General features: G+C 37.3%; 1 long non-coding RNA gene across 1 annotated transcript; it reads left to right on the forward strand.

Moving 5' to 3' along the window:
* The first annotated feature begins 5,309 nt into the window (after positions 1 to 5,309).
* On the forward strand, positions 5,310 to 48,534 carry LOC110741610. The gene is made up of 3 exons (XR_002518091.2): positions 5,310 to 5,340; positions 47,542 to 47,597; positions 48,198 to 48,534. It is a non-coding gene; the product is annotated as an uncharacterized LOC110741610 (long non-coding RNA).
* Positions 48,535 to 72,089: the final 23,555 nt, after the last annotated feature.

Below are 72,089 nucleotides of genomic sequence, written 5' to 3' on the forward strand. Positions count from 1 at the left end.
TTACTATAGAGTAGGGACTATTTTAGGAGACACAGCAGTGCAAGCAGTTTGCTAAAGCTCTGCTTTGCTTGAGCTTTGTAGTTATATAAGAGAGGAGACAGACAATACAAAACTTAGAATATGTGATGTATGACACATGATATTTAAAAGAAAAGGAAAACAGTTCTAGTATACGTGTGCTTGGGAGTGGAGGTGGGGAAATAGAGTGTGCCTTACTGAGACAGAGACAATATGAAATTAAATACCTGCAAATTTAAGAAAGATAATTCCAAGTAGAGAGAATAACAAACGCAAAGACCTGAAGGTGAAAGCATAGCTCGCTTGTTTGTGGAATCAAAAGGAATGTCAGAAAGCCCTCAAAGCTGGACCAGGGTGAGCAAGGAAGAGAAACATAAAAGATGATGAGTCAGAAGACATAAAGGAGAGCATAGTCAGAGGTTAACGTGTGTAACAACCATTTCCAACTCTGCAGGAAAATTATGCCATATAAAAACTATTTGAGTACCTATTTATTATTGATATATAATAGTTGTACATGTGATATTTTCATACATATACCCAATATGTAATGACCAAATCAAGGTAATTGGGAAAGCTAAAATATCATATATGTATTCATTCTTTGTGCAGGGAATATTCCAATTTTTCTCTTTTCTAGATATCTTGAAATATACCATACATTATCATTAATTATAGTCTCCCTACTGTACAATTGAATAATATAACTTATTCCTTCTGTTGAACTCTGTTTCGTACCCACTAATTAATTTTTCTTTATTCTTCCCACTTCCCAGTCTCTGGTAACCACCATTGGACTCTCTACCTCCATGAGATCAACGTTTTTAGCTCCCACATAGAAATGAGAACATATAAGCCAGGGATGAGAACATATAAGCACCTTTCTGTGCCTGACATATTTCGCTTAACATAATGCCCATCCATGTTGCAACAAATAATAGGATTTTCTTATTTTTTTATGGGGTTCACAGAGGGGTTCACAAAACTGAAGGAAGCATTCGCTTCCATTTGCTGGTTTACAATTGAGAATACAACTCAAGTATAGCCAGACGGAAGAGACCCGCAGGGCAAAGTATGGAGAAGGGACATGGGGCTTCTGTACCCTCTCTGGGCAAGCCACCCACCCAGCACCTTAATATGTTCAGCAACCTGGACATTCTCCAAATCCTTTGAGTTAAGGTTTGTCTGCAGGCTTTATTACGTAGGTATGCTGGATGAAATTATTGGCCACTAGTGATAGACTCAATCTCCAGTACTCTTTCCCCTCTCCCTGTAGTTTGGAGGGTGAGGCTGAAAGTTTCAATCCTCTAACCGCATGGTTGGTTTCCCTGGTAAGTAGCTCCCATCTTTAAGGGATTTCCAAAAGTCATCTCAGTCACATAAACTCATGTGTGTTTGAAAGGGGTTTGTTATGAACAACAGAAGATGCTCCTTTTACTTTTATCACTTAGGAAATTACAAGGGTTTTAGGAGCTCTGCCTGAGAACTGGCAACAAAGATCAAATATATATTTCTTACTACCTCACACTATCACATTTAAGGCAGTTTATAGTTGTTTTTCCTATTCAAGAAGTAACTTTGTTACAATTTTCATCCTTGAAGAGTCACAGTGCTACATGATATATTTGTGGCATAAAAATTAAGTGAGTTTGTTTTCTTCAATGTATTTACTCTAAAAGCAAAACAATCCAATAAGAAGCTGTAGTCACGCATCACTTAATGGCAGGCGTACGTCACAAGAAACACCTCCTTAGGCAATTTCATTGTTGTGTGAACATCAGAGTGTACTTACACAAACCTAGACAGTACGGCCTATTACACACTTAGACTAAACGATACAGGCTATTGCTCCTAGGCTCCGAAACTGTACAACATGTTACTATTCTGAATATTGTAGGTAATTGGAATGCAAAGGTAAGTATGCGTGTATCGAAACAAATCCAAGCATAGAAAAGGGACAGTAAAAGTATTGTATAAAAGATTAAAAAGTGGTACACCTGTAGAAGGCACTTACCATAAATGGAGCTGGCAGAAATGGAAGATGCTCTGAGGGAATCAGTGAGTGAGTGGTGAGTGAATGTGAAGGCCTAGAACATTATTGTACACTACTATAGAATTTATAAGCACAGTATACTTAGGCTACACTACATTTATAAAAACAATGTTTTCTTCAATAATAAATTAACCTTAGCTTATGATAACACTGTAACTTTTTACTTCATAAGCCTTTAAAAATGTTTTTGTTTCTTTTGTCATAACATTTAGCATAAAACACATTGTACAGCTGTACAAAAACATTTTCTTTCTTTGTATCTTTTAAATTCTATGGGCTTTTTTTCTACTTTAATTTTTTTTTTCTATTTAAATGTAAACAAACAAACAAACAAACAAAAACTAAGACACAAACACACACATTAGCCTAGGCCCGCACAGGGCCAGGATCATCACCATAACATCTACCTCCATGTCCTGTCCCTCTGGAAGGTCTTCAGGGGCAATAAGAGGTATAAATCTGTCGTCTGCTGTGACAACAATGCCTTCTCTTGAAGAAGCTGCCTGAGGCTGTTATATGGCCAACTTTATCTCTCTCTCACTGTCTGTATATACATACTGTATATATATATACACATGTATACGATATATATATACACATTCTATATATATGCACAGAGAGTGTGTGTATGTATATACTGTGTATATATGACAGATATATGCATTATATATATATATACACACACACACACACAGTGAGAGAGCAACAGAGAGAGTACATTTTAAAATAACAATAAGAAGTAAAGCATAGTAAATACTATGTAATATGAATTTTTTAGCTCCATTATAATCTTACAGGACCACCACTGTCTATGCGGTCTGTGGTTGACTGAAATGTCTTTATGGGGCACATGGCTGTAATTGATTTTGTCAAGTCATAAATTGCCATCAATTGCCTTCTTTGTTTTTCTGCTCTTCAGAGAGAAATTTTCTTTAAATGGATTTCAAATAGCATTTGTTGGGATTTTTTTCTCCATATTAAGTGCCTTCTGAATATTTCAGCAGTTATCACCTGCCAGGCCATAATAATTTGTCATCATAAAGAAGGAGGAAATTTTTTTGCGGGACATATATTTAAATGATTCTGCAGCATACAAAACCATCTGATACTGAGTGCTTGCCTGTTCTTGCTTGTGTGACTTTTGCCTGGCTTATGATAAGCAGCAGTAATATTCTATGAAATGCCTGTATATCCTTAAATTTTGGAATCAGTTTATTTCTCTAATGGTTACATTATCAAGTACACTTATTTTGTTCTTTTAAAAATATATTTTAGGCCGGGCGCGGTGGCTCAAGCCTGTAATCCCAGCACTTTGGGAGGCCGAGACGGGCGGATCACGAGGTCAGGAGATCGAGACCATCCTGGCTAACACGGTGAAACCCCATCTCTGTTAAGAAATACAAAAAAAAAAAAAAAAACTAGCCGGGCGAGGTGGCGGGCGCCTGTAGTCCCAGCTACTCGGGAGGCTGAGGCCGGAGAATGGTGTGAACCCGGGAGGCGGAGCTTGCAGTGAGCTGAGATCCGGCCACTGCACTCCAGCCTGGGCGACAGAGCAAGACTCCGTCTCAAAAAAATATATATATATATATATATATATATTTTATTGGAATATAATCTACTTAAAGAAAAGTGCACGCAAATTATGTGTATCATTGGGTGAATATTCATAAAGTAGCCAGCACTCAGATCGACTGTGTAGCCAGCACTCGGATCAAAAAACAGAACATTTATGAGCACCAGGACACCCACCTCGTGCTCCGTCCTAATTTTTACTTCCCCTTTCAAGTGTAATCACTATTTTGTATTCTGGTACTTCAGATTCATTTTTCCTATTTTTTAAATATGAAGTTTTCCCAAAGATATACTTTTTACTGGACATGATACAAATATACTCTTTTGTTTCAGCTTCTGCGTCTCAACCACAGGTTCATAAGACTCAAAATAAATACCGACAGTTATGTGCAGCCAGTATTTATTTATTTTTATTGCTATGGAATAGTCCATTGTATTAATAGACTGCCATGGGATTTTGAGTTATGGAATTGACACTAGACTGTGAATCTGAGCAGCACACTTGATGTCAATGAGTGGGACAGTTAACACCTGACTCTCCGTGGCAGTTTGGCTTTCCCAAGAAAGCTGCCTCTGAGATATTGATTAGTGCATGTAAGAACTTACTGGAATGTGTCCCCTCAAGCAACACCTGTGGGAGAGGGGAAGGAAGCAACACGAGGTGGAGGAAAAGTTGGGCTGTGATGAATGGATTTCACACATTCTCCACTACAGGATCATCGGAAAGTACAGAAAATCTGACCATTCTTAAGAAGAAGAGTTGGATTTACTCTCCTTAGGATTTAAGGCCAAGTTCAATAAATAGTGAGTCACTGTACCTGCTACATTATTTTATGTCCGAAAGCTAGAAATGACATAGCTTACTATATTCCTCCTACCCAGTGCTTCTCTAGCCTGTGCTAGACATATTCGGAGTTGGAAATCTACTACATTTTTGGGGAGTGCTCATGGTTAGGGAGTTCTACCTTATATTAAGCTGAAATCTGCTTTTAAGAAAGTGATTAGCCTACATGCTCCTAGCTCTGTCTTCTAGAAAAATTTGGAAGATACGAATCTGACTGAAAAAAATCCCGAGGATTTAGCTTCTGGATGCCCATAACATAACAACTCTTCTGTAAGGTTGAAGAGTTAAAAATTATAACATAGCCTCAAACACCTGTGTGATGTTAAATGGGGCTTTATGCTTTCATTTCCCTCAAAGGGGCAGGAACCTTTTCTCCCATATCAACCGTGCTGAGGTGGGTTGTGCTCTGGTCCAGAAGTCTTGACCTTGAAGCAGGTGTCTCACCAGCACAATAACTTCCACACTTCTTGGTAAATAAACATTCCTAATAGTAACAATCTAACAGGGTGCTCCCTGCCTTCTCCCAGGACCAGGGTGCTACCTAAAGGTCCCTGAGTGCTAATAGAGTATGCAGACATATATGCATTTAGTCAGGTTAGAGTCCTTGTGAGTTGAAAATGAAAACAAACAAACAAACAAACAAAGGAAACTCAAACTTTAAATTGAGGCTGTGGAGAGAGAAAGCTGTTGGAAAAGAATCACTTAAAATTAATTGTCATTTTGTATTGTGCCTCCTGTCTGTGTACTTCACAGTGTTACACTAGGTTTTATAATAGGAAAAAGAAGAAACTTCATCCAGAGTGTCCCACTTGATTGCTGAGCAGTGTCCATGTCCGCCTTTCATGGTGGCAAGGTAAGAACAAGAAAGGTAAGGGAAGAAAATGAGAAGCAATATTTTTTAACAAGCTATACTGATGCAAAGCACTCTCTACTACGCCATATTGTTTTCCATGTGTTTTGTGTCATTAAGTCCGTGCTGACTCTGAAGCATTAATCATTCTGTTCCCACTTAAAGAAAGAAGAAGGAAGAGGAAAGAAGCTGTGATTGGATCAACAGTTAATATGTGTTGAAAATAAAAAGTTAGACTTAAAGGTTCAAGCTTGTTCCAGTTCCACTTTTTCCTACCAACCACAGCCTGCACGTTATCTCTGTAGATGAGGGCGAAATGAGCATGAAAGCCACCCAGTGAGGGCAGCTGAGTGTTTTCCTTTGCTTGTGGGGTATAGGTTCAACTTAGCAGAGCAGTTCTTTATACCGTGTGTTTATTCACTGGTTCAGCATGGTGCATTTTAGGATAAAAGGAAACACGTGTTCATGCTCACTAGAAAGAAAGCCTCAAAGACAAGGGATGCGTTAACCGCTTGCATCACAGCACCTAAAACAGGGATAGAGGAATTTTTAAATAACGAACAGCGTTTGTGGTAAAAGACATATCAGTTCTTACGGCTCTTGCGGCCTTAAATATCAACTGATACACGATTAAGTCCAGTCGTTAGTGACCAGATGGGGAAATGAGTTTGTTTGTATAAACATAAGCAATAACTCAAGGGATTCTCTTAGTTTCAAAAACTATTGAAATTTAAAACGTAATCCAAAAGGACACTGCAACGGCTCCAGTTTGTCGTACAAGAGCCCTCACCAAAACAAAGGGTAACTTTGAGTCATTTTCCTTCTTTTCTCGCTTCTCAGTGCTTTCCCCTTTCTCTGTATAATACTTTTATTTTTTAAAATGTAGTTGAAAATAACTTATGAGAGAATAAACACCAAAAGAGTCAGACACAGAGGAATTTCTGCAAACTGAGGGGAAAGTGAGGGATTAGCTATGTGTATTTCAGAGAATTGGCAGTCAAGGAACTACAAATGTAAAGGTTGTTTGCCAGTTAAAAGTAAAGAAAGAGTGAACAGCGATGCCTTGTGATGATGTTGGCTGAATTTTTGTTTTAAGGAAATTAGGAACAAAATATTTTTACCTGTAAAAACCGGGAGAAAGAAAACTAGCTTGGAAAATATCTCTTTAATGACAGACGCAGGAGTTGGCTGTGTGAAATTGCATAGTACTTTTGCTGTTGTGCAATTCCTTTTTGCAGTAGATGAATGTTCCAATCCTCAAAGCTCCCAGTGGAATACTTTGGGGCATCTACATGGATCTCATAATGTCAGGAATTTGTTTAGCATAGTCATTACTACATGCTACCAAAAAGAAAGTAGTTTCACGTGACTATACCATAGGGATCATCGGAAAATTACAGAAAATCTGACCATTCCTAAGAAGAAGAGTTTGGTTACTCTCCTTACTTAAGTTTAAAGGCCAAGTTCAATAAATAGTGAGTGCTTGGCACTTGCCTTTGCATTATTTTGTATTGGCTGAAATGACATGGCTTGCATAGTTCTCCACCCAGTGTTTCTCCTAGCCTGTGCTAGACATATTCAGAATTGGAAATCTCACCACTACCTACATTTTTGGGGGTGCTCATGGTTAGGGAGTTTCTGCATATGTTAGCTTCGAGCTCTGCTCTTGAAAGTGATTAGCCTACTGTCTCTAGCTCTGTCTTCTAAAGAAAATTTTGGAAGATTAATCCTATTCCTGAAAAAAGTCGAGGTTAGCTTCTGGATGCCCCATAACAGCTCTTCTGTAAGTTGAAGAGTTAAATATACCTGTTGCTTTAACTATTCCAAGAATGATAGATGCATGAAAAGACATCTGTTACCATCATTTTTTAAATTGCAGATTTCAGATTAGTAGGGTTCTACAGGTTTAGCACAAACAGAAGTTGGCTACACACTTTTTTTTCCTTATATACATCATAAGATATTTTTAAAATAACTTCTGCTGGGCCCCTCAGCACATTTTTAAGTTATCATCTAATTTTATGTTTGAAAACTGTCTTGTTTAATTCCCAACCTCATGTTTATATTTGTTAAATACATTTTCCTCAAAGTTTTGAACAGTAGACTTTCCTCATTCAGTTTGTGGAAAATATTTACCATGTAGAAAATATTCACCACAGAAAAAAACAGAGGTTACTGGTCAACCCTTCAGCCAAATCAGTGCAATTTCCTCACTGACTATATCAGATATAGTCAAAGCAGATAAATTTGTTAATATGCAGCTCCTTGACAACCCCTCACTACGCAGTTCTAGGAGAAATAGGTTGATAAGACCTAGAGTGCTGCCATATGTTTATCAGCTGGCTGAAATACGGCACTACCCTCTGAGAATCTCTTACCTACCTGAGCTGTGTGTCATTGAATTCTCCCTTTGTTTGAAAGCTAGAGGTTTTATATTCTGGGATGGTGCCCCAGGTCAGTAAAATTTAGGATAGATGAGAAGAACAACTCTGTATCTCTCTCTGTCTCTCTCTGTCTCTGTCTCTCTCTCTCTCTCTCTTTGTGCACGTATGTGTGTGTGTGTCTGTGTGTGTGTTCAGTAACTAATGGGAACAGGGTACTCATTTAGCAGATTTCATGGCGGAAGGCAGTTTGCCATGCGCATTTTCACTGAACTAGATTTAAGGACAAATAAAGATGAAAGAAGGAAAGTGTTCTTATGTTCCTGCAACTTGTATGGTAGTGTCATGGGATCCTTAGGGTGTCGCTTCGCCAGCTGGAAACCTCTGTGGGCAGTGGCACCTTCTGCCTGAGTATTGCTCATGCCTGCTGGGCTTGTTATACTGACTTGGCCTGGCAGGCTGTGCTCAGCTCGTGTTACTGGCCTGGATGCCACGAGCCAGGTGGAGAGTAGCAAGGGGTGTGTGAGCAAGCGAGCATGGGGTCTGGACACTGAGCACAGCCAGGCACACTCTCTGCTGCAGCATGGCAAGTAGCTCCAGGCTCCAGCTTTGTGCAAGGCTGTGAATGGACCAGATGTACCGCAAGAAGCTTCTGCTGTGGGCACCAGCATCTGGATGAGGAAAAGACGGTGGCATCCAAAAACTCAGAGATGCGAGGAACCGCAGAGCCCCAAAGAGAGTGTTATATAACATGTCACATCCCTGGCTCAGGGAGCCCGGGGGTCTGGGCTCCCAGAAAGGCCACAGCTCTTCTCTCTTTCTTATTGCCCACAGCTTCATGAGTGAGGGGGTGAGTTTTTGGGGGATGGGTTTCAGCTTGTTTGTGTTACAGGTCTCTCAGTCCCACTGTCCCACTCTGGCCACGGATCTTGGCCTGACCCCTCTTGGACAGGAAGTACCACTGCTACTTCCTGTCCTGTGGGGCAACCACCAAGCACTGGTGGAGGAATATAGTGTTACAGCAGTTCTAGCTAGAGAAATTCTAAGGTCTGGGTCCCAGAAGGGTTGCCACTCTTCACTCCCACAGTCCAGGAGTGTGTCACCACCTGCAGCTTAGTGAGTCAGTCAGGAATGTGTTACAGTTCCTTTCATGCCCTGTATTTGTCAAGTCCCAAGTTCTTGTCCCGTGTCCAGGAAGAATGAAGTTATCTGGACAACTGGAGGGTGAGCAAGGAGGAGAGCTTTATTGAGTGACAGAATGGCTCTCAGGAGACCCGAAGGGGGTAGCTCCTTTCTGCAGGTTGGCTACCCTGACGAATGTCTGAGTCTGGCTGAATCTGGGATTTTTAAGGTGCTCAGAATGGAGGAAGTGCATGCTGACTTGTCCATAGGCAGACATAGGCAGACCTGGATAAAGCACCATCTGACTGGCTGAAAGACATCAGTGAAGTTCTCATTCCAGGTCATGAACCCCACCTGGAACTGGGAGCCCAGTCCCCAGGCTTCAAGCTGTCCCTGGCTTGAAGGTGGGATTTCACTGGGGACCTACCCCTTCCCTTCCCTCCTGAGAGTCTATGTGCCTCCCACCACCATCAACATGCCATCCACAGCATGCAGGCTGTTCCTGCTGAGGGGCACCCGCAGGCCCATCACAAGCTGCCCTCAGTACCTCAGCCTCCCTCCAACGCTTGTCAGTGCTCAAAGTCTGGAGGGGGCCAAGGGAACAGGGGGCTGCATATCAGTGCTGCCCCAAGTACATGTACACCCGGCCAGGTTGTGACAGCGCTCAGGCTTGGCCACAACTTTGCTCTGCACTGGAATAGACACTAGGAGCAGGAAGAGGTCTGTGAGTGGGAGCAGGCACTTCTGAGCCCGCTGGGGGAGAGGGTTTCCTGAGCTCCCAAGAGTGCAGGGATGCCTGGGTCTGGAGCTGCAGCTGGGCAGCTATATCTGCACCTGCGGGCAAGGACTCCCTCCCCGCCAACTCAGTAAGGTGTGGGGCTCCCACTGGAATCACCAGTTACCAGCCACCAGCCACCACTGAGCACACAGTCCTGGTCACACCTCCCGCACTGCAGCTGGAGTCCTCACAGGGGCCACCCCAGATGGACTCCCACCGCCATCATTAGGGAGCTATCGTATTGACTGTCTGTAGAGGAGACACCAAGTATTCTTTGCATGCTTCAAGCCTTCACATTGCAGATCATCAACATTAAAGTAACATGGATGTATATGCCTGGCTCTAAGTGGCCAAATGTGAATCTAATACACTCCTTCTAAAATAACTCAGAGCCTTGGGGGAATAAAGGGGTTCCCAAAAACAATTTGTTAGAGTTAGTTCTATGAAGAGTGTGGGAAGAACACAGAATTCAGAATAAGATGTTCCTAAGTTTCCCTGTTGTCTGTTTTTTGTTTGTTTTTTGACCAGCTATATGCCTTCAGCATGCTTATTTGCAATTACGGGCCTCCATAGGTTTTACTGTTTTTCGTTTTTTGTTGTTGTTGTTGTTTCTTCTTTTTTTCTTGAGACAGTCTCATTCTGTCACTCAGGCTGGAGTACAGTGGCAGAATCTCGGCTCACTGCAACATCCACCTCCCAGGTTCAAGTGATTCTCCTGCCTCGGCCTCTGGAGTAGTGGGATTACAAGTGTACACCACAATGCTTGGCTAATTTTTATATTTTTAGTAGAGATGGGATTTCACTATGTTGGCCAGGCTGGTCTCAAACTCCTGACCTCAGGTAATCTGCCTGCCTTGGCCTCCCTAAGTGCTTGGGTTAAAGGCCCGAGCCACCTGCACCTGGCCATTACTGTATTTCTTACTATGACTTCTCTTAGCTCCCTCAACCCATGCACATGCTTCTAATAGGTATTTCCCTAGGAGTCTCATCAGATTTAAACTTCTTTGATCATTTTTTCAGCCTCAACTAGCTATTTGCAAGCATATTTCTCCTAGTGACTGTTTAAAAATGTAATGTTCAGTAGAATACCAGATGATAAGAATGGATTAGCTGGTGGGGCAGGGAGCATTACAAATGTGTTTTGCTGAGGAGTGTTAAAAAAAAAAACTTCAGTTGAATTAAATTTAAAGGAGTTTAATTGAGCCATGAACAATACATTGATAGGGTAGCCTGCTGAGCCCAAATAGGCTCAAAGACTCCAGTGTGGCCACGTGGTGGAAGATTTATGGACAGGAAAAGGAAAGTGAGGTATAGAAAACAGAAGTGAGGTAGATAAATTGCTGGATTGGTTACAGCTCATTGTTTGCCATATTTGAACATGGTTGGAATAGTTGGCTATTTGGTCAAAACTCGGTGATTGGCACAAGTGTAGGCAACAGTCTGTTTATACCTCTGCTTGTTATAGTTCACAATGTACAGAAAAGCCCTTAGGTAAAACTTAAAATATGTAAGGATGCAGCTTTAGGCTAAACTTAATTTAAGAGGAGGAAGAAGGAGTCGGAGAAATGAGTTCCATTGATGCTGTTTATTTTAACAGTAAGGACAAAGAGTCTGAAAATTCCAAAAACACTATTCTTTTTAACACAGCAAGTTTCTCTCCCTTCTTTGTCTAACCCTCTAAAATCCAGAAATCCAAACTTTTCACACCCCTGGTGATTCGACTAGCTATGATTGACAAGCCAGCTTACATTTGCATTTGTACTTCAGTTTCATCTGCATTGGAAACATAGTTTGATTAAAGGCCGTATTTCCATGAATCTTTTTGTTTTCGTAAAAATTCAAATATGCACAGGTAACCAAATCTCTTTCTTTTTTTCTAGATCTGAACATTTAAGATCTAGAACTTTTTCATCTAAGAAGTATTTAAAATCAAACATGTTAACAAGTTTTAAAAACCTGTCTTGATTCTTAAGGAAATCAACAGTCTTAATAATCTCTCTAGAATTTAGATGTGCAAGTCCAACTCTGAGTTTTAACCAAGAATATTTTAAACTATAGCACCTTTGGCCTACACCATAATAAGGCAAAAGCAAGGTGCAAAGTCTCATTCCTTTCACAAACTGTATAACCTTTTAAATGTGCACTAGGATTCTTAATATTAAAATTATAGGAATTCAAATATTCAGCCTTTTCTAGTGAGGTGAGTGAGGGGAGAGTTCATTCAACAAAAGAAATTTATGGTAATTTATATACTCTTTGACTTTTGAAAAGGTAGCACTTTGAGCACTCTGCTAATGCAAAATTATGACATTTGCTTCAACTATGGAGTTTGCCTTTCTCTAGGTTTAGCTTTGATCTGAGTTGATATTAACTGAAAGTTCTTCCTATAAGAGATATATGCTCATCTGGGTGAGCACTCACAATGAATCATCCCAGACAAGCTTTTCATAGGTTGAGTGAAATCTGCTAACAATGGAATATCACAGGAATAAAAGGATGGGTTCTGGAATCAGAAGCAATAGATTTGAGTACAAGCCCTACCGTTTCTCTATTGGTAGTGAAGAGAAATCATAGTAGTCATAGTGAAGTACTAGATTTGATGAGAAGCCCTACTGGCATTGGGCAAGATAATTTCAATACAGCCAGTTTCTTCATCTTAAAGCAGTAAGCACTAAAATGTATACTGTATAGGGTAATTAAAAGTATTAAATATATGTCTGTCTTGTGGTAAACGTAGAAAATGTCATATATTTTTAACCTAGCATTTAAGAAAGTGCCTAATACATGAGATGCTCAACATATGCTGTAAAAATAAAATGATCTGACACTCATTGACAGCTTACTACAAGCCAGACAATTCTAAGCATTATATAATGGATAACATTTAATTAATTGAATGAACTAAAGTGTATTAATCTATATTAATAAGACATTCTTCATATAAGTGAATTAATTGTAACCTAAGATCTGCGAGATTTCAGGAATCTATGGATGGTTTCCAAGAGAATTATTAAAACCTTGATATTTCTGCAGTTTTCAGTTTAAATATATTTATATGCATTTATTAGAAAGAAAAGATGTAAAACAAAGAGATTCTCAAAGAAGTTCTGTAAACCTCAAAGTAGATAAGAGTCATTGATACAGATGATTACTTTGATAGCCTCTGCCAAGTGTGTGACACAAGTTGAGTGAAGTTCAGAAAGTGGTTAATTAACCCCTGAGCATTACTAGTATTGCAGTTTCTGTAATTAACACTATAAAACATTTTAACTTATCCCTGAAGATTTTTCTCTCATTTTAAATAGGTTATAGCCACCCAAGTGTGTATTTCCCACATCTACTACTAGTATCTGTGTAAATTGGGGGCTGTTGGGAAGAAAAGCGAAAGAAATATTGTATTTTCCTTACATTTACATTAAGAATGAAAAGTTGTGTGAAATACTATGGTAGGTCCATTTAATGGATTTTCCAGTCTAATTTTTCATCTATGACCCTTGTTCTAAGGAGCATTTGGGGGAAGAACTTAGTGTTTGCTCACACTGGATTTTGTAACTGACACAGTTCAAGTCATACAGTAACTCAAGTCATATATAGTAGCTGAAGAAATATTTATTGAAGAAATGGGCAACTTCATAAAGTCTGAAATTTTACTAATCCCAGGTAAATATCTATATCAACATATATAATTCCATTTCATATAAAGTGATAGACCAAAGATTTACACAACTCTGTACTTGGCATGCTGCTGATAATAACCAATGCCAGCTGAAGAGAATTAAAATGGAATTTTAAAGTTTTACTTTTCTATGTATGTATGATATGTATGATATTAAATGGATAGTTACAATTTTACTTTTCTACATATGCATGAATATAAATATATCAGATATTTATATTAAAATCTCTAAGTGGCTGATTCTCAGCTAGATCCCCCACACCCATGAAAGCTGTCTATTGTTCATTCCTGACTATGTTCATTTAAAAAATAAACAAATAATCTATACTAAAAGGTTTTTTAAAAGTAAAAATCATTTGAAATCCAACTACCCTCATATGGCCCCTATTAGCATTTTTAAAAATTGAGATATAATTCACATGCCAAAAACTTAACCCATTTAATGTATCTAATTCAGTGTTTTTTAGTGTACTTATAAAGATGTGTTACCATCATGATTATACAGTTCCAGAACATTCTCATCACTCCTCCCCAAAATCCATGTATCCATTAATTGTCACTCCCTCATCCCCCTTCCCCCAGACTCTAGCAAACATTAATCTCTCTTTATGGATTTGCTTATTTTGGACATTTCATATAATTGAAATTGTAAAATATATGGTCTTTTGTTTCTGGCTTTTTTCTCTTCGTATAATGTTTGAAGATTCATCCATGTTGAGGTATTCTATTAACATTTAAGTGACACATTTTGAAGGCATCTCTCTGAACTTAGCTATATCCCGTTTAAGAAATGCAGCTAGCAAGCAGAGTTGTGTTCAATTTTGCCCATGTGTTAGACAAGACAAAATAGGGTATTGTAAATGTGAATGAATAAAATAACATGTTTGCCCATTCTACCCTTACAATTTAAGAAAGTATTAAAGAAATATGGAAACTGTAAAACATATTGAGTGGTATATGTCATCTACTTAGCTATGGCCCAGAGAGCTTGGTGAGTTTACCAGGTCACTCTCTCAGGTTTTTCGTTTGTTCATTCGTTTGTTTGTTTGTTTGTTTTTGGCTCAGAAACCTAATTTAGTCTTCTCATGAAGAGTAGACTTGTTTCCTAATCAAAGTCTCATATTAAACTGAGCTCATAGGATTTATGTATTGAGACATAATGAAAACATATTGATTTATAATACAAAAAATTGTCCAAAAGTTCGTATGATTGACACATTTTCTCATCATAGACATATCTATGTGAAAATCCAAATTATGTTCAAAATATTGCTTAAAGACAGAATAGAAAAATTAAATAATTTGATTGTTTAAAAGCTTAATACACTCATCTCACTAAAAAGAATTTTAGGTCATAGTTATTTCTGACTGCTGCAACAAATAGCAATAAACCGGGTGGTTTAGAGAAGAAACATTTATTTCTCACAGTTCTGGGTGCTGTGCAGTCGAAGATCAAAGTGTCAGGTAGTCTGGTGTCTAGTGAGAGCACTCTTCCCAGTATGTAGATGAATGGCTCTCCTGTCATTGTATCCTGTCATGGGAATTAGCAGAGAGAGATCCCCTGTGTTCTCTTCTTTTTATAGGGCCATTAATTCTGTTTAAGAGAGTTCCAGCCACGTTGCCTAATTACCTCCCAAAGGCCTCACCTATGATGCCATCACATTGGGGATTAGGCTTCAGTGTATAAATTTTGGGAGGGGGACACAGACATTCAGTTTACAGCACCTTAATTGTAAAATTTGCTAACTAAAGTTTTATCTTCTCCTAGGTGGATTTGGGGTGGACAATGGCATATTTATTTCTATGTTGCTTCCTTTGAGGCAAGTTAGCCTTCTCTTCAGATTGAAAATTAAAAAAAATAGAATCCATCATCCATTTTTGGAAAGTCTCTGACCTGTGAGTCTCTTTGTCTCTTTAAATTATATTTTCATATCTTTACGTTTGCTAACTGCCTGTTGCATAACAGAGTACAATCTTAAGTTCTTAAGACGGCATCTTTCTACAACTTCCAAGTTCCATATCTACAACAGAAAACTGTCCCAAGGTGAAAAATTCAAAACAGTAATTGCAAAATATTGTTCTTCCAATTATAACATCTTTGAGGCTGCTGAAAGAAAAGGTACATGTTTGAGAAATAGTGTAAAAGATCTGAAATAAACATCTGTGTTGGTACTGGTGTCATTGCTGTATTTAGAGCTTATGACACATTTTTATTTTGACTGTAGAATGTGTTAAATGACACAAGTTGTCTCAGAAGTTGGTTGACTCAGAGTAGACACTTATAAGAATTTGTTGTTGTTCTTAGCGACAGGTGACATTTTTTGCTAGGGCCACCTTTAATCCCATTGACTTTTACCAATCCACTGATCTTGTTTGATTGGATCTGTCTGCTAGTGAGGACTAAGTTTCAATCAAATCTCTTCCTGTAGCACCAAGCCCAGGGAGATGATGAATAAATGAATCTGTAACCAAATCATTATACATGTGGGATGTCCACAAATAAATGAACCCCCTGCCTCTCCCTTCCCCTCTCTCTTCCTTTCCTTCACCTTCTTCTTCTCCTCATTTTCCTTTTCCTGTTCTGCTTCCACTTCTCAGTGAAGAAATCCTATTTATCTCTTGGCCAATAAGGTTTTTATGAAAGAACTCTGTTTTCCAGTCTGATCTGGGAAAGGTGAGTTTCCTAGGATTCAAGTAAAAAAGAAGTTAGTAGATATTGTATGCTAGGCTTCAACAAAATAATAAAATGATTAAATATAAAAATTACACAGAATAATCATCAGTCTCTAAGAATGCATGTTATGATTATTCGCACACTAATATCAGCACCTTTTTGATTATAGTATGGAAATCCTTATTCAAACTTACCTCTGACAAGTAGAATAGTGATCAACAGGACACTTAATTCCCAATTGTGGGCCAGGCACAGTGGCTCATGCCTGTAAACCCAGCACTTTGGGAGGCCAAGGTAGGCGGATCACGATGTCAGCAAATTGAGACTATGCTGACCAACGTGGTGAAACCCTGTATCTACTAAAACACAAAAAATTAGCCAGGTGTGGTGGCATATGCCTGTAGTCCCAGCTGCTCAGGAGGCTGAGCCAGGGGAATCGCTTAAACCTGGGAGGTGGAGGTTGCAGTGAGCTGAGATTGCACCACTGCACTCCAACCTGGCGACAGAGCAAGACTCCGTCTCAAAAAATATATATATATAAAATATAAAATATATAATATATAAGATCTTATATATTACACATGAATGTATATATTATATATGCGAATGTATATATTATAATGAATATATAAGATATTATATAGTATATATAAGTATATAAGATTAATACTATATATTATTTTATATATATATATCTGTTCAGTTCTTCTGAGATAAATTGTTCAGAATAAAGAGCATGTCTGTTTATTTTACTTTAAGTTAAATAAGAACTTTACTTAAGTTCTGTGATACATGTGGTTTGCTGCACCTATCAATCCATCATGCATTAGGTATTTGTCCTAATGCTCTCCTCCCCCTGCCTCCTACTCACCGACAGGCCCCTGTGTGTGATCTTCCCCTCCCTGTTTCCATGTGTTCTCATTGTTCAACTCCCACTTATGAGTGAGAACATGTGGTGTTTGGTTTTCTGTTCCTGTGTTAGTTTGCTGTGGATGACGGCTTCCAGCATCATCCATATGCCTGCAAACACATGAACTCATTTTTTTTATGCCTGAATAATATTCCATGGTGTATATGTGCCACATTCCAGTCTATCGTCAATAGATATTTGGGTTGGTTCCAAGTCTTTGCTATTATAAATAGTGCTGAAATAAACATATGTGTGCATGCGTCTTTATAGTAAAATGATTTATAATCCTTTGGGTATATATGCAGTAATGGGATTGCTGGGTGAAGTGGTATTTCTGGTTCCACATCCTTAAAGAATTGCCATACTATGTTACACAATGATTAAACTAATTTACACTCCCATCAACAATGTAAAGTGTTCCTATTTCTTCACAGCCTTGCCAGCATCTGTTATTTCATGATTTTTAAATAATCGCCATTCTAACTGGCATGAGATAGTATCTCATTGTGGTTTTGATTTGCATTTCTCTAATGACCAGCGATGATGAGCTTTTTTTCATATGTTTGTTGGCTGCATAAATGTCTTCTTTTGAGAAGTGTCTATTCATATCCTTTGCCCACTTTTTGATGGGGATTTTTGTTTTTTTCTTGTAAATTTGTTTAAGTTCCTTGTAGATTCTGGATATTAGACCTCTGTTAAATGAGCAGATTGTAAAATTTTTCTCCCATTCTTTAGGTTGCCTGTTCACTCTAATGATAGTTTCTTTGGCTGTGCAGGAGCTCTTTAGTTTAACAAAATCCCATTTCTCAATTTGGCTTTTGTTGCAATTGCTTTTGGTGTTTTAGTCACGAAGTTTTTGCCCATGCCTGTGTCCTGAATGGTATTGCCAAGGTTTTCTTCTAGGGTTTTTTATGGTTTTAGGTCTTACATTTAAATCTTTAATCCATCTTGAGTTAACGTTTTTATAAGGTGTAACGAAGGGGTCCGCTTTCTGTTTTCTGCTTATGGCTAGCCAGTTTTCCCGGCATCATTTATTAAATAGGGAATCCTTTCTCCATTTGTTGTTTTTACCAGGTGGGTTGAAGATCAGATGGTGGTAGATGTGTGTTGTTATTTCTGAGGTCTCTGGTCTGTTCTGTTTTGGTACCAGTACCAGGCTGTTTTGGTTACCGTAGCCTTGTAGTATACTTTGAAGTCAGATAGCATGATGCCTCCAGCTTTGTTCTTTTTGCTTAGGATTGTCTTGGCTATATGGGATCTTCTGTGATTCCATATAAAATGTAAAGTAGTTTTTCTAGTTCTGCAAAGAAAGTCAATGGTAACTTGATGGGAACAGCATTGAATCTATAAATTACTTTGGGCAGTATTGCCGTTTTCAAGATATTGATTCTTCCTATCCATAAGCATGGACATTTTTTTTCATTTGTTTGTGTCCTCTTTTATTTCCTTGAGCAGTGGTTTCTAGTTCTCCTTAAAGAGGTCCTTCATTTCTCTTGTAAGTTGTATTCATATGGATTTTATTCTCTTTGTAGCAGTTGTAAATGGGAGGAGTTCACTCATGATTTGGCTCTCTGCTTGTCTATTATTGGTGTATGGGAATACTTGTGATTTTTGCATATTGATTTTGTATCCTGAGATGTTTCTGAAGTTGCTTATCAGCTTAAGGATTTTTTGGGCTGAGACAATGGGGTTTTCTAAATATACAATTATGTCATCAGCAAACAGAGACAATTTGACTTCCTCTCTTCCTATTTGAACACCATTTATTTCTTTCTCTTGCCTGATTGCCCTGGCCAGAACTTCCAATACTACGTTGAATAGTAGTGGTGAGAGAGAGCATCCTCTCTGGAAAGCTTCCAGCTTTTGCCCATTCAGTATGATATTGGCTATGGGTTTGTCATAAATAGCTCTTATTATTTTGAGATATGTTTCATCAATACCTAGTTTATTAAGAGTTTTTAGAATGAAGCGGTGTTGAATTTTATCGAAGGCCTTTTCTGCATCTATGGAGATAATCATGTGGTTTTTGTCATTGGTTCTGCTTATGTAATGGATTACTTTTATTGATTTGCGTAGGTTGAACCAGCCTTGCATCCCAGCAGTGAAGCTCACTTATTGTGGTGGATAAGTTTTTTGATGTGCTGCTGGGTTCAGTTTTCCAGTATTTTATTGAGAAATTTCACATCCATTTTTATCAGGGATATTGGCCTGAAATTTTCTTTTTCTGTTGTGTCTCTGCCTGGTTTTGCTCTCAACATGATGCTGGCCTCATAAATCGTGTTAGGAAGGATTCTCTTTTTCTCTATTGTTTGGAATAATTTCAGAAGGAATGGTACCAGCTCCTCTCTGTACCCCTGGCCGAATTGGTGTGAATCTGTCTGGTCCTGGATTTTTTTTTTTTTTTTTTTTTGGTTGGTAGGCTATTAATTACTGCCTAAATTTCAGAACTTGTTATTGGTCTTTGGGGGGATCCAACTACTTCCTGGTTTAGTCTTGGGCGGGCATATATGTCCAGGAATTAATCATTTCTTCTAGATTTTCTAGTTCACTTGTTTGAGGTGTTTATAGTATTATCTGATGGTAGTTTGTATTTCTGTGAGATCAGTGGTGATATCCTCTTTATCATTTTCTATTGTGTCTACTTGATTCTTCTCTCTCTTCTTCTTTATTAGTCTAGCTAGTGGTGTATCTGTTTTGTCAATCTTTTCAAAAAATCAGTTCCTGGATTCATTGATTTTTTTAAGGGTTTTTCACGTCTCTATCTCCTTCAGTTCTGCTCTGATCTTAGTTATTTATTGTATTCTGTTAGCTTTTGAATTTGTTGACTCTTGTTTCTTTAGTTCTTTTAATTGTGGTGTCAGGGTGTTGATTTTAGATCTTTCCCACTTTCTCATGTGGGCATTTAGTGCTATAAATTTCTCTCTAAACAATGCTTTAGCTGTGTCTCAGAGAATCTGGTACACTGTCTTTGTTCTAATTGGTTTCAAAGAACTTCTTTATTTCTGCATTAATTTTGTTGTTTACTCAGTAGTCATTTGTGGCAGGTTGTTCAATTTCCATGTAATTTTGTGGTTTTGAGTAAGTTTCCCTAATCCTGAGTTCTAATTTTATTGCACAGTGGTCTGAGAGACTGTTTGTTATGATTTCTGTTCTTTTGCTGAGGAGTGGATTACTTCCAGTTATGTGGTCGCTTTTAGAATATTGCTATATGGCACTGAGAAGAATATATATTCTGTTGATTTAAGTTGGAGAGTTCTGTAGATGTCTATGAGGTCTGCTTGGTCCAGAGCTAAGTTCAAGTCCTGAGTATCCTTGTCAAATTTCTGTCTCGTTGATCTGTCTAATATTGACAGTTGGGTGTTCAAGTCTCCCAGTATTATTGTGTGGGAGTCTAAGTCTCTTTGTAGGTCTCGAAGAACTTGTTTTATAAATCTGGGTGCTTGTGTATTGGGTGCCTATATATTTAGGATAGTTAGTCTTCTTGTTGCATTGATCCCTTTACCATTATGTAATGCCCTTCTTTGTCTTTTTTGATCTATGTTGGTTTAAAGTCTGTTTTATCAGAGACTAGAATTGCAGGCCCTGCTTTTTTTTGCTTTCCATTTGCTTGGTAAATATTTCTCTACCCCTTTATTTTAAGCCTGTGTGTGTCTTTGCATATAAGATGGGGCTCCTGAATACAGCACACCAACGTATCTTGACTCTATATCCAGTATGCCAGCCTGTTTCTTTTAATTGGGGCATTTAGCCCATTCACATTTAAGGTTAATATTATTATATGTTAATTTGATCTCGTCATCATGATGCTAGCTGGTTATTTTGCACATTACTTGATGTAATTTTTCATAGTGTCATAGGTCTTTATATTTTGGTGTTTTTGCAGTGGCTGATACCAGTTTTTCCTTTCCATTCTTAGTGCTTACTTCAGGAGCTCCTGTAAGGCAGGCCTGGTGGTGACAAAATCTCACAGCATTTGCTTGTCTGTAAAGGTTTTTATTTCTCCTTCACTTATGAAGCTTAATTTGACTGGATATGAAATTCTGGGTTGAAAATTTTTTTATTTAAGAGTGTTGAATATTGGCTCCCGACTCTCTTCTGGTTTGTAGGGTTTCTGTGGAGAGATTTGCTGTTAGTCTGATGGGCTTCCCTTTGTAGGTAACCTGACCTTTCTCTTTTGCTGCCCTTAACATTTTTTCCTTCATTTCAACCTTGGAGAATCTGATAATTATGTGTCTTTGAGTTGCAAGTCTCAAGGAGTATCTTAGTGGTGTTCTCTGTATTTCCTGAATTTGAATGTTGGCCTGTCTTGCTAGGTTGGGGAAGTTCTCCTGGATAATATTCTGAAGAGCGTTTTTCCAACTTGGTTCCATTCTCCCCATCATTTCAGGTACACCAGTCAATCATAGGTTTGGTCTTTTCACATAGTCCTATATTTCTTGGAGGCTTTGTTCATTCTTTTTCATTCTTTTTTCTCTAATTTGTTTTCACACCTTATTTCACTAAGCTGATCTTCAATCTCTGATAACCTTTCTTCTGCTTGATCAATTGGGCTATTGATACTTGTGTATGCTTTACAAAGTTCTCGTGCTGTGTTTTTCAGCTCTGTCAGGTCATTTATATTCCTCTTTAAAGTGGTTGTTCTAGTTAGCATTTCCTATAACATTTTATCAAGGTTCTTAGCTTCCTTTCATTGGGTTAGAACATGCTCCTTTAGCTCAGAGGAGTTTGTTATTACCCACCTTCTGAATCTTACTTCTGTCAATTGGTCATTCTCATTCTCTATCCAGTTTTGTGTCCTTGTTAGAGAGGAGTTGCGATCATTTGGAGGAGAAGAAACATTCTGGGGTTTTTTGGAATTTTCAGCATTTTTGAGCTGTTTGTTTCTCATCTTCATGGATTTATCCGATACCAGTTTTTGATACCTTTGATCTGATACCTTTGATCTTTGGGACTGATGACTTTTGAATGGGGTTTTAGTGTGGGGGTTCTTGTTGATGTTGATGTTGTTGTTTTCTATTTATTTTTTTCTTCTATCAGACCCCTCTTCTGCAGGTCTGCTGCAATTTGCTGGAGGTCCACTCCAGACCCTCTTCACCCAGGTATCACCTGTGGAGGCTATAGAATAGCAAAGATTGCTGCCTGCTCCTTCCTCTGGAAGCTTCATCCCAGAGGGGCACCAGTCAGTTGCCAGCCAGAGCTCTCCTGTATGAGGTGTCTGTCAACCCCTGTTGAGTGGTCTCTCCCAGTCAGGAGGCACAGGGATCAGGGACCCACTTGAGGAGGCAGTCTGTTTATTAGCAGTGCTGGTGCTCAGGGCTGGGAGAATCTATCTTGACAGGATCAGCTGCTCTTTACAGAGCTGGCAGGCAGGAACGATTAAATTTGCTGAAGCTGTGTGAACAGCTGCCCCTTTCCCCAGGTGCCCTCTCTCGGGGAGATGGAAGTTTATCTGTAAACCTCTGACTGGGGCTGTTATCTTTCTTTAGAGATGCCCCGTCCAGTGAGGAGGAATCTAGAAAAGCAGTCTGACCACAGCTGCTTTGCTGTGCTGTGGTGAATTCTGCCCAGTCCAAACCTTCCATCCTCCTTAGCACTGTTAGGGGAAAACCACCTAATAAAGCCTCGTAATGGTGAATGTCCCTTCTCCCACCAAGCTTGGTCATCCCTGGTGGATTTCAGACTGCTGAGCTGTCTGCGAGAATTTCAAGTCAGTGGTTCCTAGCTTCCTGGGCTCTGTGGGAGTGGGACCTGCTGAGCAAGACCCCAACAGTGGCCCAGTTTTGTGCTTGAAACCCAGAACCCTAGTGGTGTAGGCCCACGAGAGAATCTCCTCATCTGCAGGTTGCAAAAACTGTGGAAAAAGCATAGTAACCCAACTGGGTACTTCACGGCTTCCCTTGCCTGGGGGAGGGAGGTCCCCTGGCTTCTTGCACTTCCCGGGTAAAGCCATGCCCCACCCTGCTTCTGCTCACCCTCTGTGGGTTGGACTCACTTCCTAACCAGTCCCAGTGAGATGAACTGGGTACCTCAGTTGGAAATGCAGAAATCATTCACCTTCTGCGATGGTCTCTCTGGGAACTGCAGACCTATTAGCTCCTGAATAGGAGCTGTTCCTATTCAGTGATCTTGGCTCCTCCCATCCGCATGTCTTTTTTTTTTTTTTTTTTTTTTTTTTTTTAATGTTGACCAAGTGATTCTATTTTGCACTTCTGAAGCAGATCAATTAACAAACATGATAAAAATTAGAACCAAATTATAGCATTCAGATCTCTCTTGTTCAATAGCAAAATGATGAGTCATCTGAGTTACAGAAGACCATGAAATAGGATGGTCAGTAATCCATACACGAAGTTTCAGTAACTGTAGGGAATGGAACAGAAGGATGTCCCTGTTGGAAGACAAAGTAGGCTGATATTTACATGAAACTATAAAAACCTTATACAACTAAGAATCTATAAAAATTGGCATAAAAGAACAACCAAAAATCAGATAATACTTTTCTCATCTGCCCTTGGACACCTGAAATATATTTTCTAGAGGAAATCCAGTTTTATTCCATAATTAGAAATAAGGCTTAAATTTCTCTTCCAGCTATTAAGGAGTAAGGAAATAAACTTACTCTTTCTGTTCTGCAATTAGAAAACTAGGCAAATATATGAAACAATTGTCTTCAGACATAGAACAACAGACATTTTAAGAGATAGGTCCCTGAAAGGGAGGACATAAGAAGGTGGGGTCTGTGATTGTCCTAACCTACTACCTGGAGTTTTCTGGGCACAGCACAGGGAGGGGGAAGACTTTATAGCTTGGTGGCCTTGCTGGACTAAGAAAACAAAATTTGGAGTTGGAGGAGGCCAAAGAAACAGAGTTTGTAGGTGAAATAACCAGATAAAAAGTGCTAGAGATGCCCAGAGGGAAAGACAGAGGGGAGACAGAGAGAGAGAGAGAGAATTGGAGATCCATGGAGGGTTCCCCTTGAGGCTTTGTCTGAATACCAATGTACACGTGTGAGTGGAACAGTCCCAGAGCTCACACAGAGAAGGGAATAGTTCCTATTCTCATCATCCAAAGTGGAAAGAGCTTCTAATCCTAATATATGGAATGTCAGACAGAGTTCTCATAAGGATATTGCTTAGTGATACGGTTAAATTAGCCACGGACTAAGAACTGCTCTGGAGCTGCTCTAACGGAGCTGAAAACAATCCTCCAAATGATCCAGCAGATTGGAAATAATTGCATTCCAGAAAGGAAAACGGCACGTGCACGCGCACACACACACATATATACACAAGCAAATATGTATATATTTATACATATACGCTATAACTATATATATTTTAAACTCAGCACCCAAAATGTAAAATTCACAATATATGCATTCAACCAAAAGTTACCAGCATTAAAAGAAGTAAAAAAGTATAATTCATAAACAAAAGAAAATTCCATCAATGGAAACAGATCCAGAAATGACAGTTAATAGAATTAGCAAGTAAAGCCATTAAAATAACTGCCAAATTAGTAATTCAATTCTAGTAGGCCTTAACACAGTCTAAAAATAAAGTTGTAGGTTACAACAACTGTAGACTTCATAAAGCTGCCAGCATCATCAGGGCAAGAAATATCAAGGTGGATAAGAGAAACTGACCCTAACCCAGAAAATACAGAGGATATCAGGCCTGAGTATGCTTACTCTTTCTAGTGCCATACAGTCAAAAAACCACATCCTTCTTCTTTCTTCATTGGAAGATGGGAATGGGGAGGCCACTGGAGAGATTTATATCTCAAAGACTGAATACTACCCAATAGGGACTATTACAGTTTTGGATCTGATGAAACATTAAATTCTATTAGATACTTACTACCTTCCTTAATCCAACTCAAGCTACTTAGTGCATGGGGGTTATAAGAATGACCAGCTTAGTTATAGACAATAAAGGAGCTGTATTTTCTGGGCACATTCTGGTTATTTTGTGACTCTGGCAGCAGAAGCCACTCTGTTTCTCTTTAATATTATCAACTTTGTTCAGATCATTTCTTTGCTTTGATGTTTTGTTACTGGAACCTCTTTGAAATTTTTTCCACTTTGTTTCAGATTAATTTATATTCCCCTCAGATGTACAGTTGTAAGATTGAGTATTGCTCTCTATTCACTTTCTTGTAACTTCAGTGTGTCACGGGAGGCCATGTTGTTAAGGGGAAGAAAGAACCAGAGGTGGACCCTGATATTTTGTGAAACATTCTATACCTCAGTTCAGTCTTTGTCACTCTGCAGTTGTGGGTTTACTTTACTTCAGGAGGCAGGAATAGTTGGGCTTCTGATAGCTTATCACTTCAAAATGGTTTCTAGAAAAATGGTGGGCATTTGTTTTTCCTATTTCTTGTATTCCTTTGAAATTGATGGCCAGTACTTTGTATTCTCATAGTTTTATTATTATTATTATTTGGACTGTGGGAAACTTGATTAGAATCTCCTGTTTCTTTCTTTGGTTATCACTTTCCTAAATTAATGGCATAAGGCTGAATTCCTTTTCTTGTTTCATGGCTACTAGTAAATAACTTTGCTGAATTTAACTATTTTTATTTATTTTTAAATATAATTATTAAGCTTTATCCTTATATCTTTACCTACAATCCATATTCTGCCATCTTTAATTAAATATAAGAAAACTAAGAGTTCTTCTAGTATATTTTTCACACAATCCAAATTTGTGTGTGTGATAGGTGTTCATGTGTATCCAACATCTGCTTTAACACATCACATGCCTATCTGCTCTTTGTTGGATAAAACAGAACATCAGAAATTTTTTTTTTCAAATATTGAGATTGATGTGTACCCCTCAAACCTTCCTACACTGTTGATCTGGCAGCGAGAATTTCAAGCCAGTGGTTATTAGCTTTTCTATACTAGTCTTATTTTTATACCTTGTGGTTACACAGTGAGTCGACTCCAATTTCCAAAAGATCTATTTTTCATTTATTTAAAAATTAGATAGGTATAGTTACTTTTAAAAATAAATATAAGAATACAACTATATGCTTTCCGCAGGAAACTTACTTTAGATTGAAGGACACGAACAGTTTGAAAGTGAAAAGATAGACGGGGTGAGCTGGGCATGGGGAGATGCTGGTCAAAGGGTACAAAACTGTAGTTATGTAGGATATATGATGAATAAGTCTCTAGAGATCCAATGTACAGCATGATGACTAGTTAATACTATTGCATTGCGTAATGGACATCTGCCAAGAGTAGATTTCAGGAGCTCTTATCACATACACGACTTAAAGAAAAAGAAAGATAACAATATGAGGGGATGGATATGTTAATTTGCTTGACCATAGTAATCATTTCACAATGCATATGTATATTAAAATATCATGCTGTACACCTTAAATATGTATGAAAAAATACTTAGAAATAAACTTAACTAAGAAGGCAAAAACCTTATACATCAAAACTGTAAAATATTACTGAAAAAAATGAAAGAAGACACAAATAAATGAAAACATAACCTATGTTCATAGTTTGGAAAACATAATACTGTTAAAACACCATTACTACCCAAGGTGATTTACAGATTCAATGCAATCCTTATCAAAATTCCAATGGCTTTTTTTTCAGGAAATGAAAAATCCATCCTAAAATTCATATGGAATCTCAAAGGACCCTGAATAGCCAAAACAGTCTTGAAAAAGAACAAACATATAGGTCTCACACATTCTAATTTCAAAGCTTACTACCAAGCTGTGATCATACAAATACTGTTTTACTGGCATTAAAAAGAGACATAAAGACCAATGGAACAGAATAATTAACCCAGAAATAAACCCTTGTGTATATGGCTAAATAATTTTTAACAGCAGTGCTAAGACCAGTCACTGAAGAATGGACAAAGACATATTGTTGGTGCAACTGCATATACACATGAAGAAAAAGGAAGAGAAAGAGAAGGGCAGAAGAAAGGTGAGGGAGGAGTAAGAGAAGAAAAAAGAGGAGGAAGAAGATGGTGGTGGCGGCTCTTACCTTATACCTTATTTTAAAAAATACTCAAAATTAATCAAAGACCTAAACTGAATAAAACAAGGGAAAACTTCATAACATTGAATTGGGCAACTAGTTTTTAAAATATGATACCAAAGGTACAGTTGACTAAAAACAAAATAGACAACTCGAACTTCCTCAAAATTAAAACCATTTGTGTATCAAAGGGCAGTGCCACTAGAGTGAAAAGTTAACCCCCGGAACTGTGGAAAATATTTGCAAATTGTACATCTGATAAGGAACTGATATTCAGAATATATAAAGAATTCCTATAATTCAACAACAAATAAACTAACAACCCAACTTAAAAATGGGCAAAGAACTTGAAAAGACATTTGTTTTAAAAAATATGCAAATGTCCAATAAGTACATGAAAAGATGCTTAACATTACTAATAATTAGGAACTCCAACTGAAGCACAATGACATAGGACTTCACACCCATTAGGATTACTATTATCAAAAAATTAAAATAACAGGCGCTTGTGTGGATGTGAAGAAACTGCAGTGCTTGTGTGTTGTTGGTGGGAATGGAAAATGTTATGGCACTTCATCAAAAAATTAGAGATAAAATTATCATATGATACAGTTCCACTTCTGAGTGCATACCCAAAATAACTGAAAGCAGAACTCAAACAGATATTTACACACCCATGTTTATGGAGCATTATTCACAATAGCCAAAAAGTGGGGGCACCCCACATGTCCATCAATGGATGAATGGATACATAAAATATGGTATGTACATAGAATGGAATATTATTCAGCCTTAAAAAGGCAGGAAATTGTTACATATGCTTCAACTGGGCTCAATATTGAAGATTTTATGCCAAGTGAAATAAATCAGTAACCAACAGAAAAATATTGTATGATTATACTTGTATTAGGTACCTAGAATAGTCAAATTCATAGAGACAAAAAGTAGAATGGTGACTTCCAGGATCCGGGGATACAAATGAATGGAGAGTTAGTGTTCAATGGGTACAGGATTTCAGTTGAAGAAGATAAAAGAGGTGTAGATATGAACGTTGATGATGGTTGCAAAACAATGTGAATTTATTTAATGCAATTGAACTGTACACTTAAAAATGGTAGAAATAGTAAATTTCATGTTTTGTATGCTTTACCACAATTTTTGTAAAACAGTGGTAAGAAAATCTATGTAACTGGGCATGTTTCCTTTTCTACCCCAGGTTTGACTTGAAATCTAGTTGGATTATTAAAAATAAAATTTATTTCAAGGATCTTGATGAGTTAACTTTTTAGCAACTTTTAAGATCCTTCTACTTTGGTTTGATTTCTAATTGTCACATTTTGTATAATCTTTTGTTAGATCCTCCCATGACCATTGTTATAAGTTACATTATAAATCCAAAATAAGCACAAAATATTGTTTACTTTTTTTTATTTCATAAGAATGTGCAGAGCAGTTCTTCAGTGCTAACTTCATTCATATTGTTAGTCATAGAAAATTTTTTGAGTCACAGTAAGTTGATTTAATTTTATATAAAGCTTCCCAAATTTCAAAAAATGAGAAAGGAAAAACATTCCCTCCTCTTTCAACTAATAAAACCACTGTATATATCTGTTCACACTTTCTTTTATCAATGCAATGTACATTGCCATAATCACACTTTTTAAAATAAATATCTTATTTTTTGTCATTTACCATTATTTCACAGATAGTTTTCTGTACTTTTATTAAGCTTTTTAGTTTACTATCATCTATAGTAAATCCGCATTTATTTCTGCCATGTAGAATTATTACAATTTTCCTAATTCTGCCCTTAATTTTAGACATGCTGTCTGTTAGACATAATGTTAAATATTTATGCCTTAGAGAAGGCTTTTTGTTTATACTGGATTGCCTTAAGATAGATTTTCCGAGTGAAAATATTTGGTTAACATGTGAAATGTTTACTGGCCTCTGATAGCTATCAAAGTGCCTTCTAAAACAGTTATGAAGTCAGACATTTTACCCACATGTTAAAGATGGGATGGAACAAGAATGGGCATACCAGCTCAAGATGCTGCAAAGTACTCTGAGTGGGATCTGATAATAGGAAATCCTCTACCATTGACATATTTGCAATATAAAATCATGTCAGAGCCAGGCAGAAGTCTATTCATTTAAACAACAACTGAAAGTCATTCTCTCATTACTTTTGTCATTTCTTTTTCTATCAACAAACATTAGCCGAAAAAGTACTGTGCTATGGGGCTATAGCAATAAACCAGACAGAACACTGTCTTAAAGGAATTTACATTATGCAAAAAAAAAAAAAAAATTCACAATTAACTATGTAGACAGTGTTCCTGGCTATAAGGAAAGTGTTGAAGTATTGGCATGGGATTTCTGAGACAAGAATGAATCCTGATAGCTGGCAGAAAATGGAAAAGTTGTCCTGAAACAATATTCTCAATGGGCCTTCAGAAGGGATAGGATTGGACATTGAGAAAAAGAGTGGACAAAGATTCTGGGCTGGCAAAACTGGAGAGCAAAATCAAACCAAGAAGGTAAGGAAATTCAAGGCATACATGAAGGATCGAGAGTAGACATTATGGGAGTTTTGTAAAGTGTGATTGAAAAAGTGGTTGGAACCTATTTCATTAAGTCTCTTAAGTGCTAAAGAGTTTACATTTTATGCAAGACACAATGCATGCCTGATACTCAGGATTGGGGAGAGAGACCTAATAAAGCCTATGATTCTGGAAGTCACTTAGTGACCTGTTGTGTATGCAGGTGTATGAAGTTAGAATAGTCCTGTAGGTATTTTCACCCTTAGGACAAGAGGGGTTCTTTTGCCAGGTCCCACAGTTTAGAAAGCCACCGCCTGTCTCCAAAAAATGTATTAAAGATCTGGACATCTTTATCACTTAAATGCAGAATCTACTGTTGACAGAAAGGGACCTGTAAATGTTACTGTTAGTTCTTTTTTTTTTTTTTGAGACGGAGTCTCGCTCTGTTGCCCAGGCTGGAGTGCAGTGGCCGGATCTCAGCTCACTGCAAGCTCCACCTCCCGGGTTTACGTCATTCTCCTGCCTCAGCCTCCCGAGTAGCCGGGACTGCAGGTGGCGGGCGCCTGTAGTCCCAGCTAGTTTTTTTGTATTTTTTTTTAGTAGAGACAGGGTTTCACCGTGTTAGCCAGGATGCTCTCGATCTCCTGACCTCGTGATCCACCCGTCTCGGCCTCCCAAAGTGCTGGGATTACAGGCTTGAGCCACCGCGCCCAGCCCGTTACTGTTAGTTCTTATGATAAATACCTTTCCAGACCTCAGGAAAACATGTATTTATCCCTTGCCTTGCGTCATCAAAACCAAAAGTGATTGGTTTGGAATACTGTAAAGATTTTTAATCCGGGCCACTACTATTACCAGAGATTGCATCACTTTTGAGTTTGAAAAGGATCTGAGCAGAAATGCTTATGTAAGAAAAAAGACAAGCAACTTGTCAAATTCGTCCTCTCACATTGCCTGTCTAGTTTTACACTTCTTTTCATGCTTTGATGCATGGCTCCAGAAATATATAAAACTAAATGTAGTATTAGCAACAGTTTTACATAGTGGCTGAGGCAGATTTTGCAGTATTACATATTTCAAATTACTTTTAAATTTGTATGTAGGCAGGTATAGACATAGTGTGTAACATGGGATACTGATTATATTTAATTATTGTTATCCACAGTATTTCTGTTCCATAAAGTAGCCTTCAGCACTGAACAAGCCAATGCTGAATAATGGGTCCTAGGCAAATCTCAGGTAAGGTCCTCAAGAGCCTCTGGTCACAGAATTTTCATCAACTAATCAATATATAGGCTTGTTTTATGTGCTTTTGTTTAAACACACCTTATTTAATGTATATTCTCGGTTCATTAACATTAAACTTATGGCTCAATGCACTGTAACTCATGCCTGAACAAAGCTAATCTGATACACGTATTTTCTCCTGATAGGAGCTAAGAAGGCCCATGTCGGCCTTCTTGTGTTTGGGCACTCTAGAGAGCACTCAACATTACATTTGGGGGTGGGCCATTTTAAATAGCAAAAAATCACCAACTAAAAGTACAAAATGCAAAAAATGTGGTACTACATAGATCTCCAAAAGGATTCTTATTTACATACGAGGGCTTTAACAAGAAGGCAGAGCTTTGCTTTTTTTGAGTTCAGTTGGAAACTTGCACCTTAGGAAGCTCGCTTTTTTGTATATAGACAAGTCTGGGAATGACCGCAAAAGCAGTGTTGATTTCAGGGCAACAGACAGATTTTAGCAAGTAGTAGAATTTGCAAACAAGGAATCTTCAAATAATGAGGATTGACTATATTTATATTCACAACTAGATGGAAATTGAGGGCTACGATTGTCAATGGTTCAGTCTAGAAAACTAAATTTTTAATTTTTTTAAGTAAATACAAATTTTAGCTTAATTAACATAATTTAAGACACTGGTATTTATTGGTGGTTTGTGTTATAATAGAATTAAGATATAAAATATGTATCTCATGTTATAATTTATATTTTGTCTTTTAATTTTAATACATTTGAATATTTAGATAAAATACTTTTTAGAAGGTGTATATGAAAAATTATGAAAATACCTTGTTTTTCTTCATTTATTTTAACTTATTTATTTATGTATTTATTTATTTGTAAAATCTCTATAACATAGTGGATACTCATTTCTCCATACTATTCCAATTTTAGGGCATTTTTGTGCCCCTTAAGTCATATTTTAATAAAATATATAATTAAATATGTACGCTTTGAATATAATTACATTTTTAAAAAAATTCTTATCTAACACTGAGAATGTGTTTAGTCTGAGATCAAGATTAAAATAAATGAAATCACTCAAACACACACAAAAGATGGGCCCAGAAAAAAGATTTAAAGAACTGAAGATAAATTCTTACTATTGTTAAGGTGGACATATGTAATATATTTCACTTAATAATTTGTTTGCACGATCTGTAACATTTGTTGGTGCAAAAGTAATCACAGTTTTTGCATTGTTGGTGTTTGCTATTTGATATTGAAATACATTCTTAAATAAATGTGGCTATGCCTATCATTTTAATGGGCATTTCTTGACTTATGTTTTTTTGCTAATGACATTACTTGCTGTTTATTTTATGCTTATTTTAGACTATTGAAACGATGTTGGACAAAAAGCAAATTCGAGCAATTTTCTTTTTTTCTTTCTTGTTTTTTTTTTTTTTTTTTTTTTTTATTTGAGATAGAGTCTAGCTCTGTCACTAGGCTGGAGTACAGTGGCTCAATCTCGGCTCACTGCAATCTCCATCTCCCTAGTTCAAGCGATTCTCCTGCCTCAGCCTCCCGAGTAGCTGGGATTACAGGTGCCACCATGACCAGCTAATTTTTGTATTTTTAATAGAGATGGGGTTTCGCCACGTTGGTCAGGATGGTCTTGATCTCCTGACTTCGTGATCCACCCGCCTCGGCCTCCCAAAGTGCTGGGATTACAGGCGTGAGCCACCATGCCCAGCTGCAATTTTCTTATTCGAGTTCAAAATGGGTCGTAAAGCAGCAGAGACAACTTGCAACATCAACAATGCATTGGCCCAGGAACTGCTAATGAACGTACAGTGCAGTGGTGGTTCAAGAAGTTTTGTAAAGGAGACAAGAGCCTTGAAGATGAGCAGCATAGTGGCCAACCATCAGAATTTGACAACAACCAGTTGAGCGCAATCATGTAAGCTGAGCTTCTTACAACGACATGAGAAGTTACCAAAGAACTCAACATCAAGCATTCTACGGTCATTTGGCATGTGGAGCAAATTGGAAAGGTGAAAAAGCTTAATAAATGGGTGCCTTGTGAGCTGAGTGAAAATTTTTAAAAATTGCTGTTTTGAAGTATTGTCTTTTCTTATTCTATGCAACAATGAACCATTTCTTGATTGGATTGTGATGTGAAATGAAAAGTGGATTTTTTATGACAACCAGCAATGACCAGCTCAGTGGTTGAGTTGAGAAGCTCGAGAACACTTCCCAAAGCCAAACTTGCACCAAAAAGGTCATGGTCACTGTTTGCTGCTGTTCTCATCCACTACTGCTCTCTGAATCCTGGCAAAACCATTACATCTGAGAAATATGCTCAGCAAATCGACGAGATGCACCAAAAACTGCAATGCTTGCAGACGGCATTGGTCAACAGAAATGGCCCAGTTCTTCTCCACAACAATGCCTGACTGCACACCACAGAACCAACACTTCAAAAGTTGAATGAATTGGGCGATGAAGTTTTGCCTCATCTGTTATATTCACCTGACCTCTCACCAACCGGCTACCACTTCTTCAAGCATCTCAACAATGTTTGCAGGGAAAACACTTCCACAACCATCAGGATGCACAAAATGCTTTCCAAGAGTTCCTTGAATCCTGAAGTACAGATTTTCACACTACAGAAATACACAAATTTATTACTCATTGGCAAAAATGTGTTGATTTTAATGGTTCCTATTTGGATTCATAAAGATGTGTCTGAGCCTAGTTCATGGTCTGAAACCACAATTACTTTTGCACTAATCTAATAGATGTAAGGTATGTGGGTCTCCACTGGTACTCTTGTTTTGAGCCCCACAGAAGTTAACGGTGGATCTTCAGCTAGGAGAGTGGTGGTGATGGTAAACAGAATAGGAGCATTCTGAATATTCACTGGTGGCTGGCACTCCCATGTACACTGACTGCTCTGCCTGACTTGTGTGGGGACCATACAAGTGGGGACAGATGAAAATCAGGAAAGTCAACTTCTGTGGAGGGAAGCTTCAAAAAAAAAAAAAAAAAAAAAAAAGAAGATTTGGAGGGGACGGAGAGAAGAGAGTTGAGAGAAGCTCATAAAACTGTGGAAATTAATTATAAATGTAAATGCCTCATTATTGGGATTAAAAAGGAGACAAGTTCAGAAGTTCTACTCCAATTGTGAGGGTTTATTATTTATGATGCTCTGTTTAGATTAGGAGTGCAGTGGCACAGAGCTCGTTTTTATCAAATGCTAATGAGTAATAATTGCTATCATAAGTAACACTACTCTTCATAATGACACAGCAGAATACATCTTTATCACATCTATTTAGGATATTAGTGAACAGAATATAATGAGAAACAATTTTATGGTGAGACAATAACATATAAACCTTTCAAGTGAGCTATCACAATACTGATAGAAATAAAACAGTATAAATAACGGTAAAGACATTGCAGGCAGATATACGCAAGATCGAAAATACTAAGAATGTCATTTATTAATCTGAGTAATTTATTCCAACTTTGCAAGACTCAGTTTCTTCATCTGGAAAAATGGTGGTAAAAATTAAGATGTTGCAATGCTGTGAGAATCAAGTTAGGTGATGTACATAAAGCACTTGTTATAGTGCCAAGAGTAGAACGCTCAATAAATTGAGGCTCTATTAATAGTGGTGTTATTACTTTGTTAAAATAAAAATTCATTCATGTCACTCTTTTGCTCAAAAGCTTCTAAGGGTGCCCATCTCTCAAAGAGTAAATGCCAAAGTCCTAGGGATGGCCTAGGAGGTCATTTACACTCTGGCTGTCCCCTCCCCCTCATCCTTCTATTCTCTGATGGCATTTGGGGTCATCTCATTGCATTCTTTCCTCACTCACTTCTCTGGTCACACAGGTCTCCTTGTGGTTTCTCAACAAGGTCAGACACACTCCTAGAGCAAGGCATCTGCACTTGCTACTTCTATCCTGAAATAGTCTTCTCTTCTAGACCCACAGTTCATGCTCCTTAACTTTCTTTAGCTATTTACTCACATGTCCTCTTCTCGATGAGATCTTTCAAGACCACTCTATTTAAAATTGCAATCTTCCTCCTAAAAAGTCTCTATTTCTATTGCTTGCATTATTTTTCTCAATATTTTTTTAAATTTGGTTTATTATTATTATAATTTTAAGTTGTAGGGCATGCATAACGTGCAGGTTTGTTATGATATGTATACTTTGTGCCATGTTAAAAGTTGCACCCATCAACTCAAGTCATTTTACAATCAGGTATAACTCCCAATGTAATCCTCCTCCCCTCCCCATGATAGGCCCTGGTGTGGGGTGATGTTCCCTTCCTGAGTCCAAGTGATCCTCATTGTTCAGTTCCCACCCAAGAGTGAGTTCATGCGTGTTTGGTTTTCTGTTCTTGCATTTGCTAAGAATGATGGTTTCCAGCTGCATCCATGTCCCTACAAAGGACACAACCTTTTTATGGCTGTATGTATTCCATGGTGTATATGTGCCACATTTTCTTAATCCAATCTATCACTGATTTGAGCTACTTGGGTGATTCCCAAGTTCCCTATTGTGAATAGTGTCGCACAAACATACTGCAGTGCATGTGTCTCTATAGCAGCATAATTTGCAATCCTTTAAGTATCCTGTGCATGGGATGAAGGTCATATGGTACATCTAGTTCTAGATCCTTGAGGGAATCACTCACATACTCATTTTCCATAATGGTTGAACTAGTTTACAATCCCACCAACAGTGCACGTATTTCTCCACATCCTTCCACCTGTTGTTTCCTGACTTTTAATGATCGCCTATTCTAACTGGTGTGCGGAGATGGCATCTCATTGTGGTTTTGATTTGCATTTCTCTGGATGGCCAGTGATGGACATATTTTTTCATGTCTGTTGGCTGTATGCATGTCTTCTTTGAGAAATGTCTGTTCATATCCTTTTGCCTACTTTTTTACGTAGTTGCTTGTTTTTTTCACATTTGTTTCTGTGACTCAGCTCTTATAGCATATAGCTTAAACTTCTCTCATGTGCCCCAGTGGGAACAAGACTGGACACCCTGAACCTCATATAAACCTCATTCACAAGCTTTATATGATTCTGTTTTTACTGTCTTGCATTATATTGGCAAAATTTTGGTATATGACGACTTAACTTAAAAAAATAACATTTCGTTTGCCCCTGTCTTGCTTCTTAAACTCAACCCTAATATTTTTTTTTTTTTACATTTTGGTAGGACATTATTTTACCTTAAAGCTTTAAATTCAGAAGCTGTGAAGGAAACTACTATCTGTTTTCTCAATATTTCTTCTCCAGGTTTTCCCTATAGTAATAGAATTCTTATGTTGGCTCAGGGCTGCCCATGTAAAGAAAACGTGCCCCACTCTTCTTTGCTGGTAGCCATGACCAAGTGACTGAGTTTAAGTTTGGGCCAGAGAAATGTTAGTGAAAGCAGTATGTACAACTTTTTGATTTATGACCTTAGGAGGGAGGTGTCCCTGTGGGTGTGGTCATCTTGAACTGTGCAGACAAGGGTAACACCCCCAAGATTACTGAGCAAGCATTCTGGATCCTCAACACTATAAAGTTGTCCTAACCACCCTGGGATGCCTTCCAAGGTGGTTAGATTTAAGAATGAAATTGACTTTCATCATGATGAAGCAATTTACTTGGCAGTTTCTTGTTAGAGTAGTGTAGGTTCTATCCTCACAAATATAATAGAACACAATTTTAACAGCAGCTTTGTTCTGAATTATGTTGTCAAGAGTAGTGTCATCACTAAACAAAATAATGTGTGCTGCATTTATTGAGTCATACCGTATGCTAGAACTCTGCTAGGCAATGATCATTTTTAACTTTCAAAGCAATCCTATAAAGTAGGTATTATTCTAGTCTTACAGATGAGGAAGCTGATGCTTTGAGAAGTTATACAGCTAGTCCACGTTTGCTTTATTAACTAATATATCCATGAATTACTTTATCATTTCCAGAGTGTTTCTGGTTACAGAGACCTCTCTTGGCACACTACGTTTCACAGAGCCTCCAAAAGAAGCAATGATGGTGCCGAGACCAAAAGAATAAGAGGAATTTACTTTGTTAATGTGAGAGAAAAATCACATTACCAGTAGGAACATATAATGTGCACAGGCCCCGTTGCAGGAGGGACCATGGTAAGAATGAGTGGTGAAAACAAGGTTAATGTGATTTCATTTCTTTTGGATAAATGGCCAAAAGTGGGATCGTGGATTACATGATAGTTTTGTTTTTAATTTTTTGAGGAATCTTTATATTGTTTTCCATAGCAGAGTCATCATTTTGCATTTCTACCAGCAGTGTAAAAGAGTTATGATTTCTTCACATTGTCACCTATACTTATCTTTTTTATCAAAGCTATTCTAACAAATATAAAGTGATAATGTGTTTTGATTTTCATCTCCCTGATGAACAGTGAAGTCAACAATTTTTTCATATATTTGCTTCCCAATTATATGTCATATCTGGAGAAATGTCTATGCAAGTCCTCAGCCATTGAAATATTATCAGCCTAATTGAAATATTAGGGCCTTTTTGCTACTGAATTGTAGAAGGTCCTTATATATTTTGAAAAACATGTGTGTGTGTGTGTGTGTGTGTGTGTGTGTATGTGTGTATAAAATGGTTTTCCATCAATGGTCATATGTATGTATATATGCATATACACACACACACACACACACACATATACACATATACATACAGATGCGCACACACTCACACATCCCCCATATAATTCTTTCACGGGCTCAGTGAAAGGTAGCATAATGGAAGAGGGTCTCTGTAATAAGGAACACTCTAGAAATGATAAACAAATTCATAAATTTATTCATAAAGCAAACTTGGACCATGTATACAGTGAAATATTATTCAGCCTTTTAAAAGAAGGAAATCCTGCAATATATGATGAACTGGAAAAACTTTGAGGAAATTATGCTAAGTGAAATAAGCCAAACACCTATAGACAAATACATATAATTCCACTCTTATGAGGTATCTAAAATAGTTGAACTCATAGAAGCAGAGATTAGAGTGTTGGTTGCTAGGGACAGTGGGAAGGAGGAAATGAAAAGTTGCTAATGAAAAGGAAATGAAAAGGTGTAAAGTTTCAGTTATACAAGATGAGTAAGTTCTAAGTTCTAGAGGCCTGTTGTACAACATTTTCCTCATAGTCAACAGTACTGTACTTTACACCTTAAAATCTATTAAGAGGTTAGATCTCTAAGTGTTCTTACCACAGTACAAATTTTTTTAGTAAAAGAGGAAATTTCTGTAGCTAGACAAGTATGAGCAAGATTGTGGTGAGAGTTGATATTGGAAAAAGTAAAGACTTGTCTCTACACAGTCCTAGCAGATACAGTAAATAAATGTATCTTTGAGTAACTGAAAAGCTTTAAGAAAGCAGTGGCATTATTTTTGATTTGCTTATTACAATGAGTACTTTAGTATAAGGAGAGCAGAATGGCTTCTAGAGAAAAATAGAATGGCTAGGAGATATCGCATTAAATTAAAACATGATAAAAAAGATGTAATAGCATTTTGGATTAACATAGTCACAATGGATATAAAGAAAAGTAGATAAGTAGAAGGAGATTCAGGAAATCTTTGGGACAATTTGATGATGACCTGGGAGAAATTCCCAGGATCTCTACAGATTTGTGCTTTGGAGCGTCATACTTTAACCTACAAGTAGTTACAGTATAAATAATAAACAATTCTGAAGATGGAGATAGAGGCATAAAAGCATGTGGTAGATGTACTCAGGACTAACTCATTGATTCTTGATTCTGACAGGGTTCAAGAAGAATTTGTTTTTGGGTGTGTGTGTGTGCGCGCGCGCGCGTGTGTGTTTGAGATAGGGTCTCCCGCTGTCACCCAGGCTGCAGTAGCACCACATCATAGCTCCCTACAGCCTCAACCTCCCAAGCTCAAGCAATCCTCCCACCTCAGCCCTCATGAGGTAGTTGGAATCATATCCAGCTAATATTTAAGGAAAAATTTTGTAGAGATGCAGGTATCCCTATGTTGGCCAGGCTGGTCTCTGACTCCTGGGCTCAAAGAATTCTCCTGCCTTGACTCCCCAAAGGGCTGGTATTACAGGCATAAGCCACTATGCCTGGCCTAAGGAGAAATTCTAGAAAGCGTTTGCATTTGAACTGGCCTTTAAAGGCTATAAAAGTTCCATACTAGGCAAGATGAGCAAAATGTCTATCTTAAATGTTCCTTTCTCGTAAACTCTTAGTTTATGAGAAAGCATCTGCCATTTTGTTTGCTCCCTTTTTTGCCCATAGGTCACCATTCTTAGTATCCTGTAATCCTCCTACCTTAACCACTGCTAACCATATCCAAGAGCGTGACTCAAAGGCTGCCTGTAATGGTTTTCCTAGAGTGTCTGGTCAAAAGCATACAAACTGGTCAGGTGCCACAGGTCTGTCTATTTTTGCATAAAGACTGTCTTTATTAATCACACTAACGTAATTAGTCACTCGTGGCTGGAAAATAGAAGCAGGGTAGAAAATAGCTCAATCATTTTAATGTTGGAGTTCTAGGGTGAGGAGGACTGGATGCCTTTTTTTTCTTTTTTCTTTTTCTTTTTTTTTTTTTTTTTGAGACAGAGTTTCACTCTTGTTGCCCAGCCTGGAGTGCAGTGGTGTGATCTCAGCTCACAGAAACCTCTGCCTCCTGGATTCAAGCGATCCTCCTGTCTCAGCCTCCTGAGTAGCTGGGATTACAGGCACCTGCCACCACTGCCGGCTAATTTTTGTAGTTTTAGTAGAGACAGGGTTTCATCATATTGGTCAGGTTAGTCTCGAACTCCTGACCTCAGGTGATCCACACGCCTGGGACTCCCAAATTGCTGGGATTATGGGTGTGAGCCACTGTGCTGTCCTGGATGCCTTTTATTAGGAACCAACCAGATAGGCAGGACTTGAGAAGAGGCCTAGGTCCTAAATAACACTTCACTTCTCCAGGAGGACTGACTGTGTGGTACTTCAGAATTTTTCCCATTTTCTTGCTTTTCTGACTTTGACATATGTCTATTGATTGCAACAGAGTAGCCAAGTTAATTCTGAACATACAAATGAAATACTGTTTTAATAATCTCACCTGTTTCCCAGAAAATGCAAGATATTTGAGGCTTTAAAAATTGCAAAAATACTGGTCTCATGCTTTTATTAAGTTGAAACAGTTCAATATTTTCAAATCAAAAATATATAAATGGATTCCAACATTATCATACACTTTCAGAAATAATTTGCTAATGTGAAAATGCAGAAGTTTGATTTTTTTCCAAAGAAATATAGAAAATAACTTTTGATGATTACTATACTAGTAACAAGAAACGTCACTATTATAATTTTCAGATTTTTTCCCTATCTACAAATATATATTGGCAACTTCTGTTAAGACTGTTAAGTCTTAATTTTGAAGCAGACATTTTATATCATAAGGGATTGATTCTACATGAAAAAAGACATTAGAAGTTAGTATCTTTAAAATAGTTAATAAGATATTTGAATTTACATTTGAAATAGCTAGTATTATCACTGAAATAAATCACATGAAAATACTAAATGGATTAGAGGGTGCAGATTCCTCCTTTCATTAGTTAAATTATTGAACCTGAGTACACAGAAGGTCCTTTGGAAAAAATTCTTCTCTCAAAATTTTTACCAAAAAAGTAACACTCATTTCCACATAGTCAAATACATCAGATATTCTACTAATTCTGCTGATTTTCCAGTGGAACTGTCATTCCTGGAGTCCTCTACCCTTTGCCTTACACTGGATAGGTTAGCTCCTGTGCAGCTCTTCCTGGGACCGGCTTTGACCTTCATCGTGGGAACTGTCTTTTCCTGTCTTTTATGCAAACTATAAACCTTGCCCTTTACTTCACACCCTACATAAATATTAACTTCAAATGGATCGTAGATTTACATGAAAGGATTAAAACCAAAAAGCTTCTAGAATATAACAGTAAAACTTAGTGACTTTGGTAAAGAGTTCTTTAATAGAGCATTAAAAGCATGGACTATAAACAAGAAAATGGAAAAATTAAAACTCATTGAAATTTTTAAAATGGTCTTCAAAAGATATAGTTAAGATAATTAAAAGGCAAACCACAGGCTGGGAGAAAGAATTGCAATATATATACACACACGTATGAGATATATATATGCGCAATATGTATGTGTATACACACAAAGAAATATACCAAGAATATATAAAGAAATGTACAAATAATACATAAAAAATATATAATACATATAAAGAATATATAAAGAAAATATGAAAAAGCCTAACTACTAGAAAATATGAAGAAAAATCATTAAAAAATGGAGGGGAACAAAAGATTTGGACACTTAAATGAAGATATACAAACGACCCAAGAAAAGTTGTCCAATATTATTAGTTATTAGAGAAATGCAAGTTAAAACTGTAATTAGACACTACTACTGGGCCAGTGTTAATTTATTGCTTTTCAGCTGCACATTTGCCCTTCAGCACCAGCTGTGGTATTGGACTGGCTCTCTTAAGCATTCTTTCTTTACAGTGAGCAGAATGCCAACCATTCTCAGTAGACGGCATACACTGCCAGAGGAAGAGGCTTCTCTTGCTGGTTCTAGCTGCTGCACAGTTGCTCAGTGGTGCAGATGTGTGGTCGATCTGTGCTGCCTGCTCCAGCCTTGTGTTCAGACTTTGTCATCTCTAAGGAGACCTAGAAGTGTGTATCAAAATCAGGAATGATGGTAAGGGAGGCTGAGAAAACTACTGGGGTCTGGGAAGAACGGCCCAGAAAAGGAAGAGCTAGGATAACAAATAGTATGTTTGAGAGCAGTTAGTGAGAGAAATATCTCATAAATTACCAGATATAAGGGATGCCTGTTCCTAATGGATTCTTGCATCTTTATGGCTATACTTCCAGTGGGCTAAAACTGTTTAAAGATCTTTAGTTAAACAAGACGGTTCAACTAATTTACTCAGATTCTTGAAGCTACCATGTGACAGAAATTGGGTTTGATCCTAGGACTAGTAGGTTCTGAAATCTGCCAACATTACAAAGATATTTAACAAACTGTATTTTATAGAATACTTATTTTACTCGATTCCAATAATTAGTCTATTGAGGAGTGTTAGGGTGAGATTTCATGAGCAAAGTTTGGGAAATTCTGATGAAATACTGTTCTTCATTGAAATATTTTTAGGAATATACTGATTGTTATAGAGGACATATATACAACATATAACAAATACATTTCACCTCCAAAATATTTTCTGAAAAGGAATGTTTTGGGGGACTGTTTTCTGCAGAATATAATTTGGAAAGTATTGCATTACATCTTGTGACCCATTATGATGGCCTTATTAATTCTCCTTTCATGCTGTATAGGCATAGCATTATGTCCTCAAAGCAGTTTCAATAGGAAAGCCACCATTTACTTACTCTGAGAATGGGAGATGTAAATTATTTCATTCCTGCATGATTTTGTAATACTCCAGCCTCCTATAAACAGGCAAGAGAATCAAGCTAATAATCACTGGGAAAAGAAAATCTACGTGGTTGATGGTTTCTTGAGCATGTGCTAATTGCTCTTTCTTTTGCTGCCTTACTGGATACTTTATAAAATCTATACTGAAAGCTGTAGATTTCTTCCACCATATTGTTGCTTTATTTTTGACAGTTTCAGAGACTTCTAAGGATTTACAGGTCTCCTCCTCCTCCAATATTTTTTTTTTCTAAATAGAGCCACTTCTTCAGACTCTTCTGAAGGTTCTTCACAGTAGTTACTTAAGCTGGCTTGTCTATTTTCCTCTCGGTAGTTTTCAAGTGCTTAGAGATATAGTTTTAACTTATAAAATCGTTTCAAAAAGTAGTAAGTTTCAAGAGAGTTTGTAGCCCATTGAAGAGAAGTAAGAAGCAGCTCTAGAGAATGTAAACTATATCCAATATAGAAGGTGATGGTAATATTTTAGCAATTTTGTAAGCTATTTTATTAAATAAATGCATTGGAAACAATTCTGGATATTTTTTAAAAGCATGTAATTTTACCACTTGAATTCAATAATGATTAGTGTCTTAGGGTAATTTTTACCCTCAATGCATTTTTACCCTTATTGCTCTCTGAATTTCCTTGCAGTGTGGCATTCTGCTGCTTCACTTAAGAGCACATAAATATTTTTCCATGGTGTTTCATCTTTCCCATGAACGCAACTTTAATGACTGAAGAATATTCCAGTGGTTTATTTAATTATTCCCTTTTTGAAGTATTTTAAGATTATTTTCTGTTTTTTCTGTGCAAGTACTTCTATAATAAACATATAGTATATAAAAGTTTTCCCCATATTTTGAACTCTTTATGATAGTTTCTTATAAGTAAGATTACAGGGTCAATGGACATGAACACTTTTATGGCTCTTATGCTTATAATCAATGATGTAAGCTAGAGAAAAGAAAATGTTATTAAGAAAATGATAGCTTTTTTTTTTTTTTTTTTTTTTAAACTGGCAAGATGGCCGAAAAGGAACAGCTCCAGTCTGCAGCTCTCAGTAAGACCAATGCAGAGACAAATCACTGCTCAAGGAAACGAGAGAGGACACAAACAAATGGAAAAACATTCCATGCTCATGGATATTAAGAATCAGTATCGTGAAAAGAGCCATACTGCCCAAAGCAATTTACAGATTCAATGCTATCCCCATCAAGCTACCATTGACTTTCTTCACAGAACTAAAAATAGCTACTTTAAATTTCATATGGAACCAAAAAAAGAGCGCATAGAGCCAAGACAATCCTAAGCAAAAAGAACAAAGCTGGAGGCATCATGCTACCTGACTTCAAACTATACTATAAAGCTACAGTAACCAAAACAGCATGGTACTGGTACTGAAACAGATATATAGACCAATGGAATGGAACAGAGGCCTCAGAAATAACACCACACATCTACAACCATCTGATCTTCGACAAACCTGACAAAAACAAGCAATGGGGAAATGATTCCCTATTTAATAAATGGTGCTGGGAAAATGGGCTAGCCATATGCAGAAAATGGAAACTGGACCCCTTCCTTATATCCTATACAAAAATTAATTCAAAATGAATTAAATACATAAACGTAAAATCTAAAACCATAAAAACCCTAGAAGAAAACCTAGCCAATAGTATTCAGGACGTAGGCATGGGCAAAGACTTCATAGCTAAAACACCAAAAGCAATTGCAATGAAAGCCAACATTGACAAATGGGATCTCATTAAACTAATGAGCTTCTGCTCAGCAAAAGAAACTATCATTAGAGTGAACAGGCAACCTACAGAATGGGAGAAAATTTTTGCAATCTATCCATCTGACAAAGGTCTCATGTCCAGAATCTACAAGGAACTTAAATTTACAAGGAAAAAAAACCCCATCAAAAAGTGGACCAAGGATGTGAACGGACACTTCTCAAAAGAAGACATTTATGCAGCCAACAAACATGAAAAAAAGCCCATCATCCCTGGTCGTTAGAGAAGTGCAAATCAAAACCACAATGAGATACCATCTCACACCAGTTAGAATGGTGATTATTAAAAAGTTTGGAAACAACAGATCCTGGCAAGGCTGTGGAAAAATAGGAATGCTTTTATATTGTTAGTGGGAGTGTAAATTAGTTCAGCCATTGTGGAAGACAGTGTGGTGAATCCCTAAGGATCTAAAACTAGAAATACCATTTGACCCAGCAATCTCATTACTGGATATATCCCCAAAGGATTATAAATCATTCTGCAATTAAGACACATGCACATGTATGTTTATTGCTGCACTATTTACAATAGCAAAGACTTGGAACCAACCCAAATGCCCTTCAATGATAGGCTGGATAAAGAAAATATGGCACATATACACCATGGAATACTACACAGCCATAGAAAAGAATGAGTTCATGTTCTTTGCAGGGACATGGATGAAGATGAAAATCATCATCCTCAGCAAACTAACACAGGAACAGAAAACCAAGCAATGCATGTTCTCACCCGTAAGTGGGAGTTGAACAATGAGAACACATGGACATGGGGAGGGGAACATCATGCACTGAGGCCTGTCAGGGGTTCAGGGGGTCGAGGGAAAAGGGAGGGAGAGCATTAGGACAAATACCTAACTTAAGAACTAGATGACAGGCTGATAGGTGCAGCAAAATACCATGGCACATGTATACCTACGTAAAAAATTTGCACCTTCAGCACATGTATCCCAGAACTTAAAGTAAAAAAAAATAAAAAATAAAAAATAAAAATATTATAAGGAAAAGAAAATATTAATATATTTACTATGTATTAAGTGCAAGTGGATCATCACAAAAGTCTTCCTCCTTGTCATCCTCACACTGAGTAAGCTGAAGAGGAAAAGGAACAGAGGGGGTTCATCTTTCTGTGTCAGGGTTGGCAGAAGAAAATTTATACATGAGTGGACTTGGGCAATTCAAACCCATGTTGTTCAACAGTAGACTATACATTTAAAAGCAAAACATTTAACTGCCACCTCCTGCAAACTCCTCCACATGTTGGAAGAGTAGGTTTTATGTAGTATATTAGAGATGCTTTCAGGGTCCTTGAGAGTCCACACTGATTCTTTGTGAATTGCCAGGGATGGGTTCTTCCAGGTAAATTTTATGATGCTGACTTTCTCCTTCCCAGTAATCTCATGGAAACAGATTGCTACCTGAATCAGATTCCCTCTTACAAGATCTAGAACTAAGAGATAGAAGCTCTGAGTCAGTGTACATTTTCTCTGCAACTGAAAGTTCATAGAAATTCAGGAACTGGGGGGCATAATATACAAATGAGCATCAGAGAGAAGGTTTCTTTGGAAAGAAACAGAGGCAAGACACACCGTATGGAAAGAGATAGAAAATGAAAGACTTCTTTGGTCCCTTTTGGCTTTCTAGTTTCCACATTCAGTCCCTGGTGTCCCAGGCTATTATTCCTATATAGTATTTTATGACATAGTCAGATATTAGTTTAATAAATTTCTTTTTGCTTAAACAAACTTGAGGTACTCTTTATTACTTGTGATCAGATGATCCTTGACTCAGGCAGGCAGACAATAAACTGTGAAAGACAGTGGGTGCTTCTGCTGAGTCAACTTGCCTCCCTCTGAGTCACTCTCCCCAACCCACACCCCAGCACTGCTGCCAAGAGCCAAAGACTGGCTGCTGTTCCCTTGCCTCCTGGGACCACAAATTTTGAGTAATAATGTACACTCCATAGTTCCCTGTGAGATCAGATTGAGGCTGGAACTTCTGAAATTGCACCCTTGCTTGGTTTATTTCTCTTTTCTGTCCAGCTTCTTCCTCTCCCTTACCAGTTACTTCTAGGAACATTTACCTTATAAATCAATTGCACTCAAATCCTTGGCTACTGGTCTGTATCTGGGATAATTCTACCTAAGACAATGGTTCATCCTGCAAACACTAGGAACAGAGTACTTGTACACAATAAAGTAAATGAGCTGCCAGTTATAATTCGGCATTATTGTAAAATCAAATTAAATCTGATATGTTAAATATAAGCTAGTCTTCTTGCTAATAAGGAAATTCTATGTCATGTTTTATTGTGGGACCTGGCCAGCAGCCTGCAATGCAACAGGGCTCTTTCTTTGGTCCCAGGTGGATCAGCAGGTTGAGAAATAATAGACACACACAAGATAGTGAAAGCTGGGTCCAGGGGGGTCACCGCCTTCTGGTCCTGCGATGCTGCCAATGCACTGGATATACTGGCATTTATTATTAAGTTTAGTGAGGGTTGGGGTGAGTTAGTGAGGGATTTAGGTTCGTTTGATTATGAGGTGAGATGGTCACATGGGGATGAAGTAATTCTTTAACATAACATCAGTATGCAGAAGTACAGTATAGAGAGATAAGAATTTACAATATAGTGTGTACATCAGCAATTTCTAACAGAGCCTTAAAACAGAAACACAGTCTATCCATAACCTATGATTAGCAAGATATTAATCAGCAGTAACAGTTGCAGCAAAAGCTGGTTGCAAACAATCAATAGAAACAGGACGTGCAGCTAGACAACTGGTTAGACCAGAAATTCTCAGAAAGGAGTATGCCTTAACCCTAAAGAGACCTAGAAAAGCTGTGGCAAGATAAGAGCATTTATAACTCTATCTTATCCACATGAATGGGTGCCCCTCGTGCGTCTGTTTATAGGCTCTCCACAAGGGTCTCATTCCATTCCCAGAGCTATGATCATCTGCTTTTCTGGGATAGAAATCTTGGTGACGTGAAACCTCCCTGACTGCATGTCCGTTTATAGGCTCTCTGCAGGGGGAAGCACATCACGCAATGTTGGCTCATTCTGGCAGCCCAACCTGGCATTGTCTTTACACAATCCTGCATGCAATTTTGTATTTACAATAATTAAGAGCATTTCATCTTTTATTCTGTAGCAATAGTTTCAGGAGGTCTCCCAACAGTGTTTGCATTGAAACATGTATCTGTTTGGGGACCCAGAATAATATTTGATGAATGGCACATCCTGTGTTCTGGTGTAACCTATTATGCAATCATTGTAATGTCAAACATACACTGGGTAAGAATAATATAAATAATCAGGGGCCTGCTAAGTTATTTAACTATATATTACACTATTCATAGTAAAATATTATATATACACACTTTCCTTTTAAAATTACTTTCTCATATGTCAGAACAATTCTGTACTATAAATTGCTTTTCCAAAGTCATAGAGCCATTGATAGTCAGTGTGGTTTAATTCAAACTCTTGGATTGTTTCTCTAAGTCATGATGCAAATTAATGAAAGTTATTTCCTGTTGTAGGTATTGTATCACAAATAATGGGTTCACCAATGAAGAACATGTTCAAAGGTTTCAAGGTAAGCTAGATAATACACGAAAAAGAGAGCACGTTCCTTGCTGTGAAAGAGCTTACAATGTAATGAAGATAGCAATTTGATTTATCTTAGTTGTATTTATTTTTGTGTTCACTTACACCATGAGTAATCTTGTATCTTTATTTGGGTAGCTTTTTTTTTCAAGAAATGATAGTCTGCATTAGTACGACTGAGAAGACTGATTTAATACTGTTTAATCATTAGTGTTTGATTTTAATGCATTACTATTTTCCTCCTTGGTAACAAGGCATGGTTGCATGCAAGGTTTTTATTCTCTCTTAATCCTGTAAGTCTCAGAAATACTGAATAAACCTAATCTAAGTTCTTACCTAATCTTGAGTGTAGAGTCTATCCAGAAAAAAAGCTAAACTTCTAGAGAAGTCTTAATTTCAATAAGTTTTTACAATTTCTTTTTGAGTCCTTATTTTCTAAACTTTAAGAGCTATGAATAAATATGGCGTCATGAAAATACAGCGCTGATGAAAAGTGCCAGCCCTTACCCATGTTAAGAGAGGATGATACTTTAAGCCAAGAGCCTATTGCCTCTTTGAATCTCTCTCTGCTTTATTCTTTTAACCACAGATGCAGCCTCCTTCTTTATGCATCTTCCTCCACTTAATCTCTATTCCACCTCTGGGCCATCACTTTGAAATATACAGTATCTAGAAAAAAGGCCTCAAGAGAAGATATGATTCCTCAACATATTTTATGGGTGAATCTACAGGAGGAAGAAATAAAATTTTTTAAAAGCCCAAGATTTAATGAAAATGGGAACAAATCATAGTGGAATGCAGTTTCAGGTATGAGCTACAAGCACATTAAGGGACATTGAAGTTGAGTGTGCTTTATATTCCTAATGTCTTGAGCACACTGTGATTTAAAATAGCTATTAAAGATTATGCAAAATGTGCAAAATTAATGTGCAATGATTTTACTTTTGGTGAGTCTCCTTCTTTATTTTACCGTCCTCTGCCTTCTCACCTTAATTTACCTATTCTGTCAGTTAGCTTGAGTTCAGACAACTTATTTGACCTTATAATGGTCAAGTTTAACTTGCTAATAGGAACTGAATGGTATAGTGAAAAGAGACAGATGCTCTGAAGTCATAAAAAAGAGTTTCAAATTCTAGCTCTGTCATATACTGTTTTTCCTTACACAAGTTGTCTCTTCAGTTATTCTGGCTTTCATAAATAAGTAGGTGTAATACCCACTTGTTTGTTTGCAGTTATTGTGAGGCTTAAGTGAGATAATGCATGTAAAGCATGTAAAATGCCTTGCACAGTGCCTAAAATATAAAGTATCAATGGCTCTTTTAACAATATAATATAATTTTTAACAATCCTTATTATTTGATTACAGATAATTCTTGGTAAAATATTCATTGTAATTAAAAATATACATATTATAAGCAAATTAAAGGAGAGGAACACATTTTCTTTGCAATTATGTCCTCTCAATTCCTTAGAGCATCTTAATCATATTGTAAGTTCCTGATAAATAAGCATCAAATTTTGAATTATGAAAAGAAATTATAAATTACATACATATGAGATTTTTAATATTTTAAGATTTTCATGAAGTCCCATTGTAAAAAGACATTAGTGAAAAAAACCTAGTGAAATCTGAGTTTAGAGTTCAGTTAAGAGTAATGTACCAATGTTGGCTTCTTAGTTGTGGCAAGTGTACTATAGAGATATACAATGTTAAAAATAGGGGGACTTGGATGAGGAATGTATGGAAACTCTGTATGATTTTTGTAACTTTTCTCTAAATCTGACATTATTCTATATAAAACGCTAATTAAAAAAAAAGTCTTCCCAACCAAAACTAAAAATCTCCAGGCACCTTCCTCAAAAGTAACTACTAAATATTTCCATCAACACACAAACACGCATGCGCGCACACACACACACACACACACACACACACACGGTGAGGTGACATCTTCAGGAAAATTCTCAAATGGGCCCTGAGAAACCATCCCTTCTTTATTACCAAACAGCCAAATAGTTATTTTTACTTCTTGTGGACAATGATGACAGGAAGGTAGATTATGATCACCCCTTTAAAGTAAGTTATGCCAGAGAAGCCTGTTGGGCCTTTTTGTCCCAGTTGTCTTCATAACTTCACTTAAGAAGATAAAAGCACATTTTTGATTCCCTAAAGGTTTGTTTATTTTTTTTTTAGGAATTCTGCTTTTTTGTTATTTTTTTATATTTATGTCTAACTAAATAGGAACAAACTCACCCCATTTGAATGCAAAATAAAACAAGCACAAGCTGTAATAGAATGTAGCATAGGCAAAGTTGTCATTGAATGTTAACAGGGGCCACCTACTCCAATCCCTGGGAAATTCAAGACATTGTCAGGACAATCAGCCACCTGTATTCCCTCCCTCCATCATGCTGGGATCAGCTCTGGTCAACCCTTTGGGTGACTTGATTTGGTTATAAGCTGTGGGCACTATTCTGTCATTTGTCAGACAGGAGTGAGTATCAAGATTAAAGCTCAGCATCAGTAAATGATTCAAAACTCTTCTTACCTATAGGAAGAGGCCTAAAATTAGAGTTTGGATTAGTTATCTGTTTTTGCTCTCTGCATTTCAGATAAACTAAAGAGTTCATGAAACCCTTTGAATATTCTCTCTTAGTGCTATAAAATTTCCATGTCATTGAGATTTGTAAATCCAAATCACATCGACCAAGCAATCCCTGACACATAGAATGCATGAGGAATATTAATTGAATAAAGAATGGTTTCAGTCAGTCTCCACTGATGGGTCTTAACTTCGTTTCTTGTCTTTTACTATTTAAACAATGCTTTAATGAACATCTGTCTATGTATCTATAAGTAGATATATGAAATTTTTGGAAAATAAATTTCTAGAAATGTAATTGCTAGATATAAGAAAATATGCATTTTCTATTTTGATAAATAGTCTAATGACTTAATTATTTCTGAAATATTTGGCAAGTTTTAAAAGAGAAATTTCTGGACCTGGCTTTAAAAGCACTTACAGAATAATTGAATTTGGAATCCTTCATGCTAATGGAGAAGGATCATCTCTTGGATAAGTCAAAGCTGGATTACCCCTAAATCATTAGTTTGAATTTCAGATCCTTTAGTTCACATGTATGGAAGGATCTGTGTTTTGTTGTTGTTGTTGTCATTGTTTGTTTGTTTTTGAGACAGAGTGTTTTGCTCTTGTTGCCCAGGCTGGAGTTCAATGGAGTGATTTTGGCTCACCACAACCTCCATCTCCCAGGTTCAAGAGATTCTCCTGCCTCAGCCTCCCGTGTAGCTGGGATTACAGGCGTTCACCACCATGCCTGGCTAGTTTTGTATTTTTACTAGAAACGGGGTTTCTCCATGTTGGTCAGACTGGTCTCCAACTCCCGACCTCAGGCGATCCACCTACCTTGGCCTCCCAAAATGTTGGGATTACAGGGGTAAGCCACCGCATCTGGCCGGTGCTGTTATTTTAAGCACATGTAGCAATTAAACCAAATACAAATATTATCTATGCTAGTCATAACTCCAGGAAACCTCGTAAATAGCCTCTGTACTCAAAATTTTCTCCTGCAAGCCATATGATGTTGTAGATATACAGCTTTGCTTTCTACATTCATGTAAAGCACCAGATTAATTGGCAGTAGAATTCCTTATTTACTTATAATTTTCTTTGACCAATGCTGTTTAGTCTGGTGGTTAAGAGTTTGGGGAGGCCAGACCTAAGGTGAATTATCATCTTTATCACATAACTAGCTATGTGACCTTGGAAGTTACTAAATTTCTCCATCTTTAAAATGAGGATAATAATGTTTATGTCATAGTTTTAATGTAAAAAGTAAATGAGATTATATGTATGTATACACAGACATATGATGGCTGTTGATAGTGCTAAGTATATAATCAGTGCTTAGTAAAGAGTAATTATTATGTTTGAGCACTCATAGGACTTTTAAATACAAGAGTATAATTTTTGTTTCTCCAGCAAAACACGTCTGAGAGAGTTTGGGATCACCTTTAGTGTTGTAGAACTAACATGATAAATGCTTAATAAATCTCTCTCATCTCCCCAAAAGCTTCAGTTTCTCTGAATTATTCTCTTCCGGACTAAACAATTGTTTTTGTTTGTTTGTTTGTTTGTTTCAAAATAAAATGAAAAGCAGAGGCACAGAAATGACAATATTTTTTAGATACGTCTGCCATTTAAACAATACATTAAATATTGGCATTGAGTCTTCCTACATGTGTAAACAAAATACACAAATGAAAGGCAGAATTAACAAATTTGAAGAACCGCCTTGGGGTCATTTCAAAGACAGTACCATGTGGTTATGAATGTTTTTTGGATTAGTACATCAGTGCAAAGTCCATGACAGCAAGCTGGAAAAAGTCTATAGCTTGGTAGCTGCCAGTCATGAAGGTTGCTGGAGATTCCTCCCAGTAATCTGATGTGAGTCTGGTACCTGTGTAATACTGAAAAGGAACTTTGAACTACATCCTCCACATTAGGAGTCTATTTGATATCCAGAGTATTCTGCTGGATCAGGACATTTGCAAATCTGTGCTGCATTTAGAGCCTCTGCTTACAAAGTTCTTTCCTTGATTTTTTGTGTGTGTTTGTTTCTTTTAAATATATATTCCCATAAGAGGTGAGCTTTTCTTGATTATAATAGAAAACTGATATATTTCTCCCCTCTGGGAACCCTCTAAGCACTAAAAGGACTTCAAAGTATGCTGACAAGCATTTACTTATGCTATACCTATTTTTTCCTAAGACAAATAATACCATGCCTATGAAAAGCAGTATGGATTTTCAGAGTATTTTATAATGCTTAAATACCTCACTTTTTCCCCATGCTGTGCTCAAGGAAGATTAAAGAGTTATTATTTTATCCATGGTACAATTGAGTACAACTGAGGATTGGAGAGAATGGATTAACTTTCCCTAATAATAATACATGCTATAAATAATAATAATACAGCCTGACGCGGGGTGGCTAAAGTCTGTTACCCCAGCACTTTGGGAGGCTGAGGCAGGCGGATCACTAGGTCAGGAGTTTGAGACCAGCCTGGCCAACATGACGAAACCCCGTCTCTACTAAAAATACAAAAATTAGCCAGGCATGGTGGCCGGCGCCTGTCATCCCAGCTACTCGGGAGGCTGAGGCAGAAGAATTGCTTGAACCTGGGAGGCAAAGGTTGCAGTGAGCCGAGATCGTGCCGTTGCACTCCAGCCTAGGTGACAACAGCAAGACTCCATCTCAAATAATAATGATAATGATAATAATACTCTTGAACATTCTTGTTGCTTTGCAAAGTGCTTTCAGTTATTATTTATTTGATTCTGGGTGTCAATATTTTGGAGTGGATATTTCAAAATATAATTCCTTTTATACATTCCTGTGAGGACGTTACCTTTCTAGACTCATCATTCTCCATCTCTTCCCCTCTCACTGATCTCTGCTACATTTAGACCTAAATCTGGGGGCCTCAGGCTTGTGTTTTTGCATATTGTGTTTTCCTGGCTTAGGGATCCTTCCACTCTTGAATAAATGTCAACTCTGTGAGGTTTACACTGAACACACTGTTCAGATCTCCCCTAAGCACTCTCCACTTCTCTTTCTTTCCTCCTTACTACTGACATGTACTCTATTTTACTTACCTATTTGCTTATCTAACGTTTGCAGAAGTTAAGTCTCTTGAAGACAGAAATCTCTTTGATTTTTCACCTCTGTGTTTTAGTACTTTCAGATTTATGTACGTAGTTGGTTAGTACATGTTTTTGAAAGAAATTATCCTTCTTTCCCCCCATAACCCCAACACATATATCAGGCCCAGCGTATACATCACTATTCGCTCATTTCCTTAAGACTATATTATGCAATTCACTGATTTTCCCTGGGGTATACTCTGCATTCCCCATTATAGAGATTACAAAGTTGTCTTTACACCTTCCTCCCTCCTAAAACAGCAAAAGTCTGGTTCACCTATTCCTCCGGTATCTACCAAAATGTCCAGTATGTAGCAATACCTTAACACATATTTGATAAATGATTGAATGATTGAATGAAGGTCAGGTTCCATCAAATGGGTGCAATAGGACTTGAGAACAGATGTGATGCCAATGCTTGTGTTTTCTTCATTATCTTACTTGACTCCTGGGGTGGTCCCGTGTTCTTTCTGTGATGGTTCTTATGGCTCCTCTTAATCTGCTTCCTTTCCCATGGGATAAAACGGTAAAGGAAGGACAGTAGCTATAGAAACAGCTGCTTCTAAGTGTATCAGATTGTGTTTCCTATATGTAAGACTTGGAAGGGACTCTAAAGTTGTGTCTTTATTTAGTAGGGCTGAAAAAGTGTAACACTGAATAAATGCACATTGCACATTAAATCTCATTTAGTTTTTGCATATAGCTTCGGAGGTAATCATTACTATTCCCATTTTGTAAGTTAGAGTGCTAAGGCTCAGGGAATTTTTTAATTTGCTAAAGGTAACAGCAGTAATGGTAGTGTGAGGATCAAACCCAGGTCTATCTAATTCTAGAGCTCTCACTCTTTTCCATGATAACAACTTGTTGCCTCCTTAGAGGTATTCTACAGATAACACATTTTCTTTTTTTATTTGTTTTGGCTCAGAATCCCATTTTTACACTTTAATCATATTTGTTAATTTCAGTTGAGGAAAAATAGCAATATGAATATACCATCTTTTTATAAAACTTCAATTTACTTTTTGTATTTACTGATTTATCTATTCCTCTGAGTTGTTCCGCAAAGGTACCTGGTTGAAATGTAACCATTAATTAACAGCAGAGTGTATCTAGGAGCTTGGGTTTATGTGAATAATAGGAGTGGAAAGGGGACATACTTGAGAGGCAGGATTTGATGGAAAATATAGGAAAGGAAAATGAAAGAAAACATCTACAATGTCAACTAATCATGAACACAGGAAGCTTCTTAAAGGCAAGTGAGAACTCTAAGGGTTGAGCTTGGGGGTTGGAATCAAAAGAGGGAATGCAGGGGAGCCAACACTTTTCTCTCTCTTTTTTAAAAAATAAAACTACATTTGATGAGTCATCTTTCTTACATTGATTTTGATATTTTTTAAGATGGAGCTCTAGTATAACAAGTATGAGTGGCAACTTAAAAGGATGAAACTAAATGGTAATATTCCATTCTTCCAGCGAGAATATTACCATTCCATTTTTCTTCACTTATACATATTATACCATAGTTAATTACATGTATTTTCACTAATTATTCTAAATTACCTTGATATATATGAACATCAAGCCAAAAATAAATAATCTTAATAGAAGAATATAATTCCTTCTGACATAGTGCGGAAATGCCAATATTAATAATCTTAAGGAGAACTATAAGATTCTTGGAAAAATCCATTGACCAACTCTTGACTGGTAAATGATTGACTTGGGTTGTTTGCAGAGATTCCTCAACTCAGTCTGTTCACCAAATATATATGAACAAAAATAGGTCAAATACTTAACAAAGTTGTGGTCCAAAGTTTTAGAGTAACCTTGTACTGTTAGCCTCTATATCACCCTTGTCTCCAATAAGATCTGGCCCTATTCTATACAATTTCAAATCAAGTTTTAGGAACACAGAAATAAATGTGGTGGTCATAACCTGAAAGCCAGCTTAGGTTAGTTTCAGCAGTGAGAATTGAATGTTTAATTTGATGAAATGTGAGGAAGATCATTAGAAGGCGTTCCTCATTCTTGTTAGCTCTTTATCTTATATTTGGTATTGAGATGTCCCGACTCCAGATGGTTAAGTGCAGGTTTTGAGTCATTGGGAATAACGACTAGGTAAACCGCATGCAGCCTGGGACAGGGTATCTATCATTTTAACAATGACACCTTGTGACCTGGACCTCAGAAACATTTTCTGCGGCACAACAGAAAAGCTCTAAAAGTTGATTGCGTTCTGCCTGCCTTTCTGATGGATTGCTGTTCTCTGCTTCTTTATCACATATCTAACTTTGGATTCAAGCTTTTCTTTTTTTATCTTCATCTTTTCAAGGTTTTGTGGTCAAACTTTCAATGTCTTTACTTCTTGGAAACTATTTCTCTCATGACACCAACTTCAACCATTTTCAGTGATGGCATATTTAGCTCCCCACCCTCAATTAGAGACCTCTCGTATATTGAATTCAGACAATCATAGAGAAGGACACTTACCTTTTGCCACCTGTCTCCTTGTAGCTTCTATGATTCTTTGATACCTTTATCTAGTCTTTGGAGGCTAATCATTCAGACCTCAACACTTTGGGGAAATAAGAGCCAATAGTCAAAGTAAAGAGGCACCCTAATAACAACTGATTCACGACAATGTACAATACTTCAACACACATTTGTTAACATCATTTTTCTAAAAACCAGAGCTAATAGATAAATAAGTAGTCTTAGGGGTGTACAACTCTAGCCACTTGCTGCATGGTTCTCATCCTCCATGCTTAGTGATAGTACTTCCTTTCCATCATAACCTAGTCTTAGGGTAAGAGTTAATATTGCTTTAAACATCTATGTGTTCCCTGTAAGAGATGGTTTTAATTTTTTTGATAGTTCTGTTCTACTCTTTTAGTTTGTTTATGCAGCAAACATTGTTTGTTCATCATGAAAAGCCACCATCACAGCTGCAGGAGTATACCAGTAAACAAAACAGGCAGGTTTTTGCCCATGTTAAGTGTTGAAAATCCACAATGACAACAGAGGGAAAAAACTACAAAAGAGAAGACTACAAAAGGGGAAAATCAATGTAATATAAAAGGAAACAATATGAGATTTTTTATTTTTTTTCTCTTCAGGCCAGCCAAATTTAGCAATCGGTGATGGGGGTGGAATTGTATTCTTGACGTAATAGCCAGAAAATGCCATCTTGAGGAAGTAATATTTAGGTTGTGAGTTAAAATGGATATACATGTTCTTTAGGTGAAGGAGGGTATGCAGGATAGAGAGAAGCACCTTTAAGGCATAGCAACAATTGAGATAAGAGCCTCTTGAACAATGAATACCAGCCTGCATTCATTTCTCATAAGTGTGTGTCTAAGGCCATAAATCCCTTCCTTGCAGAGAGGCAATTTGCATCCACCTCAAAGTTGAATATCTGTCTCTTACTGGAGCTTTGAGGGGAGGTAAAGTATGACATTTTTTATGTCATCTGTGCCCCAGATTGGGAATACAACATACCACCTTCTCAGGAACTGGAATCCAGATATAAGGAAATGAACATGTCAAATAGTAGGAAGATTAATACAAAGTCAAGACATACAGGTTAATTCAAACTGGAATGTTAGTCCAGTACCTTCTAGGTACTACTCCATGAACCTCCAAGATGAACAATATGATGTATTAATCAATCAGGTCTATGATGCACCCTAAACTGCTTGACTCATTTCTAGGTATGGAAAACAGTGGTTTTACATGAGTATAGAATGAGGTTCATTTGAAGTCTCCGATTATCACAAAGGGGATTGTTTCCCAGCTTGGGAAACCTTCTATCAAAAGTAGCACATGAAAAAGTAGCAAGGCACTGGAACATTTCAGGAAGAGGAGACTAGAGAGGAGAGAGTAAAATTAACAGTATCCAAGGAATCCAAGAAGCAGTACATGAAAAGGAAAGCATTAAGGGAAGGTTGTTTTTTTTCTGGAAGTTTTGGAATTCCATTAAGTGGACTACTATCTTCTGTGGTCATGGGCAAATTTGTCCTGCAGCACAAGGACAATTTGTAGTTTCTGTGACTTTAAGGACATATGTTACCATACCATATCATTTTTGACCTCGAACAAATTTGAGGCTTATGGAATTTTCAAATTTCTTCTCTAGGATCAATTTTATTTGCCTTAATTACTTCTTAACAGCTTTGTGTTCCCCCCTGAAATAAAGTGAAATTATTCCCCAAATACCACAAGAAGAGCTTTGCTTTCTTTTTACTCCCAGACTTCTGTTACCTCTCAGCTGAAATACTGAGCACTGTTGCTACTAAAGAATTAATTTTTCTTGCGGGAAGATTTGTCATTTAGTTATTTCTTTGTAACAACTGAAAGGTAGTTTGCTATGGGCTTAGCCCTTCACCACCAGCCAGCCATTCCCATGTGAAGTGGAGTATTGTGTGCTAGAAAGGCCAGGAAATACCCATGCCAATGCCTCTGTTGGCACAGCAAGGGGCTCCATCATTTTCTGTTCATTTCTGTGAAGCCATTTCACAGAGTGACAGATCTCTGATAAGGGCCAGAATCTAGTGACCTTCTTCTCTGATGCTATCAATCATGTGTACTAGAGTTAGGTGGCAATTCCATTCCCAGGAATGGTGAGCAGAGTCTGTTAATGAATTTTGGCACTGTGCTGTAACCACCAGAGTCACTGAATATGACAAAACTTCTGAGCTGTGTGAGTTAAAGGGAAAAGCCTACCCATGTGAATAACCCATGTTTTTCTTTCCTCCACTGCAAAGAGTTTGCTAATTTCCTAAGCACAAAGCAAGTTTAATTAAAGCCAGCGAAGCAGGGGAATGCCACAGTTGAATGCATTTTTATGTGGCTCACATCGCTGGAGCCAGGCAAAATATGAAATGTGATAATATAAGCTTTGTTTGGTAAACAGTCTCACTCACTCCAAACACTTACTTCAATCCCGGGGGCACTTTAAAGGATTTACTGAGTAGTGCTCCGGCTCTTCTTCCTCTTTGTAGTTCCCAGTCTTTCTGATGTATTAACAACCACACTCTGTTTCCAAGAAGCATAAAGCAGAAGCAAAACTCAACAGGGAATTGCCTCTGCACTTGTCATTGGCAGGACTGTGGGCTGTGTCTTTCCAGCAGTGCCTTCTCCCTGGCTTAAGTAGAGAGGTGATTCAGAATTTTGATTCAGGATTCCCACACCTGCTCTCATGCCTGGTCAACAGTGATTGCTGTTAGCAAAGAAGTCTTTTTTTATTAAGTAGTAGCAGTAGTACTTATCCATTTGGAGAGAAAATCCTTTTTTTTAAGCTTAGAAAATGATAAAGTTAATTCATGCTTGCTTTCATAGCATTCCGTAGAAACTGGGTTTGAAAAGATAAAATGTAATGGAAGTTTCAATTTATCATTCTATTTTATACTATACGTTTCTACATGAAACATTTTTTAATTTTTTAATGGCATCGTATATCTGTGGGAACTCAGAATTTTTATTAATAACTTATTTTTCATTGAGTTTGGAAGTGAGTGACTTTTGCACATCTAGGTCATATTCAAAAACCAACTAATTCAGACATTGATGAATTAAATTATAATGAATATTTACTGAATGCTGGCTGTGTGTCAGACACTATTATTATGGACCGCTGAGATTCAGCAGTTAAAACAGCTCCTCATCGAGCTTATATTCTAATGGGGAGATAGACAATAAACAAAACGACGTGTTATGCAGGGAAATGAATGAGGGAGTGTGACAGAGGTGCTGAGCTTAATGGTTGCATCTTTAAACACGTTGGACAGACAAATCCATGCTGAGAAGGTGGTATATTTATAAAGCCTTACTGAAGTTAATGATAGAGCCATGGATATATCTGGAGGAAGCATTATCCAAGCAGATAGAAACAGCCAGTTCTTGCCCTCATGCAGGAACCCTGCAGCCAGGTTTAAGTTCTGGGACCTGTGTAGAGGCCAGTGGGCCTGGGCAGAGTGAATGTTATAGGCTAAATTTTGTCCCTCCGTAAATTCACGTGATATCTGAACACCCAGTATGTCAGAGTGCCACTTTATTTGGAAACAAGGTCTTTAAAGAGTTCATTAGGCTGGGCCCTAATCCTATACTGAAACCTCGACCTCAAACTTCTAGACTTCATTACTGTGAGAAAATAAATTACTGTGTCTAAGCCACCTAGTCTGTGGTAATAGGGAGCATGATGGAAAGTGGTCAAATTCTGGATCTATGTTAAAGGCAGAGCTGATACAATTTGCCTACAGATAAGGTGAAGAGTATAAGAGACAGGAAGGAATCTGTCAAACAAGAGGATCACTGGCATGCCACCAGTGCCACATGGCACAGATATAGAGCTTATGGGAGATGATCTTACAAGCTGGGAATTAGCAGAGCACTTGCTGTTTTTTGAACTCTTATTCTTTCACAGCATAGGCCAAACATAGATGTCCTGTATGTACCAAGATTCCAACAGAAAGGGTCTGTTTTATCTAACAGGCTGGAGAGAAAACTGAAGACTCTGAAAGACAGAAGGGGCTTCAAACCCACAATTGTTCTTACTGTATCTTCTGGCCGTATTAATCCTGACATAGACAGAGACTCCTGTTCCAGACTTAGTCAATTCAATTTTATCTCTCAGGAATTAAAAGTCTTAAATGGAAAGGAGGAATGTAAGGCTGTTGAGGCAGATTACCATACAGTGAGACCCTGGAAAGACTGTCCCTGGGTTTCTGCTGCTGAGTCTCTCAAAGCTTCTCTAGTTCTTAGGCTTCCATTAGCTAGTTCAGCTTTCCTTTGATTCTGTGAATCACCTCACTATCCTTCTAACAAGTAAACTTTTATTCAAATAAGCCAGAGCTCATTTCTGATGTTTACAATCAAAGATGCCTGAGACACTGGACACATAATAATGTGGTCAGTCTGATCTGTGCCACAGTGAATTCCTAACAGCAATCTATCTTAAATCTCATTTTGACTCTGACTTAACCTTAATTGTAAGAAAGAAGCTAACCCACTTGGAGGTATTCAACAAACCAAATTAAATTATTCATCCAGTTCTCTCTGGAATCATTTTATATGTGAGAGCCTTTTGGTAATCTTTTATAAGTGTGAGCAAGCATTGGAGCTGCATTTTACCAAACCCTTCTACATAGATGATGTTATAATGCAGTTTTCCTTAAATACGATGTATTTAATAATGTTACTGTTGATTTTAAAACACATTAAAAATCCATCAGAGTATTAATGTTTGCAACGCCGAACACAAGAAGTATTTTACAAATGGGTCATAGTTCTTTTTCTACCTTCTTTCACTGCCAAATGTATAAAATGCAAGGTGTAAACTTGTGGACTCTGGTTTATAAATGCTTTCTCTCCTAGTTTGTTATTTACATACTATAATTATTTCAGGCTCTCTTCAAACTCCTGAAACTACACATTTGAAAATAAACAAACACATTGATTTTCCTTTATGCTCTTTGACACTATCAATCACCACATCCTGTAAATTTATTTTCCTGTGACTTCAATGTATTATTATTTCAGCTTTCTGATCATAAACACAGTTTTTCACTATTTACTTACATTTCCAATAATGAAAGTCTTTCCATTATAATGATTCCTGTATTCTGTAATTTTCAATGTTCTATAAACATGGGGCTTGGTGGTAGACCCCTAATATTGTAGCACAATCACTCACCAGGGGTGGGTAAATGGCACAAGTGAGAACAAAGAAATTCTCCCAGACATTCAGAAAGTGTGAGGCCTTTTATTTTGTCCTAATTTCAGACCTGATAGCATACAATTTCAGGAACTATGAAGGGGATTTCTGCTCCTAGATTCCTGCCATCAGAATAGTTTTGATGAATACTCATTTCCTTTAGATCAGAGAAGTGACAAGAAAGTACATCCATATATACTTGACATTGTGGTTATAGAAACAATTTATGGAGAAGAAGAGAAGCATGGGCTGGGGTGATACCCCTGAGAGTTATCTACTACATATTCACAATTAGGGAGATACATTTTAAGACTATTAACTTGTTTTAGAAGAAATTTACAATTAAGGGAAAAATTCAGTCAGGGGAGCAAATATCCTTGAGTTTCTTTGATGAAGTCAGAGTTACACCAAATCTCCTCATGAGTCTCTCAAAATCTCCCCAAAGCAGTCTTTCTCAATCCCATGATACTGATGTAGGTATTCAATTTTGATCATCTATCTCAGTAGGTAGTCAAAATTTGATTTTTGTAATAAATATCAAAATTTTTATTTGACTTACCCTTTTGATTTATTTTAAAAAGAATAAAGTAAACACAAGAAAAACAGTTATGGTAAGAATAAAATACTTTTGAATATGGTTTGGGGTATATTTGACTACAATGTTAACTTGCTGTATTTTGCCAACTTTATAAAATGTTATGTTACACAATACATAAGTTAAATTTATTGATACATATGTCAGTACTATTTTCTTTAAAGAGGTTTTATAGGTTGCTTGGCAAAGCCTATAAAGTAAATGTTCCAGTTTGACCTTGCTATCAGTCAAACACTCAATAGAATTATCATAAAGATATTTTTATAAAGATATAAAATACAAAGGAATAAGGAAAGTGGGAGAGAAGATAACAATCATAAAATTTTGGAAGCTGAACAGCAAACAGGCAAAGGATAACCCATATAGCAGGCACCCAATAATGAAATTTCCAACTAGAAATCAGAGAATGGCAGAATCCTCAATAAGCACAATGCCAGTAGCACTAAGTGCCTTTAATATTGACATGTCCTTATTGATAATGTGTGGATGAAGTTCCTGATCCCCTTTTCAACGTTAGTCAGGCTGAATCAGTTTAGGTCACTTATTTCATCCCACAGATGTGTTCTTTCAGTACTTCCGCACACTCAAGATAGGCTGTGTTAAACTCAGGATATAAAAATAAGAGTGTCTCACTCTCTTTGATCAAGTATCTGCTAGATGGCTTGGTACGTGTTTTACCCTTCAGCCTCACTAGATGCTTAGACTGTGGTCAGTTATGTATTTTCCAAGACTCTCATGATGGTGCCACTGACATCTCCTAAAAGATTCTAATCTCCTGTGAGTCCACATCTAAAAAGTTGTGAGATGCCCTTTTCCCACAAAGATAATCTGTGTCTACCACTTAGGGTTTCAAACCTAATAACATACTATTCATTTTTTATTTTGTTTTATTTTATTATTTTTTTTAATTTTATAATTTTATAATTTTATATTTTATTTTATTTTATTTTATTTATTTATTTATTATTATTATTATACTTTAAGTTCTAGGGTATATGTGCATAACGTGCAGGTTTGTTACATATGTACACTTGTGCCATGTTGGTGTGCTGCACCCATCAACTCGTCAGCACCCATCAACTTATCATTTACATCAGGTATAGACACATACTTGTATGTATTTATATAGTACAGTGTGATGCTTTGATATATTTATGCATTGTGTAATGATCAAATCAGGGTAATTAGCATATCCATCACTTCAAACACTGGCCATTTATTTGTGATGAGAACATTTGAAATTCTCTTTCCTAGGTATTTTGAAATATATAATACATTATTATTAATTGCAGTCACTGTACTGTATAATAGAATACCAGAACTTATTTCTCCTATTTAACTGTAACTTTGCTAAGTTATACTATTTTACACTTAATTCTTATTAGATCAACTTTTTCAAATTCCACAAGCAATATCGTGTGGTATTTGTCCTTTGGTACTTGTTTTATTTCACTTATACTAATGTTCTCTAGCCTATTCCATGTTGTAAAAACAGAATTTCATGCTTTTATATGGCTAGCTTTCCACTGTGCATAGATACCACATTTTTTGTATCTATTCATCCATCAGTGAACGCTGATTCCAGGTCTTGGTTATTGTGAATAGTGCTTCAATAAATATGGGAATATGGATATATCTTTTACACACTGATTTCCTTTGAATGTGTACCCAATATTGGGATTAGTGAATCATACGGTAGTTTCATTTTTAATTTTTTGAGAAACCCATATACTGTTGTACATGATGACTGCAGTAATTTATATTCCCACCAACAGTGTGTGAGTTCTGCTTTCTCCATATTCTGGTCAGCATTTGTTGTTTTCAGCCATTTATTTCAGGATAAGATAATATCTCATTATGGTTTTGATTTGCATTTCCCTGAGAATTAGTGATTTGAGCATTTAAAAACATGTAACTGTTGGCCCATTTGTATATCTTTTTAAACAAAATGTCTACAGTCTTTACCCCATTTATAAAATGGAACAACTTGTTTGCTTTTGAATTGTTTGAGTTTCTTATATATTTTGGATATTAACCTCTTGTCAGACACATAGTTTGTAATTATTTTCTCCAATTCTGCAGGTTATCTCTTCACTCTCTTAATTGTTTCCTTTGCTGTACAAAAGCTTTTTAGTTTAGTGGAATTCTGTTTGTCTATGTTTGCTTTTGTTGCCAGGGCTTTTGAGGTCTTATACAAAAATTCCTTGCTCAGACAAATGTTATGAAGTGTTTACCTATTTTCTTCTAGTAGTTTCAGGTCTTACATTTAGAGTTTTAATTTATTTTGAGTTGATATTTGCATATGATGGAAGACAGAGGTCTAGTTTTATTCTTCTGCACGTGAACATCCAGTTATCTCTGCATAATTCTCTGAAGATACAGCCCTTTTCCTAACATGTGTTTTTGGCACCTTTATTGAAAATTAGTGTAATATAAATGTATGGATCTATTTCTGGGTTTTTAGATATGTTCACTTGGTCTGTGTGTCTGTTTTAATGGCTATGCCACAATGGTTTTGTTATTGTAACTTTGTAGGCTATTTTGAAGTCAGATAATGTGATGACGCCAGTTTTGCTCGTTTTGCTCCAGACTGTGTTGACTATTCAGGGTCTTTTCTGGTTCTATACAAATTTTAAGATTGTTTCTTCCATTTCTGCATAGAATATCATTCATTTATTGATAGAGATTGCATTGACTGTGTTGACTGCTTTGGGCAGCATGGACATTTTAACCTTAATCCTCCTCCTTCATGAACATGAGATATCTTTTCATTTACTTGTATTCTCTTCAATTTCTTTCATTAATGTTTTATGGTTTTCATTGTAGATATTTTTTACCTCCTTGTTTAAATGTATTCCTAAGTATTCTATTCATTCATTTATTCATTCAGAAGCTATTATAAATGACATTGTTTTCTTGATCTTTAAAATTATCTTTCTGTCAGAGTGTAGAAACACCACTGGTCTTTGTATTTTAATTTTATATCCTACAACTTTACTGAATTTGTTTACTAGTTTTAATAGTTTTTGTAGACTCTTTAGAGTCTTCCATATATAAGATCATATCCTTATCAACAATTTAACTTCTTCCTTTCCAATTTGTATGCCCTTTATTTATTTCTCTTGCCTAATTTCTCTGGCTAGGAGTTCCAGAATTGTGTTCAACGGAAGTAGTGATAATGGTAAGTGTTAGGTTATTGTTTAAGATCTTTCTACTTTTTAAATTTAGTTTGCTATAAACTCTCCTCTTAGAACTGCTTTGGCTATATTGCACAGGTTTTGATATATTGTGTTTCCATTTTCATTGTGTCTAAAATTTTTAATTAAAAAAATATATTTATTGATCTGTTGGTTGTTCATCAGCATGATGTTTAATTTTCATGAAGATGTTTAATTTTCATGTGTTTGCAGAGTTTACAAAGTTCCTGCTGTTACTGATTTCTAATTCTATTTTATTGTGGATATAAAAAATACTTGAAATGATTTTAATTTTTAAAAAATTGCTAAGATTTATTTTGTGACCTAGCATATGATCTATCCTAGAGAATGTTCCACATGTTGTTGAGAAGAATGTGTATTGTTCAGCTGTTGGATAGAATGTTCTGCAAATGTTTGTTAGGCCTACTTGGTCTAGAGTACAGTTTAATGTTTCTTTGTTGATTTTGTGTCTGTATGAGCTGTTTATTGCCGAAATTGGGATGTCAAAATTCCCTACTATCACAATCTGTCTCTCCCATTCTGTCTATTAATATTTGCTTTATATATGTAGGTGCTCTGATGTTGAATCCATTTATATTTAAATTTATTATATCTTAATGCTACATTGACACCTTTATCATTATATAATGGCCTTTTTTTCTTTTATTACAGTTTTTGACATAAAGTCTATTTTACTTAATATGGGTATAGCCACTCCTGCTCTTTTTGGTTTTCATGTGCATAGATTGTCTTTTTTCAGCCTTTAACTTCCAACATATCTGTGTGCTAACAGGTAAAGTGAGTCTTTTTTAGGCAGCATATGGTTTGCTACTGTTTTTCTAAAACAAAACAAAATGGAACAGAACAACGTTCAGCCAATTTACATCTGTTAATGGGAGAATTTAATCGACTTACATTCAATGTAATTATATGTAGATAAGAAATTACTACTGCTATTTTGTCACTTGTTTTCTAGTTGTTTTGTAGATCCTTTCCTGCTTTCTTCCTCTCTCACTGTCTTCACTCATAGTTAAGTAATTTTCCCTGGTAATGTGTTTTGATTCTTTGATTTTTATTTTTAGTGTATCTCTTACAGATTTTTGCTTTGTGATTACCATGAAGCTTACAATAGTATCTTATAGTTTGAAGAAGTTATTTTAACCTGGTAACTATTTACCAAAGAAAATAAACAAAAAAACCTGTATACTTAACTGTATATTCTCCTCACATTTTGAATTCTTGATGTCATAATTTACATCTTTTTATATTGAGTATTTCTTAAATTATTGTAGTTATTTTTTAAAATAATTTTGTCTTTTAGTCCTCATGTTAAAATTATAAGTGGTTTATACCCTATGATTTCAGTACTATAGTATCCTGAATTTTTCTCTACTATTACTTCTATAAATAAATTTTATAACTTTATGTGTTGCCTTGTTACACATTAGCATTCTATTCTGATTTTGAATAATTCCCTTCAGCATTTCTTGTATAACAGGGCTAGTGTTGATGAATTCCCCCAGCATTTGTTTGTCTGGGAAAGTTTGTCTCTCATTTCTAAAGGATACCTTTGCTAGGTACAGTATTCTTAGTTAGCAGGGGTTTTTTTTCTTTTTCTTTTTTTGGTACTCTAAATATATCATCTCACTCTCACCTTGCCTACAATGTTTCTGCTGAAAACCCTGATGCCAGGCATATTCGATCTGCCTTAAATGTTATTTAATTTCTCTTGTTGCCTTCAGGGTTCTCCTTGTTTTTGAAACTTGAGAATTTAATTATAAAATGTGTTGGGATAGTCACATTTGGGCTCACTTTGATTGGTGACCTTTGACTTTCCTCTGCCTAAATATTTACCTCTTTCTTTTTCATTTTTGATTGGTTTTCTGTTGTTATTGCTTTCAATAATCTGTCTACTCCTTATTCTTTTTTTTTTACTCCCTCTTGAACTCCAGTGATCTGAATATTTGCTTGCTTGATGCTATACTGTAGATCTCACAAGTTTTCTTCATTCTTTTTCATTAATATTTCTTTTTACTCCTCTGACTATATATTTTCAAATAACCCAACATCAAGCTCACTGATTCTGTCTTCTGCTTAATTCTGCTGTTGATTCTCTCTACTGCACTTTTCACTTTATTCATTGTGTTTTGTAGCGCCACAATATCTGTTTATTTTCATTATTTAAATTTGTGTAATTTATTTTATAAATTTCTGAATTATTTCCCTGTGTTTTGCTGAAGTTCACTGAGATTCTGGTATGGTTTGGCTGTGTCCCCACCCAAATCTCATCTTGATTTGGAATTCCCCAAATCCTCATGTGTCATAGAAGGGAGACAGCAGGAAGTGATTGAATCATGGGGGCAGTTACCCCCATGCTGTTCTAGTGATAGTGAGTTCTCACAAGATCTGTTGGTTTTATAAGGGGCTTTTCCCCTCTTCACTTGGCATTGCTCCTTCCTGCTGCCATGTGATGAAGGACATGTTTGCTTATGCTTCCACCATGATTGTAAGTTTCCTGTGGCCTCCCTAGCCATGCTAAACTATGAGTCAATTAAACCTCTTTTCTTTGTAAATTACTCAGTCTCAGATACACCTCTATTAGCAGCATGAGAATGGACTAATAGTAAACTGGTACCACAGAGACTAGGGTGCTGCTGTGAAAATACCAGAAAATGTGGAAGTGACTTTGGAACTGGGTAAAGGGCAAAGGTTGGAATGGTTTGGAGGACTCAGAAGAAGACAGAAAAATGTGGAAAAGTTTGGAACTTCCTAGAGACTTGGAAGGCTCAGAAGACAGGAAGATGTGGGAAAGTTTGGAACTTCCCAGAGACTTGTTAAATTGCTTTGACAAGTGTGATAGTAATATCAGTAAAATGCTGATAGTAATATGAACAATGAAGTCCAAGCTGAGGTGGTCTCAGATGGAGATGAGGAATTTGGGAACTGGAGCAAAGGTGACTCTTGTTATGCTTCAGCAAAGAGACTGGCAGTATTTTTTTGCCTCTGCCCTACAGATCTTTGAAACTTTGAACTTGAGAGAGATGATTTAGGGTATCTGGAGGAAGAAATTTCTAAGCAACAAAACATTCAAGAGGAAGCAGAGCATAAAAATTTGGAAAATTTGCAGCCTGTCAATGCAATAAAAAAGAAAAACCTATTTTCTGAGATGTTCAAGCTGGCTGCAGAAATTTGTATAACTAGTGAGACAAATGTTAATTGCCAAGACAATGGGGAAAAAGTCTCCAGGGTATGTCAGAGACTTTCATGGCAGCCCCTCCCATCACATGCCCAGAGACCTCTGAGGAAAAAAAATGGCTTTGTGATCTGGGCCCACAGCCCTTCTGCTCGATGCAGTCTTGGGACATTGTGCCCTACGTCCCGGCTGCTTCTGCTCTAGCTGTGGCTAAATCAAGCCAACTTACAGCTCATGCCGTCTCTTCAGAGGGTGCAAGCCCCAAGCATTGGCAGTTTAGACATGGTGTTGGGCCTGCGGGTGCAGAGAAGTCAGGAATTGAGGTTTGGAAACCTCTGCCTAGATTTCAGAGAATGTATGGAAATGCCTGGATGCCCAGGCAGAAGTTTGCAGCAGGGGTGAAGACTTCATGGAGAAGCTCTGCTAGGGCAGTGTGAAAGAAAATGTGGGATGGGAGCCCCCACACTGAAGTACTGCCTAGTGGAGCTGTGTGAAGAGGACCACCATCCTCCAGACCCCAGAATGGTAGATCCACTGACAACTTCCAATGTGCACCTGGAAAAGCCTCCAGACACTCAATGCCAGCCCATGAAAGCAGCTGGGAGGGTGGCTGTACCTTGCAAATCCACATAGTCAGAGCTGCACAAGGCCATGAGAACCTGTCTTTTGCATCAGCATACCCTGGATGTGAGACATAGAGTCAAAGGAGATCATTTTGGACCTTTCAGGTTTAATGGCTGCCAATTGGATTTTGGACTTGCATGTGGCTGGTAGGCCCTTTGTTTTTGGCCAATGTCTCCCATTTGGAATGGGTGTATTTACCCAATGCCATTACCCTCATTGTATCTAGGAAGTAACTAACTTGCTTTTGAGTTTACAGGCTCATAGGTGGAAGGAACTTTCCTTGTCTCAGGTGACACTTTGGACTTGGACTTGTGAGTTAATAATGGAATGAGTTCAGAGTTTGGGGGACTGTTGGGAAGGCATTATTGTGTTTTAAAATATGGAAATATGAGATTTGGGAGGGACCAGCATCACAACAATATGGTTTGGCTGTGTCCCCACCGAAATCTCATCTTGAATTGTAATTCCCATAATTCCCACATGTTGTGGAAGGGACCTGGTGGGAGGTAACTGAGTCATGAGGGCAGTCACCCCTATGCTGTTCTCATGATAGTGAGTGAGTTCTCATGAGATCTGACGGTTTTATAAGGGGCTTTTTCCACTTTGCTCACCACCTCTCTCTCTTGCCACCATGTGAAGAAGGATGTGTTTGTTTCCCCTTCCACCATGATTGCAAGTTTCCTGAGGCTTCTACAGTCCCACTGAATCAATTAAACCTCTTTTCTTTATAAATTACCCAGTCTTGGGTCCATCTTTATTAGCAGTGTGAGAACAAATTAATACAGCTTCCTTAATGCAATTGTTTTAAGTTTCTTGTCTGGAATATAGCACATCTCCATCTATTTAGGTTCAATCACTGGCATCTTATCTTGTCTCTTTCATGAGGTCATAATTTCCTGATTATTCCTAATACTTGTGGCCATATACTAGTGTTGGTTCATTGAAGAATTAGGAATTTACTCCAATGTGTGCAGTCTGGTTTGTTTGTGCCTGTCTTTCTTCTGTGGGCTCGTCCAGAAATCTCAGAGGCTGAATATTGTCAAATCCCATGACTGTTGCCACTTTCTCAGCCCTAGAAGAAAACCTAAACCCAGGTTCACCTCAAATCTTGTGAGGGCTCCAAGGTTAGTGTGGTGACTTGGGCTGTATGTACCTGGGGAAGATCCAAGGAAGGGTCATACTCAGGCTGTGTGGAAAAGCTGGCTATGGACCTGAGCCTGGAAGCCTCTCCTGTTGGCAAAGACAACAAACTTTCTCAGAAGTTCTCTTCACAGGTAAGATAATGCTCTGACTGAAGTCAGAGGGGTTGTAGCCAAGATTGGACTTTATCAGAACATGCAGTGGGATAGAAGTTGGTGAGACTTCTCAGTAGCCTATATGTGTGCACTTCTAAGCAGTTTTCTGCACTGATGGAGCAGTTCCCCAACTGTAGTGAGAGAGGCTGGAGCTGAGACTGGGCCCTCTCAGAATCTGCTGTGGGATAGGGACCAGCAAACACACCCCTGTGTCCCCAGCAGGGGTGCATCCCTAGCAGCTCCCCGCATAGGTGGTACAGCTTCCTAACTGCAGTGAGAGAGGCCAGAGATGAGACTGAAGTCTCTCAGAATCTGCTTTAAGATAGAGGCTGCTGTGCTTATCCTGTAGTCTCAGATAGGTAAATAATTTCCAGGCTACAAGATATGAGTGAGTCTTCCTCTGAATTCTTGTGTGAACAGTAATAAGCTGGGACCACGGCTGAGGGGGGCAGAGGTTGAGTTACTAACAGACTTTCAGGTCTGTTGCAGAGACTCATGTCAATCGGCAGACAAGCCTTTCTGCCAAGGCACTAGTGTGAAAGATTCTTCCTGGACCTTTATGCAGATGGTTCTGATTGCAGGTTACATGCCAGACATGACTGTAGCCAAACCATTTATGGATTTGAACTCAGGAGCAAGATCAGCAGGTCTGCTACCTGGGGACTGGTCTGCACACTCAAAATGACCTCCCCGTTTTGGGCTCCACTGGGATTTCACAGCCTCATACCTGAATCTCCAAGCTCCCTCAGAGAGAACTTCATCTGTGGATGAGTGCAAGATTCTTCTTGTGAGGGCATATGAGCATGTGACCTATTCTGCCATCTTGGTGACATCCTCTTAATATATTCTTTAAGGATGTAGAGGTGAGTGGCAAACTTATTTTAAAAATTAAGTAACAATAGTCAAGATAGTGAATGCCTCTGAGAGGTTTGGAATGGAGACAGATGCTACTGAAGAGGATCACCCGGGGGTTCTAAATCCCTAGAATTATACTATTTCTTAACCTGGGTTACTATTTCACTCAATTGGGTGGTGAGTGCTTGTATTATTGTTATTCTTGAAACTATAAATTTATGTGTTAAATAGTCTTACCTCTATATGCTATGTTTTAAATGCTTTTAAAAGTTGTAATAAAAATGAGCAAACATTTAATGTACTAATATGGAGCAATCCCCACAATATATTTTTACATGATAACTGCAGAATGCAAAAAAAGAGATTAAAAGTATGCCAGTCTTGAAAAAGTGTGGGATAGTAGGAGTTAGTGCTTATGTGCTTGAATATACATAGGTGTCTCTGAAAAGATACACAAGTCAATGCTAACACAGATTACCTGAAAAACGCTTTTCATTGCAAATTCTTTAGTACTTTTTGAATTTTGAACCCTGTGAATGTATTTTCCAATAATGATTTTTTTCAAAACACAAAAAATTTAGCATAAGACCTGAATTTAGGTATAAATATCCCCTTTTTAATATGTATTTTCTAAAATTAGTAGATGCTCTCAGAATCATTTTCACTGGCGATCATTTTCTTTTTCTGAAAACATGATTATGGCCACCATTATATTGAGGACTTCTTACATACGAGTTTGAGCTTAAGATATGGTCGATGCATTAATCTTTCCCCTTCTCACTCACATTCTTCCAATTGAACAATAGCTGCTATCATCTGTCCTCTGCACATAGGCAAAACTGCAAGGTAGTCTATATTTTATTTTTGTTGTTGTTTTTTGTTTTTTTTTAAGAGACGGAGTGTTGCTCTGTCGCCCAGGCTGGAGTGCAGTGGCACGATCTAGGCTCACTGCAAGCTCCGCCTCCCAGGTTCACCCTCCATTCTTCTGCCTCAGCCTCCCTAGTAGCTGGGACTATAGGCGACTGCCACCACACCTGGCTAATTTTTGTATTTTTAGTAGAGATGGGGTTTCACCAGGTTAGCCAGGATGGTCTCAATCTCCTGACCTCGTGATCCATCCGCCTCGGCCTCCCAAAGTGCTGGGATTACAGGCATGAGCCACCACACCTGGCCAAGGTAGCCTATATTTTGTTAATGGAGGTAGGCTGACTATTGTCCATAGACTGTACTGTGAACAAGACTCTCATGACCATTTTCACTCAGCAGGCTTTGTATTAGGAATGAA

This window comes from Papio anubis, chromosome 17 (assembly GCF_008728515.1).
Source record: "Papio anubis isolate 15944 chromosome 17, Panubis1.0, whole genome shotgun sequence".
Classification (NCBI taxonomy): Eukaryota; Metazoa; Chordata; class Mammalia; order Primates; family Cercopithecidae; genus Papio; species Papio anubis.